This window comes from Adiantum capillus-veneris, chromosome 15 (assembly GCF_014529385.1).
Source record: "Adiantum capillus-veneris isolate H3 chromosome 15, ASM1452938v2, whole genome shotgun sequence".
In the NCBI taxonomy this organism is placed as follows: Eukaryota; Viridiplantae; Streptophyta; class Polypodiopsida; order Polypodiales; family Pteridaceae; genus Adiantum; species Adiantum capillus-veneris.
In genome coordinates this window covers 142,514,672-142,586,760 of record NC_140945.1, presented here as the reverse complement: position 1 = coordinate 142,586,760, position 72,089 = coordinate 142,514,672, and the positions used below count along the sequence as shown (strand labels likewise).

At 44.3% G+C, this 72,089-nt stretch overlaps 1 protein-coding gene and 2 pseudogenes across 2 annotated transcripts; 1 reads left to right on the top strand and 2 right to left on the bottom strand.

The window, feature by feature from the left end:
- The first annotated feature begins 18,183 nt into the window (after nucleotides 1–18,183).
- Nucleotides 18,184–18,690, top strand: LOC147441599 (uncharacterized). The gene is made up of 2 exons (XM_086483755.1): nucleotides 18,184–18,262; nucleotides 18,422–18,690. Exons 1-2 carry the CDS (start codon nucleotides 18,184–18,186, stop codon nucleotides 18,688–18,690), a joined length of 348 nt encoding a protein of 115 aa, XP_086339881.1.
- An 8,614-nt stretch (nucleotides 18,691–27,304) lies between these two features.
- Nucleotides 27,305–31,438, bottom strand: LOC147441598 (uncharacterized; annotated as a pseudogene).
- A 6,315-nt stretch (nucleotides 31,439–37,753) lies between these two features.
- On the bottom strand, nucleotides 37,754–41,163 carry LOC147441597 (uncharacterized; annotated as a pseudogene). The gene is made up of 2 exons (XR_015184323.1): nucleotides 39,338–41,163; nucleotides 37,754–39,247 (listed from the first exon to the last, which is right to left on the bottom strand). The product of XR_015184323.1 is annotated as an uncharacterized LOC147441597 (transcript).
- Nucleotides 41,164–72,089: the final 30,926 nt, after the last annotated feature.

Here is a 72,089-nt window from a genome sequence, read left to right as displayed (position 1 = left end):
GATTTCAGCCCTTAGGTCGGTCTCGTCATCACCGTCGTCATCGCCGACATAGCCTAGACTTGCATCAGTCACATGCATTCCCATTGTACCAGTTTGCGCAATCATAAGTAGACCACTCTCGCCGACGAGAGTGGGGCCTTCGGAGGAGGGTTTTACAGCGTCTCTGGTGTCGTATCTCTCTTCTCTCTCTATCTCTCAGTCTCATACACTTTCACGCACAGTGTCCGTTCACTTTGTTTGTGATCATAGCACTCTATCATTAACAAGGTAGGATTTGTACGTCCGTACGGATCCGCACGGTACCGTACGTCCGTATAGTACGGTACGGTACCGTACGGATCCGTACTGTACCAAAAAAAAAAAAAGAATTTCCCCTTCGCGTTTTCGGATTTAATTTCGCCTCTGTTTTGGGGGTTTGGCCGCCTGGTTATTGAGACAGAGTGAGTTTGGGCGCCTGTTTATTGCAAACTATTGTACAGAGTACTACAGAGAGAGTTTGGGCGCTTGTTTATTGCAGACAGAGCTCTGCAAACTCACCTGCAGAGCAACCTTGTGCGCGGTAAAGGTAAGTGCTTTATGAATTGTATTGCCTCTCAAGTTTCAAGTCTCGTTTGTCAAATACTATACAGTGTGCAAATCATGGTGAATATGAAGTTCTCTGTAGTTTGAAGTTTGAAGTTTGTTGAAGTATATTTGAGAGAGAACTGAAGCTTTGAATTGTATTTGTTTGTGAATATTGAATGTCGAGAAAGTGGTCATGACTCGCCTTGGATTGTCTATTTATGACAGCCTTGGATAGTAGAACAGTGAGCTAATATCCTAGAAGTGATACTTATGAATTTATTATCAAGTACGGACCGTATTGTAGGTTTTTGACGTTTTCGAAAAAAACCTTACGAATTTTACGTACCTTACCACTCAATCCATTCGGTACTACGTACAGTACGTACCGAACACGTACCGTACCTTACGTACCTTTCCACCTTGATCATTAAGAACGGAAGGCTCTACCTTCCATAAGAACAAAAGGAACCTTGAGCACAGTTCGGAGCACTCATCTTGAGCAAAGCGCAAACATTCATTCCGTTGCACCTAACATTGGTATCAGAGCTTTGACAGTGTTCTGTATCACTCAAGGAAAGAACCACAAGAATCACAAGAATTTTTTTGCTTGTTGCGGTCGCACGAACCCAAGGTTGCTTGGGCGTGTCGATTCCTAATAGTGTTTTTGAAGAGTGATAGGAATTCCAAGAAAGAAGGGCTTGTCTAGCCTCCCCTTGTGTCTCTTTTCACTCATTGAGAGCGGACCGTGCACTTAGTGGCCGGCCAATCGACGTGAGGTGGGAAAAAGCAACTTTGGTGTTTGCCAAGGGGTGCACCCGCGGAAAAGAGCAGAACTCGGGTGAAGAGAAGATCCTTCTCGAACACAGATTGCAAGCGAAAGAAAACCTCAAGAACCTCAAGACCCTCAAGAACCCAAGAACCCAAGACCCCCAAGAACCCAAGTTCCTCGTGAACTTAAGAACCCAAGACCACAAGAACCCACAATAACCCAAGACTTCAGTGGATGGTCATCACTCGAAGCGGAATAGATACTTCGCTTGGAGGTAATGAGCATGAGAGAGGCGAAGAAGAATTTTCCCCACCAGGAGGTTTTTTCGACCCTCCCCCTTCCCCATCTACGTCAAGAATTGCACTAACTCCTATGGAGGCTTTAGACCAGATGTTTTTGGAAAGGAGGTTAGAACGCGAAGCAAGAAATGCAGAAAGAATGGCAGCAATGGAACGCAGACACGCAGAAAGAAAAGCAGAAATGGAGCGCAGACACCAAGAAAGAATGACAACCGCCGCCAAAGGAAGCATAGGCCTATTTTCCCTATTTTTGATATTTTTCACTTATTGTTTTTAAGTGACTTTTGTTGGAAAGTAGGTAGGGCAATTTTGCTAAGTTAATATATAAGCAAACCAGAGTTAGCACTTTCTGGCAGAAGAGGCAGCAGGAGCACAAGCTCAACAGGCAACTTCTCAACAGAACCCAAGAGGACTAGCGTTTTTGCATCACTACAGCAAGCTAGTGTTCTTTGGACAAGATCAAGGATCAGCCAGCGTTTTTGTATTTGCATCAATCCGGCGACAGCAAAAGACAATTTCAGCCCTAGTGTTTTTTGGTTTGCATCACAACCTCAACATTTTTGCAGATCATCGCGACGGAACATCAAGAACCACCAACATTTTCAGTTTTCAGCCTTTAGACACCGCAAAAGAACCCCCGAACCTCGCAGATCTCACCTTCCTGCAGTAGTTCCTCGCCGCACGGTCAGATCCTGCGCAGTTTGCAGATTCAGCCCGGAAAACGCAGATTTCAGCATCTGCGTTTTCAGCGCGTCGTCGTCGCATCGACATCGTCACCGACATAGAGTCAGAATTCAGCAGATAAAGATTTGCAGATTTCAGCCCTTAGAGTTTCCAGATTTCAGCCCGTCTCGTCGTCGTCGACATCGTCGGCAAGTCCAAGCATTGTAGAGATTTGTGCAATCATAAGTAGACCGCTCTTCCCATAGAGAGTGGGGCCTTCGGAGGAGGGTTTTACGTCTCTGGTGTCGTATTCTTTTCTCTCTCTATCTCTCAGTCTCATACACTTGCACGCACAGTGCCATTCACTTTGTTTGTGATCATTGCACTCTCTCACTAAGAACGGAAGGCTCTCCCTGCCATAAGAATAAAAAGGAACCTTGAGCACAGTTCTGAGCACTCATCTTGAGCAAAGTTCAAACATTCATTCCGCTGCACCTTACATTGGTATCAGAGCTTTGTCAGTGTTCTGTATCACTCAAGGAAAGAACCACAAGAACCACATAATTTTTTTTTGCTTGTTGCGGTCGCACGTAACCCAAGTTCTGTTGGGCGTGTCGATTCCTAATGTGTTTTTGAAGAGTGACAGGAAACCCAAGAAAGAAGGGCTTGTCCAGCCTCCCCTTGTGCCTCTTTTCACTCATTAAGAGCGGAACGTGCACTTAGCGGCCGGCCAATCGACGTGAGGTGGGAAAAAGCAACCTTGGTGTGAGCGCAAGGCCGCCAAGGGGTGCGCCCTCGGAAAAGAGTAGAACTCGGGTAAAGAGAAGATCCTTCTCTAACACAGATTGCAAGTGGAAGAAGAACCTCAAGAACCTCAAGACCTCAAGAACCAAGAACCCAAGACCCCCAAGAACCCAAGTTTCTCGTGAACTTAAGAACCCAAGACCACAAGAACCCACGACTTCAGTGGATGGTCATCACTCAAAGCGGAATGGATACTTCGCTTAGAGGTGATGAGCATGAGAGAGGCAAAGAAGAATTTTCCCCACCAGGAGGTTTTTCCGACCCTCCCTCTTTCCCATCTACTACGCCAAGGATTGCACTAACTCCTATCGAGGCTTTCGACAAGATGATGAGGGACAGGGAGTTAGAACGCGAAGCAAGAAGAGCAGAAAGAATGACAGAAATTGATCGTCAGTACCAAGACAGAATGGCAGCCATAGCGCGTGAGCGCGAGCAAGCACGCTTGGAAGCCAAAGTAAGACAAGTAGAATTTGATCGCGAGAACAAAGCAAGACAAGAGAAAGGCGACCAACACATGAAAGAGTTGTGGCGACTTTTTTCTATTGTGCAGGCCCAGTTTGCACAGAATCAAAAAAAGGAGACTCTCTTAGTCTCTTCTTCTCCCAAATATGATACACAGGATTTGCATGATGATAAGCATGATGATTTGAATGATAATGATGAGCATGCTGATTTGGATGACAATGACACGCATGGTGATTTGCATGATCAAGATGTGATTTCTCACAAGCATGATGATTTGCATGAAGATGATGTGATTGTGTACAAAGATGATGTGTTAGTTGATACTTTTCTAGTGAACTAACCTCATTGCAAAAGATCCCACAGGAAGAACTGATCGCGGCTCTCGAGCCTAGGTCCAAAGAATCTTACAGGAAGTACTATGTGTTCGAATGATTCGTCAGCACGCATTGTACGAGTGTTTCATTCGTGATCGTTTCTTGTATTTTCGTCAGCGTCTTTATGTGATCCTTTTTCCTAGGCATGACATATTGTACGTTGAGCACGTTTCACTCATGAATGAGCACGGATATATGCGGATTTTTCATGAAAAGCTGAAAAGTATGCATTCAAGGAAGTCACATTCCATGTCTCTTCCTTGGCACGACACAGTTGTAGAAAGAGCACATGAAAGTATGAGCACCAAGCATGGGCATTTCTGTTGTGAATTGTCACAATTGATTGCTTTAGATCAGAAGAGAAAGATTCGATCTCATTGTTTGCGTGTGTGTGGTGAACGTTTGGCACTCCGTCTCTTTGTTCATCTACATTGCATGCACAGTCTATTAGGACGACAAGATTTTTTCCAGTCACTTTATATGGAATAGGTATGTTCATGGTTTTGTGTTGGAAGTGGTTTCAGGAATTTTCAGCCATGGAGATTCTTGAAGGAGAAAGAAGCATGACTCTAGATGAAGTTGAAGCATCGAAGGAGCCTCAGAAGACTTTGTGTCGCTTTCGGCGCGGCCCAAAGAAGCAAGCGTTGTAGACCTTTATGAAGTTCAAGTACCGCACATCAGAGTGGGCCGGCGAAGAGTCCCTTCCAAGATTTCGGATGCTATTGGCGATCTCCCTCGATGCCATACAGTTCGGTACCAGTAACTCACTTTGAAACGGAGGGGATGTCACGTGACACATCCAACCCTATGTGTCCGTGGACAAGCTACAACATGACTAGCGTTCAGTTCAGTCAAGTCAATCTAGAATAGGAAGTGATCTGGCACTTTTGTGAGTCTGTTCGCAGACCGTGCATGTCCAGACACTTAGATTAGATGCATATCCTCTGGTTGCACACAACATGACCATCAGATTCCCATCAGATCCCATCAGTAGCATTTTTACAGTGCATAGGCCTATTTTCCCTATTTTTGATATTTTTCACTAATTATTTTTAAATGACTTTTGTTGGAAAGTAGGTAGGGCAATTTTGCTAAGTTAATATATAAGCAAACCGGAGTTAGCACTTTCTGGCAGAAGAGGCAGCAGGAGCACAAACTCAACAGGCAACTTCTCAGCAGAACCCAAGAGGCCTAGCGTTTTTGCATCACTGCAGCAAGCTAGCGTTTTTTGGACAAGATCAAGGATCAACCAACGTTTTTGTATCTGCATCAATTCGGCGACAGCAGAAGACAATTTCAGTCCTAGCGTTTTTTGGTTTGCATCACAACCTCAGCGTTTTTGCAGATCATCGCGATGGAACATCAAGAACCACCAGCATTTTCAGTTTTCAGCCTTTAGACACCGCAAAAGAACCCCCGAACCTCGCAGATCTCACCTTCCTGCAGTAGTTCCTCGCCGCACGGTCAGATCCCGCGCAGTTTGCAGATTCTGCCCGGAAAACGCAGATTTCAGCATCTGCGTTTTCAGCACGTCGTCGTCGCATCGTCGTCATCGACATCGTCACCGATATAGAGTCAGAATTCAGCAGATAAAGATTTGCAGATTTCAGCCCTTAGAGTTTCCAGATTTCAACCCGTCTCGTCGTCGTCCTCATCGTCATCGTCATCGTCATCGTCGGCAAGTCCAAGCATTGTAGAGATTTGTGCAATCATAAGTAGACTGCTCTCGCCATAGAGAGTGGGGCCTTCGCAAGAGGGTTTTACATCTCTGGTGTCGTATTCTTTTCTCTCTCTATCTCTCAGTCTCATACACTTGCATGCACAATGTCCATTCACTTTGTTTGTGATCATTGCACTCTCTCACTAAGAACCGAAGGCTCTCCCTTCCATAAGAATAAAAAGGAACCTTGAGCACAGTTCGGAGCACTCATCTTGAGCCAAGTTCAAACATTCATTCCGCTGCACCTTACAGCTTAGGAAGTGTTCTTGCACTTTTGTGAGTCTGTTCGCAGACCAAGCATGTCCAGGCACTTAGAGTAGATGCATATCCTCTGGTTGCACACAACATGATCATCACATAACAGTCAAAACCCATCAAGAGCATTTTTACAATGCACATACCTATTTTCCCTATTTTAGCCATTTTTCACTTATTATTAATAAGTGACTTTGTTGGGAAACTGGGTAGGGCAATTTGACTAAGCATATAGATAAGAAAACCTAGCGCTAGCATTTATTGGCAAAAGAGGCAGCAGGGACCCAACGTCCAACAATGCACCTTCTCAGTAAGACTCCCGACAAGCCAACCTAGCGTTTTCCAGCCAACAGACCAAAGACCAGCCTAGCGTTTTTCATCAAGGTTCAACCCTGGCGTTTTGCAGTTGTAGATCAGCCCTGGTGACAGCAGATCTTTGCAGACTCCCTAGCGTTTTTGCATAGGAAGCAGATCAGTCCAGCATTTTTGCATTGCAGATTTACCTCAGCGTTTTGCAGATTCGCGGCGACAGATTCAGCCATAGGAGTAGCGTTTTCAGTTTTTAGCAGTTAGCATCCGCAGAATAGCCCCCAAACCTTGAAGATCTCACCTTCCGTAGCAGATCCTCGCCGCACGGTCAAATCAGCAAGAGTTTGCAGATTCAGCCCAAAAAACGCAGATTTCAGCATCCGCGTTTCCAGTGCGTCGTCGTCATCGCCGTCGTTATACCAACATAGAGTGAGAATTTAGCAGATACAAGATTTGCCGATTTCAGCCCTTAGCGTTTTCAGATTTCAACCTGTCTCGTCGTCGACATCGTCGGCAAGTCCATTGCGTTGTAGAGATTTGTGCAATTAATAGTAGACCGCTCTCGCCATAGAGAGTGGGGCCTTCGGAGGAGGGTTTGACAACATTCTAGTGTCGTATTCTTCTCTCTCTATCTCTCAGTCTGAGCACCTTTATTCACAGTGTTTGCCACTTTGTTTGTTATCATTTGCACTCTCTCACTAAAGGAGCGGAAGGCTTTCCCTTCCGTAAGTAAAAGGAACCCTTGAGTACAGTTCGGAGCACTCATCTTGAGCAAAGTTTAACATTCACTACCGCTGCACCTTACATTGGTATCATAGCTTTGGCAGTGTTTTGTATCACTCAAGGAAAGAACCACAAGAATTTTTTCTTTGCTTGTTGCGATCACACGTAACCCAAGTCCACTTGGGCGTCTCGATTCCTAATCGTGTTTTTGAAGAGTGATAGGAAACCCAAGAAAGAAGGGCTTGTCCAGCCTTCCCTTGTTTCTCTTTTCACTCATTGAGAGCGGACCGTGCACTTAGGGGCCGGCCAATCGATGTGAGGTGGGAAAAAGCAACCTTGGTGTGAGCGTAAGGCCGCCAAGGGGTGCGCCCGCAGGGAAGAGCTCACGTAAGAGAAGATCCTTCTCTAACACAGATTGCAAGCTACAGAAGAACCTCAAGAACCTAAAGAACTTAAGACCCTCAAGAACCTCAAGCACTCCAGACCCTCAAGGACCCAAGAACCACAAGAACGCGAGTTCCTCGTGAACTTAAGAACCCAAGGTCATCACCCGAAGTGGAATGGATACTTTCCATGGAGGTGATGAGCATGGAGGTGGCGAAGAAGAATTTTTCCCACCAGGAGGTTTTTCTGACCCTCCCCCTTCCGCATCTACGCCAAGGATTGCACCAAATCCTATGGAGGCTTTGGTCAAGACGATGATGGACATGATGAGAGAACAAGAAGTGTGGCGCGAAGAAAGAAAGACAGAATTGGATCATGAACACGAAGAAAGAATGGCAGCCTTAGAGCGTGAGCGCGAGCAAGTGCGCTTGGCGGCCGAACAGAGAGACCAACACATGCAAGAGTTGGTCCTACTATTTTCTAATGTTGTCACGGGACACATCTAACCCTATGTGTACGTGGACAAGCTACTTCATGACAAGGGTTCAGTTCAGTTCAGTTAGCCTAGCTTAGGAAGTGTTCTGGCACTTTTGTGAGTCTGTTCGTAGACCGTGCATGTCCAGGCACTTATAGATTAGATGCATATCCTCAAGGGTTTAGTTCAGTTCAGTTAGCCTAGCTTAGGAAGTGTTCTGGCACTTTTGTGAGACTATTCGCAGACCGTGCATGTCCAGGCACTTATAGATTAGATGCATATCCTCTGGTTGCACACAGCATGATCATCAAATTTCCATCAGAACCCATCAGGAGAATTTTTACAGTGCATAGACCTATTTTCCCTATTTTTTGATATTTTTCACTTATTATTTTTAAGTGACTTATGTTGGGAACTAGGTAGGGCAAATTCAGTAAGTTAGTATGTAAGAAAACCCAGCGCTAGCACTTTCTGGTAGAAGAGGTAGCAGGAGCACTTGCTCAACAGGCAACTTCTCAGTAGGACCCCATCAGCAAGGACCTAGCGTTTTTGCTGCAGACAGCCCAGCGTTTTTGCATTGCAGCAGCCTGGCGACAGAAAGACAGCAGATCAGCCCTAGCGTTAGCAGATTCCCTGTAGTAGAACAGTTTTCAGCCCTAGCCTTTTTTGTTTGCAGATCAGTCTCGGCGTTTTGCAGATTTATCGCGACGGAACACCAAGGAGCATCAGGGTTTTCAGTTTTCAGCAGTCAGACATCGTAGTAGAAGTCCCAAACCTAGCAGATCTCACCTTCCCGCAGCAGATCCTCGCCGCACGGTCAGATCCCGCGCAGTTTGCAGATTCAACCCGGAAAATGCAGATTTCAGCATCTGAGTTTTCGGCGCGTCGTCGTCGAATCGTCGTCATCGACATCGTCACCGACATAGAGTCAGAATTCAGCAGATAAAGATTTGCAGATGTCAGCCATTAGCATTTACAGATTTCAGCCCGTCTCGTCGTTGTCCTCATCGTCGGCAAGTCCAAGCATTGTAGAGATTTGTGCAATCTATAGTAGACCACTCTTGCCATAGAGAGTGAGGCCTTCGGAGGAGGGTTTGACAACATTCTGGTGTCGTATTCTCTTCTCTCTCTCTCTCTCTCTCTATCTCTCTGTCTCATGTACCTTCATTCACAGTGTTCACCACTTTGTTTGTGATCATTTGCACTCTTTCACAAAAGGAACGGAAGGCTCTCCCTTCCGTAAGTAAAAAGGAACCCTTGAGCACAGTTCGGAGCACTCATCTTGAGCAAAGTTCAACATTCATTCCCGCTGCACATTACAATGGTATCAGAGCTTTTTAGTGTTCTGTATCACTCAAGGAAAGAACCACAAGAATCACAAATTTTTTTTGCTTGTTGCAGTCGCATGTAACCCAAGTCCTCTTGGGCGTATCGATTCCTAATCGTGTTTTTGAAGAGTGACAGGAAACCCAAAAAAGAAGGGCTTGTCCTGCCTCCCCTTGTTTCTCTTTTCACTCATTGAGAGCGGACCGTGCACTTAGCGGCTGGCTGATCGACGTGAGGTGGGAAAAAGCAACCTTGGTGTGAGCGCAAGGCCGCTAAGGGGTGCGCCTGCGGAAAAGAGAAGAACTCGGGTGAAGAGAAGATCCTTATCCAACACAGATTACAAGCTAAAGATCAACCTCAAGAACCTCAAGACTTCAGAACCTCAAGACTCAAGAAACCAAGACCCCAAGTTCCTCGTGAACTTAAGAACCCACTACTTCAATGGATGGTCATCACCCGAAGCGGAATGGATACTTCGCATGGAGGTGGTGAGCATGGGAGTGGCGAAGAAGAGTTTTCCCTACAGGAGGTTTTTCTGACCCTCCCCCTTCCCCGCACGACCAAGTAGATCTCCAACGTTTTCTCAGCATGAACCAGCGTTTTTTATCAGCCTTTTCAGCCCTTGATCATCAGCGTTTTCCAGCCAGAAGAGCCAGCGTTTTCAGCCATGATCGCATCAACATTCAACCCTTAGCCTTGTCATGGTTGCAGATCCGAGCTATCAACATCGGTAGCGTTTTCAGATTTTAGCCATAGCCTCATCGTCGTCGTCGACACAGTATGTAAGGTGCAATGGAAGTGAATGTTGAACTTTGCTCAAGATGAGTGCTCCGAACTGTGCTTAAGGGTTCCTTCTACTTACGAAAGGGAGAGCCTTCCGTTCCTTTAGTGAGAGAGTGCAAATGATCACAAACAAAGTGGCAAACACTGTGAATGAAGGTGCTCAGATTGAGAGATAGAGAGAGAAGAATACGACACCAGAATGTTGTCAAACCCTCCTCCGAAGGCCCGACTCTTTATGGCGAGAGCGGTCTACTATTGATTGCACAAATCTCTACAATGCGATGGACTTGCCGACGATGTCGACGACGATGAGGACACGACGAGATGGGCTGATCTGAAAACGTTAAGGGCTGAAATTTGCAAATCTTGTATCTGCTGAATTCTGACTCTATGTTGGTGACGACGGCGATGTGACGATGCGCTGAAAACATAGATGCTGAAATCTGCGTTTTCCGGGCTGAATCTGCAAACTCTTGTTGATTTGACTGTGCGGCGAGGATTTGCTGCGGAAGGTGAGATCTGCGAGGTTTGGGGGCTATTTAGCGGATGCTGACTGCTGAAAACTGAAAACGCTACTGCTAGGGCTGAATCTGTTGCCGGTTAATCTACAATGCAAAAACGTTGGGTTGGTCTGCTTCCCTATGCAAAAACGCTAGGGGGTCTGCAAAGATCTGTTGTCGCCAGGGTTGATCTACAACTACAAAACGCCAGGGCTGAATCTTGATGAAAAACGCTAGGTTGGCTTGTCGAGGAGTCATACTGAGAAGGTGCACTGTCGGACGCGGAGTCCCTGCTGCCTTTTCTGCCAGAAAATGCTAGCGCTAGGTTTTCTTATTTATATGCTTAGTCAAATTGCCCTACCTAGTTTTTATTAATAATAAGTGAAAAATGGCTAAAATAGGAAAAATATGTCTGTACACTGTAAACATGCTCCGGATGGATTCTCACTGTAATTTGATGATCATGCTGTGTGCAACCAGAGGATATGCATCTACTCTAAATGCCTGGACATGCACGGTCTGCGAACAGACTCACAAAAGTGCCAGACACTTCCTAAGCTAAGCTAACTGAATTGGACTGAACCCTTGTCATGAAGTAGCTTGTCCACGTACACATAGGGTTAGATGTGCACGTGACATCCCCTCCTTTACAAAGTGAGATCGGCAACATTGTCTGGAATCCGGGGAAGGACTCTTCGGCGGTCCACTCTGATGGCGTCGAGGGAGATCGCCAACATTGTCTGGAATCCTGGGAAGGACTCTTCGCCGGCCCACTCTGATGCGTGGGTCATGTGATACTTGAACTTCATAAAGGTCTGCAACCCTTGCTTCTTTGGGCCGCGCTGAAAGCGACACAAAGTTTCTATGGCTCCTTCAATGCTTGAACTTCGTCTATAGTCATGCGTCTACCTTCTTCAAGAATCTCCGAGGATGAAAATTCCTGAAACCACTTCCAACACAAAAACATGAACATATCTATTTCATGTAAAGTCACTGGAAAATTTCTAGTCTTCTTTAAAGATTGTGTATGCAATGTAGATGAACAGATAGACGGAGTGCCAAACCGTTCATCAACACACGCAAACAATGCAATCGAAACTTGTCTTTTTGATCTAAATCTATCAACTGTGGCAAATCACAATGGAAATGCCGATGCTTGATGCTTAATTCTTCTTGTGCTCTTTTGGATTCTGTGTCATGCAAAGGAAGAGACATGGAATGTGAATTCCTTGAATGCAAACATTTCATCTTTTCATGAGGAATCCGCATACATCCGTGCTCATTCACGAGTGAATCGTGTTCATCGTACGATATGTCATGCCTATGAAAAGGGATCACATAAGGACGGTGACTAAAATACAGGTTAGCATCACGAATGAAACACTCAAACAATGCGTGTTGACTAATCATTCGAACACAAAATACTTCTTGTGGGGGTTCTTTGGACCTCGACTCGAGAGCCAAGATCGGTTCATCGTGATTGATCGAATCTGCATTGAGGTTAGCTTCACTTGAAAAAGTATCGACTAAACCATCATCCTTGTGAACAATCACAGCTGCTACTTGCAAATCATCAGGCTCGTAAATAATCACATCTTGATCATGCAAATCATCATGCTCGTGAATAATCACATCTTGATCATGCAAATCATCATGCTTATCATTATCATGCAAATCATGTGTGTCGTGCTTTGGAGAAGAAAAGACCGAGAGTGTCCTTCTCTTGATTCTTTTCAATCTGCGCCTGCACATTAGAAAATAGTAGGACCAACTCTTGCATGTGTTGGTCTCTCTGTTCGGCCGCCAAGCGCACTTGCTCGCGCTCACGCTCACGCTCTAAGGTTGCCATTCTTTCTTTCTGTTCATGATCCAATTCTGCCTTTCTTTCTTCGCGCCACTCTTCTTGTTCTCTCATCATGTCCATCATCGTCTTGACCAAAGCCTCCATAGGATTTGGTGCAATCCTTGGCATAGATGGGGAAGGGGGAGGGTCAGAAAAACCTCTTGGTGGGGAAAATTCTTCTTTGCCACCCTCCATGCTCATCACCTCCATGCAAAGTATCCATTCCGCTTCGGGTGATGACCATACACTGAGACCTTGGGTTCTTAAGTTCACGAGGAACTTGGGTTTTTGTGGTTCTTGGGTTCTTGAGGGTCTTGAGTGCTTGAGGTTCTCGAGGGTCTTGAGTTCTTGAGGTTTTTCTGTAGCTTGCAATCTGTGTTAGAGAAGGATCTTCTCTTACACGAGCTATACTCTTCCCTGCGGGCGCACCCCTTGGCGGCCTTGCGCTCACACCAAGGTTGCCTTCCGCAGGGAAGAGTATAGCTCGTGTAAGAGAAGATCCTTCTCTAACACAAATTACAAGCTACCAAAGAACCTCCAGAACTCAAGACCCTCAAGAACCCAAGAACCACAAGAACCCAAGTTCTTGGTGAACTTAAGAACCCAAGGTCTCAGTGTATGGTCATCACCCGAAGCGGAATGGATACTTTGCATGGAGGTGGCGAAGAAGAATTTTTCCCACCAGGAGGTTTTTCTGACCCTCACCCTTCCCCATCTACGCCAAGGATTGCACCAAATCCTATGGAGGCTTTGGTCAAGACGATGATGGACATGATAAGAGAACAAGAAGCGTGGCGCGAAGAAAGAAAGGCAGAAGTGGATCGTGAACAGGAAGAAAGAATGGCAGCCTTAGAGCGTGAGCGCGAGCAAGTGCGCTTGGCGGCCGAACAGAGAGACCAACACATGCAAGAGTTGGTCCTTCTATATTCTAATGTGCAAGAGCAGATTTTCAGCAGTCAGCATCGATAGAATAGCCCCCAAACCTTCATATCTCACCTTCCACAACAGATCCTCGCCACACGGTCAAATCAACAAGAGTTTGCAGATTCAGCCTGGAAAATGCAGATTTCAGCATCTACGTTTCAGCGCGTCGTCGTCGCATCGTCGTCATCGCCGTCGTCACTGACATAGAGTCAGAATCAGCAGATACAAGATTTGCAGATTTCAGCCCTTAGCGTTTTCAGATTTCAGCCCGTCTCGTCGTCGTCCTCATCGTCGAAGACATCGTCGGTAAGTCCATTGCATTGTAGAGATTTGTGCAATCAATAGTAGACCGCTCTTGTCATAGAGAGTGGGGCCTTCTGAGGAGGGTTTGACAACATTTTGGTATTGTATTCTTCTCTCTCTATCTCTTAGTCTGAGCACCTTCATTCACAGTGTTTGCCACTTTGTTTGTGATCATTTGCACTCTCTCACTAAAGGAACGGAAGGCTCTCCCTTCCGTAAGTAGAAGGAACCCTGAGCACAGTTCGGAGCACTCATCTTGAGCAAAGTTCAACATTCACTTCCGCTGCACCTTACATACTGTGTCGACGATGATGAGGAGGCTATGGCTGAATCTGAAAACGCTACCGATGTCGATGGCTCGGATCTGCAACCATGACGAGGCTGAGGGTTGAATGCTGATGTGATCATGGCTGAAAACACTGGCTGTTCTGGCTGAAAAACGCTGATGATCAAGGGCTGAAAAGGTTGATAAAAAACGCTGGTTCATGCTGAGAAAACGCTGGAGATCTACTTGGTCGTGCGGGTACTGCTTGGTGCTACTGCATCTCCGTGTTGTTTGCTTTATCCAAGCGCCCAAAGGCTGCCTTTATAGGTGCACAGGGCTGGGTCGAGCAGGCTCCAAATCACCCCCCACGACTAGGAAGTTGAAAGGTCATAAATTAATTATGCAAGCCAAGAGGTGGTTCACACGCAGTAAAATGCCTACATGCTAAAATGTGGTACTGTGCAAGGGAGGATATGCAACTATGACCCGCCTGGACATGCACGTCCTGCTAGAGGCTCACAAGGGTGCCAGGCTAGGTCCTAAGCTAAGATTGACACTAGACTGTAGCAGAAGCATGTCCACGTGGCGCAATTGCAGTGTGCACGTGACAGGAACGAAGGCTTCTCTCCGGATGTGGTCACTCATGTCTGCATCGTGAAGGCACGTGGAATATGCGAGTCATTGAATTGAGCCAACAAGTTATCACGACCAGACTTGTAGTCAATGGTTGTTGAAAACAGACGCTGTGCTTGGCAATGTATGTGAAGTGTGCTGTACTTTTGAAATTACACAGCGGTTTCGACAATGTTATAATTGGCAGTGCGTTGGCAGCCCTAGGGCAGTGTACTTTTGAAAGTGTAACAAGTTCTTAATGGGCTTCGTGCCTAAGATACGGTCTCTTGGGAATGCATTGGTTACAAGATCAACAGGGTAGGCCAGCACTGGCTATTTCAGCAGATGCAAAGCAAGGACATCTCTCGAAAAGCAAACACCTATACTTGCATTTTGAAGGCACGTGGCATAATGCAAGACATTGGCACGACATACCAGATTCCCAATTAGATTGTTAGTTAGACATAGTCGATAAAAGATCTCGTGCTTGGCAATGCATTCGTATGACATGTATGCTAAGTGTGATATACTTTTGAAAGTACAAAAGTTTCTTGTCTAGGATGGAGTGCCTTGAGGTGCCCAGGGCCAAAAAGCTCCCAGCTGGGTTTTCAGTGGATGCAAAGCAAATGTCGAACCTCTCATGCTCGTCAACCATTGTATGAGCATTCTCCTTAGTTATCCACTCATTGCTTTTGGGTCTCTCTCTCTCTCTCTCTCTCTCTCTCTCTCTCTCTCTCTCTCTGTTTTTCTCCTATATCTGCACTCTCTCTTCATTCTTTCATGGGATCACATCAAAAAGGTTGAGGATTGCTTGGAGTTTAATTGTTTCGGGAGGTTTCTAAGAGAGATTTCATCACGGTAGCGTGTTTCATTTGCTGCGCTTTTGCATCAATTCTTAATCTTGAGAGACTTTGTTGCAAAAAACGCCTCTATTTTACACCCGGCGATGTGGGATCTCACCTCTAGTTATAGCCTGTCATTAAACTTGGGTTTTGTGAAGTTTTGTTGCAAGGAATGGCGTCAATTCTACAAGTTTTTCTCAACGATTCTGTAGCTTCTTTTAAGCAGCTGATCAGAACTTTTGTTGCAAGTCTCTTTGCTGATTTATGTGGGTAGTCTGCAGATATCTCCCTCCTTGTCCAAAGGGACTCCTTTTGGTGCAAATCCAAGCCAGATATGGTACTCAGTTCAGCGTTGTTTTCTCTCTTTAGTCCTTGTGTTTTTTCAGACTATCAACAATTCTCAGCCCTAGCGCTACCATTCCCCGTCAAAAGGACCAACGTTTCCAGTTTCAGCCAGCAGATCAGGCTTCATTCTCAGTTTTCAGCCCATCCTCGACATCGGCTGTGCCAGATCAGCCTGTAGCCTCGTCGAGTTTGCAGATTTCCATCAGCATCCCTAGCGGTTTCTATTTCCAGCCATTAGCCTTGCAGAACCAAGCATCTACCATATGCATCTAGGACCATTGTATCATATCAGCATTGTGTAATGTAGAGCAAATACCTCTCTAGCCACAGAGGGGGGGGGGGGGGGGGGCGCTTGGGGGGGGGGGTTTGGGACCCCATCCGGTGTTTGGTCTCATAGGTCATTTTGGCCTTTTGTAGACTTTTTAATATAACATTTCATTTCATTTCTCTCTCTCTCTCTCTCTCTCTCTCTCTCTCTCTCACACACACACACATACACACACACACACAACCTTCACTTATAGTATCATTCTTCTTTCTCTATATGCACCTCTCTCTCTCTCTCTCTCTCTCTCTCTCTCTCTCACACACACACACACACACACACACACACACACACACACACACACAACCTTCACTTATAGTATCATTCGTTCTTCTCTATCTAGTCTTGTGCACATCTCTCTCATGAAGTTAAAGGAACTCTCTCATGATGTAAAAGAAACCTTGAGTACATACTAAGCACTGATCTTGAATTATCACCATAAATCCCTTATGTTGCCCATTACTTTGGTATATCGTAGCTCTTTGGTAGTATTCGGTATGGTCTCTCAAGAAAAGAACCTAAAGGATCTCTCTCGGATTTTTTAATCAAAGAATGTTTGTGTTCTTGCCTCCTCTCTCTCGGATTTTTAATATCGTCTCAGACTTATTAGCCGCTCGCACCCTTAGCCCATTGCGCATCAGGTCTTCATTGCTATGTCTCAAGGGCCATTAAGCCATAAAAAATCACACATATATATATATTTTTTAGCTTGCTTGAGATTTCACCTAACTTATGTCTGTTGATCTCTCTAATATGTGTTTTTGAAGAGTGGTTGGTGAAAGAAGGCCCCTTGTTCCTCTTTCCCACTCATCGAGAGTGGACTTTGCACATTGTGACAAGCCAATCGATGTGAGGTGGAGGAAAGCAACCTTGGTGTGAGCGCAAGGCCGCCAAGGGGTGCACCCTCATGAAGGAGTTGAGTTTGGGTGAGAGAAACCTTCTTAAACGTAGATTGCAAGCACCCCGAGTCCTAAGAAAGTACCCTAAGTACCCCCAGCACCAAGAACCCCAAGTACCCCAGTATTCGAGTACTTAGTGCATGGTCATCACCTGAAGTGGAATGGATACTTCGCATGATGGTGATGAGAGTGGAGTTGGAGGAAAAGTCCTTACACGTGGGGGACCATTTCTGGATTCTCCTTTGTCTTGATCTACGCCACGGATTACACCAAATCTATGGAGGCTTTTGTAAAGTCCATGATGGAGATGATGCTACAACAAGAGCCTTAGTGAGCGGCAACAGTCGAAAGGGAAAAGGAAGCTAAGCGAGCGGAAGTTGAAAGTGAAAAGGAAGCTCAACAAGCCGAAGTCGAAAGGGAAAAGGAGGCTTAGTGGGCCGCTGTGGAAAGAGAACGTATAGCTCTATAGTGGAAACTTGAAGCTTTAATTATCCAATCACTGAAAAGTTGATTTCCAATAAGTATGATGGTAGGATGGATGCATTGGTGATTTATTATTGGTTGCATCAATTTAACGTTTATTTTGTTACTAACAAGAAAAAAAATAACAATAAAGTTTTTCTAATCGTATTTTATAGATCGGTGTGCAGTTGCGTAAGTCGGATGAGGAGCTTTTCTTTTTGGTTTGGACGAGTACATCTAATATGATGTAGAAGTTTAGACCCCATTGATTACAATGTTGCCATTATAACCAACAAATGAAGCACAATAAAGGTAAGCCTAAAGAGAACAAATCATCTTCAAGTACCTCGTAGAACCCTCAAAACCAATGGAATAGTAAGACCAACGATAATTCGTCTTCTTCTTAATCTTCCTTTACACCTAAAGCACATAACTCTTCACCTAACAATGGTGACAAAGGAAAGGCTAAAACTTAAGAAACCCCTAAGTTGACACTTGATGAAAAAGCCGCCAAAAGAATAGTAGGAGGATGGTTAACTCTTGAAGAACAAACAAGTATGGTAAAGAAGGAAGATGTTTCAAATGTCACACTAAAGGTCACATGAAAAGAGATTTTCCTAAGACCTAAGAAAGTTTTGACACCTCAAGTGAACTGCTGAATGTGATCCCACTATCTTTCTTGGCTTTTAGGTATTATTTTTACTTATTTGTCAAAGTTTGGGCAAGGAAATTTACTCAGGTTGATATATAAGCAACCCTCAACCCCCATTGCATTATCATCAATTCATTGCAAAGGTTGGTTGGCTCAATAGTCTCTCTCTCTCTCTCTCTCTCTCTCTCTCTCTCTCTCTCTCTCTCATGTATTCTCTCCATTGCACTACGCTTTCACATTGTTGACTTTGATATGGTATCAGGGGGGACTTTGATATGGTATCAGGGCTTTGTGCTCAATGATAGCAAGGGAAGAGAAGTGGCACCGTGGAGAAGAGGAATTGAAGAAGCTCTATGCGAAAACTTTCCTAAACACAGGTAAGGGAAGCATGGAAGGTTGTGGTCGATGATGTTATGAGACACTTCGCAAAGTTGGGCAAGCTGACATTTCCTACAATGTTTTGAGAGGCACGCAGTTTCGACAATTCATTGTAGCGCAAGTTGAAACATTGTCGGTTTTGATCCTCATTTCGACAGGTGTTTTGAAATGCAGCGACAGTCAAGGACCTCCTTCAATAGGCATCTTGAAATGCATTAGCGACCCAACACCTTCTTTCGATAGGGGTTCAGAAATGCTGCAGGGAAGCTTCTTGCATAGAGAGATTCAAGGGCTTTGGAAAGCTACTAAATGTGAAGCATTTCGAAACGTTTTGGAGCTGCAATGGCTTGCGGGGCTATTTTGGGTGGGCATCGTGGAATGCTCCAAAAGCTCGACCATCGATGTCTTATTGTGCTATGCATTATGAAGCGTGCTTAAAAGGCTTCAAAGCTAGGCGGTTAGTGGCCCATGCTTGCTCGAGTACCAATGACCAAGACCAACTTAACGCTATGGATAGCAAGTTGGCCATCCAAATAGTAGATTGGCCATCCAATTAGCGGCCTATGCTCGACAAAACTTCTCAAGGAAACCGGTAAATTGTTTGGCTTGAGATTAGCAACTCGACGAGTTTGCTAGAGGACAGAGGCAAAGGCAAGTTTGACAAGGATGACAGTACTAGTACTTAATTAGATCCTTCGGTATCCCCATGAGGTCCGACCACAATTGTTATAAATGTGACCCGACGCTTTGTTTGGCTTGGGAGTTTGAAGCCAAATACAAAAGCAAAACCTCACAGGGAGATAAAGACAAAGGCAAGCTGGACAAAGATAACGATAGTAAAGATTTGACAGAGGAGATCGGCATGACACACGTGGTGTTGACCATAGTGGCCATGACACCATATTTCTAGTCAGAGGGAAGTTATCGCCACTAGCTTCAGCCAAAGAGGCTTGTGAGTGGCAAAGAGGGGCAAAAAGTGCTCCGTATAATTAATTTGGACCCTTGTGTTGGAGTTCAAATTCTCAGAGTTTGAACCTGTAGATTCGAGTTCAAGGCACATGCATTTGGCAGGGAACCAATCAGACGTATCTAAAACACTATGGATGAGTGCACTAATCCATTGTTGTTGGTCAGATTATGGACATGACGTGTTTCTTTTGGACGTGATGTGTTCACAGTTCATGAATGGGGATGTAGTGTGGTCTACAATTCAATTTTCTACAAGGCAATCGATGCTCAAGATGGCATTCTTCTAAGGTACAAAGTTGAGGGTAGCATAACCGAGGTGTATCCAGTAGATTGATTAACTATTGGGGTATCCAAGGTAGCTTCTTTATCTAATTGTTCTCACTATTTATGTCCACTATGAGCTGCAGAGAGGGTGTTAGAGTTTTGGCATCTTAATTGAACTACCTAATGTGATCCCGATATTTATTTTGGCTTTTAGATATTTATTTTACTTATTTGTCAAAGTCTAGGTAGGGCAATTTACTAAGGTTGGTATATAAGCAACCCTTAACCCCCATTGTATTATCATCAATTCATTCTCAAGGTTGGTTGGTTCAGTAGTTTCTCTCTCTCTCTCTCTCTCTCTCTCTCTCTCTCTCTCTCTCTCTAGTGCAGCCGTCAACCGTTTTTTGACCTAGTAAACAACAATTCACTCTTTTGATCATAACTTCTTCATCCGAACTCTGATTTGGATGATCTATAGTCTCAATCGAAGAGAACGATGTTCTCTACGTATTGATGCAAAGACAAAAAATTTCAGAGTTATGAAGGGGTTTTTGTCGTAGAAATTTTGAAGTGAACAGGTTAAAGAAAGTTGACTTTTATCTCTTATTTTACATACAATGTATTTCGACACTCGCAAGGGTTCTTCTTCAAAAAGGTTCTCAACGATTGTGGAAATTGATCCCAAATCTCATAAGTGTGGAGATAGCAACACAACCACTCAACCAACGACATCGAAAACCATGATCGTGGCATACTTGGTATCGTTGCAAGAGACCGTGAACAAACAAGGCAATAACTTATAGGCACTTGCAATGGAAAATGGCACACTAAGGGTACTTGTGGTTGAGAATGAGAATCTCAAGAGAACACTTGAGATGCAAACAACACGTTTGATGCAACTTGAAGAGGAAGTCAAGGAATGTAAACGCTCTCTTGTGGACTTGAATGCTTTGAAGGAGCGCATGAGCAAAGTAGAGCATGACCATACATTGAAAGAGGAAAAATTTGACACCATGAGCTCGGATGTATGTGCTATGAAAAATGTACACAGAAACAAATCTTGAGATGATGCATGTGGTAACAATGTGGTTCCTAATTCCTCACTCATAAATGTTGAGAATGTGGATGTGGAGAAGTTAAAGGAATGGGAGCGACGTTCCAAGAACATTGTTATTCGTGGAATTCCCAACGAGAAGTTAGAGATGCCTCCTTCTCTTGTCATTGTCATCGAAAAATTTCTTCAAAACCCACTTTGACATGTCCGGAGTTATGGTCTATGGAGCACATAGAGTGGGTAAGCAAGGAGTGCCTCGCTCAGGAGAACGGCCAATTATATGCACCATGCCGGATGAGACCAAACAAAAGATTATTCTTGATAATAGTTGGATCTATGTGAGGGATACAAAATGTTTTGTATGTGAAGATCACACTATCAATCAACAAAATATGCGTCACAAGACATATGATTAAAAGAATAAGAAAAACAAGGAGATCTCTCTCGAAGAAAATGTGCTCAAGGAGGAGGCAAATCCCTCAAGCGAATAGGGATGCACGACCTATGTGGCCGAGTTACAATTGACAATATGATTTTGGAATTTCAATGAATATCCATGGAATTCGGGGGTTGGTATTTATGAACTAACAAGCAAAACCAATGTTGTACTTCTTGTTGAAACTTGGGAGCATGATACACCAAGCATTAACGGCTTGGAGGATTATAATGTACATTCATTGGTGTGGTCAAAGAATCTCAAGCAACGAAGAGGCCAAGGAGGGGTAACATGTATGGTTAAGAAAGGATTGAAAGATTTTGTATCAATTATGAAAGATGACAAGTACGGGAACAAGTACAAATGTTATGTATGGCTGAAAATTATGACACCAAAAAGAGCACCCATTTTTATAGTAAGTTGCTACATTCCTCATCATGATTCTCTTTTTATGCTTGCATGGATAGAGATCATCCATTTTTTGATTTAGAAGAGGACATTGCTTATTTTAAAGACGAAGGTGATGTTATTGTATTTGGGGATATGAATGCTCGCACACAAACATTGCAACATGATACTCAACAATTTGATATGCCATACATTTCAAGAAGTTGGAGGAAATTCACTTGGATGATCCTACTTCAAAAGAGCCGGATCACTGTGGAAAGTTACTTTCACGTGTAATAGCATGGGTATGCTCATTGGCAATGTTGTATCTTTGGGGAGTGGAACCAATGGATTTACATGTAGAAAACATAATGGGGATAGTGTGATTGACTATATGCTACTCTCCGAAGCCATCATGTATCGCATAAAGAGTTTTATGTTTGGCCACCAATGGACACCAGAATCAGACTATCGGACCTTATGTATTGACCTTGTATGTGGAGAAGCAACTAAGAATGATAATCTCAGCCAAAGGGAAGAGAAGTTATCACTATTTATATGAATTTCAAATGGGCACCAATGTACATTGAAATGATTGAGCAAAAGTTATGGATGACAAAGCTTCAATATAACGCACCATTGAAAACTAAATGGGAAGCTTTCAAAAAAGTTATTTGTTCTTGTGTTGAAGAATGCTTTGCCATAAAGCATCTTCATGGTATCAACAAAGATAGATCACGCAAAAGGTGGTTAGATAAAGAATGTTAAGATGCTTGAAAGTCCTCGATAAAGCTTGATGCAACTATGGACAAAGAAAACTATAAAAGTCATTTGCATACATCCAAGGCATTGATTCAAAAGAAGAGAAGAAGAGGGAAGTAAATAAACAACTTTTTCAAGTCCAAGAAAAGATATGTGTATGTGGAAGATTTTGAAGAAACTTGAGAGGCAAGCGGGTTGAAAATTTTGGTAATTTGAAGTTTGTGGATATGGACACATATTGTAGGAAATTATATGAGCAACCAAATGCTAAAAAAATACTATTTTATGGTTCACTCCTATGTATGCTGTTAGCGGGTCGCTGTGACGGACGTTTGTAGCATAGCTATCGGGTACTAACATAATGTCACTGCTCAGGGAAGTGACTCGGATGGAACACAGAGAATCTTTAAGATCGTCAATCTCAAGAAGTGAACCTTAACAAGCAAACACAATAACTCTACAAGCAAACCAACACTCAATGATTATGGGAATCTGCCTATGTTCTTTCTCACAGCTCTAGGTCATCACGCCATTTCGACACTCGAACGGACTCGAAATGCAACGAAAGTTTAGGAAGAGGTCTTCGACACCTAGGGGCACTATCCTACTAAGTCTGGTCACAATCCGACAAGGTATCAAAATCACAATCCATCATGAAAAAGGTCCTGAAAATTACAATATAACTATCCAAAAAGGTCGTCATATGGTTTAGGAACACTCTCCTATGGTCAAAATGACTAAAAACAATGATTTAAGTACTCAAATCTGCAATTAAGACTCACACACACGTAGTCGCGAACCATAGCAAAACTGACAATGCTTACACTTGAATTAAAGGACAAAGAGAGAGGAACACAATGCACATTTCTGAATTGAAAATGGATTACCCAATCATTTGTTGCGATGATTACAAGTTGGAGCTGCTTCGTAGATTGAGCGTACAGTTTCAAAGCTCCTTTCTTTTCGAAAGATAAGTCTCCTTTCACATTAAAGTTATTGACCTTTATACCTAGGGCATTCTAAATGGCCAGTGACTGACTCACATGGATCTTTACAAATATCATTACAACATTACAACTCAAGGAATTGATCCACTACTTTGGAATAAAAAATACACAGAGTATTACTACTCTAGCTCACTACTCTAGCTCAAAAAACTAATAAAGTACAAATGTGGTGTCCGGCTACGTGTCCGATCACGTGGGCGTCTGTTCGGTCTGTCTCTTAACATATATCCTTTTTTTAAACTATTGAGGATATATGCGGTGGGCTTGAAAAGTTGGCCACTCGCAAAGCGGGAGATCTTCAAGGTATCAAGCCGGAGATGATCAAATATTGATTATCTTGTCACTCTTCGTGTTCTCATGGAGGAAAGTCGATTAAAAGGCAAGCGATTGTATTGTTGTTTTGCGGAATTTAAGAAAGCCTTTGCTATAATTCCACGTAACAAATTGTAGAGAAGGATGAAAGAACTCCAAGTGCCAAGTGAGTTTATGCTTGTGGTTTCTTGAATCTATGAGAAGGTGATGTGTCAATTGCGCATGGGAAGAGAAATTTTAAAATTTTTTGTAAGCACTATTGGGGTTAAACAAGGATGTCCGTTGTCACCAACTCTCTTTTGTCTATGAATTGATCAATTGGAAGAAATGGTATTGACTTTATGCAAAAAGAAGGCATTGAAGTGGTTACTATTTATAATGCGATAATCATGTTTTTTTTGTATGCGGATGATGTAGTGCTTCTAGCACACACTTTAGAAGATGCACAAAAGCTTATGGTTGTCCTTGAGAACTTTTGCTTGCATAGTGAGCTGACTGTGAATGAATCCAAAACAAAGGTTACGCTTGTGAAAACCAACCATAAGGAGAAGCCATACATTGTGTACAAAAATGAGACACTTGAAGTTGTTGAGAGCTTTAAGTACCTTGGCCTTGAGGTTCCGTCCAATCACAAATGGCATGAATGTGCTATGCATCGATTGGAATCGGGAGAAAGAGCAGATTATGCATTTGAGAACATGTGTAATGCGAGAAACATCAAGGGTTGGGTTCTCAAGAAGTACCTTTTTGATGCATTGGTGACACCAGTTCTTCTTTATGGAGTTGAAGTGTGGGTCGGGAGCATCTCAAAGTCTACTTGGAAAGAGGTCGAGAATTTCCAAAAGCGTTTTCTTATAAACTTTCTCCAAGTTAAGACACAAACACCATATTTGCTCCTACTTCTTGAGTCGGCATCTCTTCCAATTGAGGTTATGGGCATGGAAAGGGTTGTGGAGTACATGATAAAGATGCTTCAAAACCCCTCACATCGACTTCCTACAATTGCATGGGAAGCAAACAAAATAGTTCAAAAGACTCATACAAGCAAGATCTTGAGCACGGGATGGATGCAAGACATAAAGAAGTGGTTTGGGAGATGGGATGCATTACACTTGCTACATGATGCTTCAATTGACTCCCAAGTGAATGAAGCTTTTCGACAACACCAATGTATTATGGCTTGGGAGAAATCCGATGGGTCACGCTTCATACATTACACCACCTATATTGCCCAACTACAAAACCCTGTTCTTCGCTGAAAGAGGAAACCGTACTCACACTTACATGCTTGAGCCTATCCCCTTGTCGGCGATATGAACTATTGTAGCCATTCATCTTAGCTCCCATTCCCTTCAATGCGAGACATGGCGTTGGGGCAATGGAGAAGAGTCAAATCGACTGTGCACACTATGCTCACTGCAAGTTCCAGAGTCTCAGTACCACACACTACTAGAGTGCTTAGCGTTTGGTCACATCCGCACTTGCTTCTCTCACATTTTCAGCCATGACTTAGACATACACACTTCCTCTCCCAGCCACAGTGTGGGATCTCCATTGCGACTCTCATCAGCACAATTTTGGAGCGTCGAGAGTTACTCATTAGCCATACACATACTACATCACATGTAACTTTGGTCCCATAGGTCATATTTGACCTCTGAGGACGATAATAAAATCTCTCTCTCTCTCTCTCTCTCTCTCACACACACACACACACACACACACACACACACACACACACACACACACACACACACATGTACTCTCCTCATTGCTCTACGCTTTCGCATCGTCGACTTTGACAGAAAGAACATGCATCTTCTATTAGCATAATGTATGAGCAAGGTAGTGGGTCCCAAGCTTGTGAGGATCATCTTGTGAGTTTCTCATTGAGTGTTATGGTGATGTGAATGGTCAGTGTATTGTGATCTTGTTCGATTTTGGCAGTGTGCATGATGTGATTAGTGATCCTCTAAGGGAACGCTTAGAAGCTATTCCAATGGCTCCCATTGAGGTTTCTCGACTCGGTAACACGAGCAAGCCATGGCGACCATGGAGAACATACAGAGTAGGAAGGAAAGAGAGAGAGAGAGAGAGAGAGAGAGAGAGAGAGAGAGAGAGAGAGAGAGAGAGAGTCGAAACGATGCAAAAATAATGCTTGTGTATTTGATTAAAAAATCTACCACATATATAGAGTTAAACTTTCCATGCAAACTCAAGACTAAGGAGTGGCTTTCCTCAGCTAACCAAAAGGGCTTGTTCCCACACAGACTAGACAACACCGATCTGGGCTTGAAAACCCAACAACCCTCCCCCCCCCCCCCCCCCCCCCCCCCCCCCCCCCCGGCCCTCAAATCCAAACTAGTGACAATGGACTCGATACAAACTATGGAAGAGATCAATCACCTGAAACTCGAGTAGAAGCCCCCCCCCCCCCCTTCTGTTGATAATAACATAGGTGTGTGTGTGTGTGCACTTCCCTCATACAACAATCATAGTGAGACAACAAGATAGGCGTGTACACTTTCCTCAAACAACAATCAGAGTGAGACAACAAGTACTCGACCAAACAGGAAAATGGGAGGTCTTACCACTTTGTTTTTGTGGCAGTGTCTATAGCCTGTACAAAATTTTGGCATGACAATAACTGACAACATACAAAACTATAACAACCCTATGACACTTGACTGGTAAAAATAATTTGCAAAGTCCTGTACCACATTCTTGAAGAAAATCTTTTGTGTACCTGTGGTGGTCGGAAATCCGTCACAATTTCAAAAGCTTTGGGAGGCGTGGAAGCCATATTTGAATCTTCAACTTCAAAGGTTTCATGGCGAAGTGCTTGCATGCAAATACTTGAACATCGTCCAAGATCTACCATCCTTCCACTTGTTGTCTTGACTGATTATTAGCGCCATCACCATTGCTAAATACCTCCCTCGATTCTAGGACCTCTTGTTGGGCTCTACCTTTAGACGGCGTTTCAAGAGGCTACTTCTTGTCCGCCAACCCTTTGTGAACTTGGAGGAAGCACTTTGAAATGCAGTGCTGTCGTCAAGCCTTGGATTGCTTAAAATAGCGTTTTGATATGCACCACAATGGCCACCAAAGAATGCCTACTAGCTGTTGCAGAAAGCGTTTTTAGAAGCTCATTGTTGATCGTCAAAGTGTAGCTCTCTTTGAAATCCGCTTCTAGTCGCCAAGCTAACTGCCCTAGAGTGCCTTTTGAAACGCCGAATGCAAAACTTCAATAACCTCCTGTAGTGTTTTGAAACACTCTGCACATAGAGTGCTAGGGTTTCCTTGTTGCCAAGAGATACCTGCCTGTGAATTACGACGTTTTAGAACGCCCTCCTATTGTGCCCTAGCCAACCTCCTATATTGCCTTCTAGTCAACAACGCCTAGGGCTCTAAGACGCGATACCCGCTTGTGAATTACGACATTTCAGAACGCCCTCCTATTGTGCCCTAGCCAACCTCCTATATTGCCTTCTAGTCAACAACGCCTAGGGCTCTAAGACGCGAGCCACAAAGATGGCGTTTTGAGATACTCCACATCATGGCATACCCTAGCCAACGTCCTGTATTGCCTTCTACTCGACATCGCCTAGGGCTCTAAGACACCAGCCACAAAGATGGCGTTTTGAGATATGCCAGACCACCCTACAAAAAACTCCCTAGTGCTTTGATACCATGTGTTGGGAGATGGCAGCAAGCCATGGCAACTGTGGAGAACGTGAAGAGTAGGAAGGAACGAGAGAGAGAGAGAGAGAGAGAGAGAGAGAGAGAGAGAGAGAGAGAGAGAGAGAGAGAGAGAGAGAGGGTCGACGCGATGCAAAAATAACGCTTGTGTATTTGATTAAAAAATTTACTACATATGTAGAGTTCAACTTTCCATGCAAACTCAAGACTAAAGAGTAGTTCTCCTCAGCTAACCAAAAGGGCTTGTTCCCACATAGACTAAACAACACCAACCTGGGCTTGAAAACCCAACATGAATGTCCCAATCCGCTAGTTTCAGTTCAACAATTATCTTTTCGTTGCAAGTTTGGTGTGTCTTCTCTAACTTGATCTAATATAATTTTAGGCATTCGATGGTTTCATGAGCTTAAGCCACAAATGAATTGGGATGAAAATTAAACATGCTCTCTCTCAGGTGGGTGTGGTAATTCACGGTGAGTAGGGCCTCCATTCTTGCCTCTAATCTCTCATGTGCACGCAAACTACATTGAGGATCTCAAGCAACATTCATTTATGCCACTCCAGTGGCTCAAAACCTCAAGACTACATAATGGTATTCCAGTTTGTTTAAGAAGTATGAGGATCTATTTTTGCATGATGACCTTCCATGGTGTCTCCGCCCTTGGCGGCACCTGCAACCCCACCACCTTGGCAGTTACTACAACAACCTCTGCAGCACTCCTTGCCTTGTTGCTTTCTGTATCATGCTTCTCGCCCCTGGCTACCATACCCTGCAATCATGCTCTCGGTACCTCATATGCAACTCGCACCCTCCTTCTATAGCAGTGCTACTCCCAGAGCTATGGAGTCCCTCAACCTCGTCCTACTGATTTCGGCCCTGCACACAGCCGGCCCTCGATCATGGCCCCCTTCACCTCCTTTTCTGCTCACCTCCAACCAGGCGGCCCCCCTTTCTTCATGAACTGCAGCCCGCCACCCTGGCTCATGCAAGGCTGGCCGCCCTCAGCCTCTCCTCACCTCCTGGTCTGCTCTGTTTCGTCCTCCTCTTCAATGCTACGTGCTCCCCACCTCCTTGCAACTGACGGCCCTGCAGTTCATGGCCATCCTCCGCTTCAGCGCCCTTGAGCCGCCCCTCTATTTTGTTTTTTTGCATGCCACCCCGTGGCCCTCCCCAAAATAAACTGCCCCCCCTCCTCGTGTCCCCATCTGCAGTTCAATTCGCGTGCTCTCTCCCATGCAGTCCACCCCGTTTTGGCAACTCCTGCTCAGGGCGACCTCTCTCCCCATGCAAACTGCAGCTTGTAGCCATTCCTTTTTTTTGCATTCTCTACAAACATATGTTCCTTTTTTTCTAAAAACCTTGATATGGCGAGCATTCACGCGCAAAGATCATCGAACCGCCTCCGATTGCTGACAATCGGTATCTCACAGCACTTTGATCACCAAAGAGATCACCTGGTTGATCTCCTCCCTCGCCACAATGTACGACATCTCACAAAATCTGCCTTGCATCTTCAAGCATTCCGACTCGCAAATCTTTCGCACCATGTCCGGCCTGTTAAATGCCCCACTTAGCATACATATCCAATGGTACCTGTCACACTTGGCGCCCGACACAGGCTCAAGCACATTGTCGCGACACTGCCTGCTGCCATACACCTGCAATGAGCCTTTCCACGGGTCGACATATTCGGGCTGTACCATCATTGCCCACCCCCCCGTGGAGCATTTATGCTCAACCATAGCATTATTTAGGTAAAGTAGCATTGCATAATAAGAAGTTGATAGATAATATTTACATGAAGCAGTAGATAGATAGAGAGAGATTCACTGCCTATCGTAACTCCCGCCTGGGTCAAATGGAAAGCTGCAGGCTTCCCCAAGCATGATTGTAGTCCCACCCGGATAAAAAATGCGGCTTTGGTCATCATCATCCGCTTGTAAAACACATACAAACCATCCCTGCTTTGTACCAGAAAACTTGTAAGCCGACCACTCTTGCTTGGCATAGCATGGTCTTGCTTCAACTTGTATCCGTAAACTTGCTTTGTACACTGGATAAGAATGTACTATACCAATTTCTGTAGCAGCAGCATCATATGACACCAACTCGCCATCGGCTAGAGAGCTCGCCATATCATGATTGTCTTCAAACAAGATAACCTGTAGCAATCGGCATAGAGGAGCTTGCATAGCAACCTTCAACAACACATCCGTCAGCAGCATGGCACCAACCTGTGCCAACTGATCATCCAAAGCAAACACTGGCAAAACCTCATCTGTAGGCTCTTCAAGCGGCATTGGAGCAGGCACACAACCTTGCATGTCCTGTATCCTCGCCATAGCTTTAGCAATCAAAATCTGTGTTTCGTCATCAACATCGACCACTGGATCATCGAAACCCCAGTCTGCTTCATCGAATCACTCTTCTTCAGTCACCATGGTCTTAATATCACAAGGCAAGAGAGAGGGTTGCCCAACCCCCTGATCCGCACAAAATGTCTTTTCACCTGCAATCTGTTGCTCTTTGACCACCTTATCGACATGCATAACATCATATGTCTCATACCTTGAGAAAGTAGACTCCGTTTCCCATGTGATGTCCGTATCCAAGGCACTGCTATAGCTCGAATACACCTCGGCTTTCTCCACAAAACTCATCGGCTTTGGCACTTCAACTATCTTCTCCACTGCTTGCCTTTCGGAAGGCACTTGGTCAAGCACATTAGGTGGTACTCGGTAGAATTCTCTCTGCAGCTGTTGAGGCCTCATAGGCCCACACGCTATCGTCTCTACTCTGTCATCACACCTATCTGCTGCTACCACATGTGCATCAACAAAGGGTCGGATTACCTGAAGCTCTTCCCTAGCAATTGGCCTTGGCACCAATGGACTCGCCAGAACCTGCTTTGCCTGCTGCTTCTTTAAAACCTTCTTCGTCCTACTCTGTGCATAGGCTACTACCTCCTCGTACGTGCACGGTACATGTACGGTCCATCTACCTCGACTTTATCCCGCACTTTTACATGCAAGCAGTCCACAAACTTGGTCATCTTCAAAAAATTTGCATTCTCTACAGCAGCTACCTTAACCAACTTGCTCCATATGGCCTCGAACTCCCACATGAATGCTCAGAAATCACCGTCAAGGCTTTGCTTTAGGTTGTCCATCATCGTCTTCACTTCACTCCACTGCGTGTTGGCCACATATCGGCTTCGGAATGCCGCTCCCAATGTGCTCTAGTCCTGTTTTTCTTCAGCCGGCAAGCCCTTGTACCATACCTTTGCTTTTCCACAAACCAGGAGCGGGAAAGGTTCGGCCACTCCCTCTTCTTTTGACAAGCCGCTCTCAGCAGAAAAAGGCCATAGTCTTGCAGCCAAATGTCACCATCTTTAGCGCCTGTAAAAGTCGGAAAACTAGACCATGCCATTCTTGTTAGATCCTGCTCTTCAAACCGCGACACTATCTTCGACTTCACGAAGGAGCAATCAGTAGGTCCTCAGTGGGGGCACCACTGATGGAAAGGGGGAAGGGGGATCAAACCCAACACACTCTACACTGCCTCTCTATAGCCCAGGGAATATCCGACGCCCCTAACCACACAGAATCACGTACATATGCACACTTTTTGCAAAATTTCACTGCACAGCTCGCCTTCGAGCTTTCTCGGCTACACACACTCAAGACATAATCACACAAGGCTCTCTCGACAGCACACCATCATATCCCAACATCAGTCGATGCATACAATTCCCCAATCGATAAACGCACTCACACAGGGAGGCGACACACGCCTTCACCACACATACAAGTTGCCCGCACAATATCTCTACCTCCCTCTCTGCTCACAGACACACAATCTTGGAGCCACCGCTACCACGGGCATACGACAGAGAACACGAGGCAGATAATATTGACGGAAAAGTCGACAAAAAACCACAACCCAACTATGTATCACAGAAACCCAATCAAATACAATGATGGCAAATTCGATAGTTGCCGACTTCATAGAATAATGCTTCATGCAGTTTGATCCTCTCCGCACTGGCGATCTCTTTCCAAGCTTTCTCAAAGCAGTGCTACTGGCGGTACTTCTCTTCTACTCACGGTCGAACTCCCCTGCTCGTCATGCTTACCCCATAGAAGGCGAACCTCTACTTGAGCCATGCACTTGGTAGCCCCTCTCAATCCTCCTTATTTACTGAAGCTTGTGTGTTGTTAAGCTTTCCATTGAAGCTGCATACATCAATTGTACTACTCCCTATGCAATAATACCACTCATTTGCCCCAATCTCTTGTGTTGCTTCTCCCCATTCCCCTCCTTTTCTCTCGCTCTTCGTGTGTCGTCCATTGCTTGCAGAGGGTTTGCCTGCAACTCGAAAGGTGCTACCAAGAGGGTAGATTAGGAGTGTTTTATGAGTCGGAAAGGGTGAGTTGAGCAGTGCGGGTGCATTTGTGTTGTGGGTGCTTTTTTTGCAAGGTGTGAGGTAGTTGTTTTGTATGCTAAAGTGGAGTTGTTAGTGCAAATTAGCCAATTTGAAGGTGTTATTTAAGAGGTTAGGGGTGTTGTGGAATCCCTGGGCTATAGAGAGGCAAATATTTTGTGTGCTGGGCGTGTTCCCTATTCCCCCGCTCCAACGTCTTCAAAAGGCCAAAATGACCTATGAGACCAAACTGATACAATCTTGGTGGATTTAATACAATGTCTGGGTACAAAATTAAAATGACGTAAAGTAAAAACTAAAATGATAATGATGATGATGATCATCAATATCTAAGGATGGATGACATCGAATGTTGTTTGAGAATGTATTGCATCAGTCGCGCTGAAGAGCATTGTGAATGTTTGCCTCTATAAGTAGTTGTATTGGACATCTTCCATGTCGTGCTAGAATAGTCCTAATCCTCTAATGGAGCCTACATCAATGTTGTGGTGCCCTTGTAGACATGGGCGTCTAGCTCTCCCAAGCTCAATGGATCTGTTAGTTAATATACCTCTGCTATAGGTGGGTTCTGAAGTCTTCTGTGAAGGTTGCTCATCTGGCTACTGAGTCTCTACTCTAAAGAAGTCAGTGAGCTCCCTTTGTGAATGTCTCCCATTGTTTGATCTCCTCAAGAGACTCTCCTGTGTCTGCACAGCTCTAGTAAAAACAACATGAGGCATCTCTGATCCTGATATCTCATGACTCTAGCCAGTGGTCCAAATCCCTCTCTGGATAGACAGTGAAAGCAACCTTGTATCTCATAGTATACGGGACAATGACATATGTGATGTAACTCTATCTTTAGCTCTATGTGACACAATTGGAAAATCTTAGCCTCTGTTGGTACTTTCCTAAATCTACTAGTCTCATTTGATGATGTACGCATTTGACCAATAGCACATTGCAGCCCATGGGATAAATGAGTGTCCATATACAGCTTTGCCTCACAAGTAGGGAGAGAGGCATCCCAACAAAAATAAGGAACATAAGAGGGAGAAAATAAAACCTCTAGGCAAGCACTAGCCATCATCACTCTCACTTTAGAGTAGAACTTGAGCATGAGGCAATCCCCAACCTTGCCATCTATATATGGCATCTTTGGATTTTAAATAGGGGACATGATGAGACTTCTTTCATTTGGTACATACAAAAGGAGGACATCTTCTTGATTGGCAATACAAAAGAGACTTGATTATCATCAACTTTCTAAATATATGCATTTCTTTGAGTCCACCAGGCCCAAAGGTATGTTAGCCTTCAAAGGTACAACAATGGGATATTAACTTTGATGTAGTCTTCAACTAGGAGCTCTTGAGCTAAGAACTATTGAGAGTGGAGTTCCTTGCATAGTGCCTAAGGATATCTAGCTTTATGAGGTTAGCAAGACATTCTATGAAGATGTGATGAAGATCTTCATTTTGGCCACATTTTCTACACTTCCCATCCCCTAGATTAGCTTTAAGTGCTTTTTGAGTGGTCCATATATAAGACAAGCCAAAAAGTTGTGTTTGACTAAAATGGAAAATCTCCACACACACTTGAACCTATGGATCCACTGCTTAGGATTCCAATTGAGATCCCATTTCTTGTTGACCTTCCTTCTAAGATCTTCATCAAAGCTAGGAATTGAAGAGAAGCATTTTTAGGCCTTCCAAGTAGTGCTTATAATGTACTAATCTAATGCACAAAATCTCAGCAACACAACTAGGAGAGATGTTAAAAGTGTTAGTAATCTAGATGAGAAGATAGCCATGTCCCCATTGATTTGGAGGCCACCTCAAGTTCCTATCCTAGCCTAATAGCATTTATGGGCTTTGATTGATAGGGATCTCCCAGTTTGATTGGGCCACCAACCTATCCATACTTAATCCTGCAACAAAAAGGTATTACTATACAATTTAGATTGGGATACATGCAACCTTTTTTGCATTTCAAACAAGGAGCTCCAAAAGATTTTGGTAAGTGGAGAGCTCTCAGGCTTAATTTTCTAGCTTGAGGTAACAAGATCCCAAAAGAACATGCTAGACCAAGATTTGTAGTCCTAATAAAGAAATAATTTGTGAGAATTTCTTTGAGCAGGCAAGTCCAAAAGTCTAAGATTTCATGATTAGGCACACACTAGCTAGTATGTGTACATCCATTCTTGAGCAGTGGTAGAGTAGATGGGCAGAGACAGTAGGCATTTGGGCATCAGGCCAGGCAGGTTCTAGAAGGAGATTTTCTACTCTTGATTATATATCAGTTGCTGCTATTGAAGAAAGCAGATCACATGGTAGGAGGATTTACTGTACTTTTGTGGATTTTTTGCAAATCATTTGACATGGTTCCCAGATCTCGAATGATGCAAAGACTACAAGAGATGGGAGTACCCACATTGATGATTTTGGGAATCATGGCTTTATATAAGACAATATGGGGCATGTTCGTACCCTTGATAAGTTGTCTGAGAATATTCACTCCACTATTGGAGTGAAACAGGGATGCCCACTCTCCCCTACATTGTTTGTTTTGTATGTAGATGCGGTTTCAGATAACAGTGAGATGGGAGGCGACAGAGGAGCACATCTAGCACGAACCCGGATCTCGTTACTACTCTATGAAGATGATATTGTGTTGATCTCAGATTTTCCAGAGAGAATGCAACGACACTTGGATGCATTGCACCTTTTTGCTAATGATGGCGGTTTGTCCGTGAACCCTGAAAAGACCAAAGTTATGGTGTTCAACACCACAACACAATGGTTCAGTTGATATGCACTAACTTTTGCATATGCTCAGTAAAAATTTGAATATATAAATGCATACATTTACCTGAGAGTGGTTTTTAGTGGTCCAAAGTTCTCCTTCAAGAGAGCAGCAAAGAATAGACTAGCTCTCTATGCAACTTTGAGGAGCATGGAGAGGATGTGCTCGTAGATTCAATTTAATTTAGGAACCTCAAACAAAGCTCTGGCTTTTGCACCTTTGGTTTACCTCAGCTATGCTTTATGGGGTGCATATATGGGGACCGTCAGTAGACCAACATAACGGATCTGTCCTCCTTTTTTAATACAGTTCCTATTCTGGAAAAAAAAGTGGTCTCAAGGTGTAGCTCATGAAAAATGCAAGGGAAGTAGTACGTGAAAGGGAGGTCTTATATACAACACGTCAAAGACATGGATAGTGTCTAAACACAACAAATAATGCATATTTATAGGTCAAAGGAAAAATCCATAGGAAAAAGGCTTTGAAGTTATTCATGATATGCTAATAAAAAAATAATTATTTTTATCATTTTTTATTGAGCTTTTTAGAAAGCCCAAGAATCCTCACTATTAAGCGAGTCTTCAAACATTTTGTACTTGCATTGCTTTTTGTGCTTTAGGATCTTCGTCTTCTACATGGTCTGTAGAAACCAATTGCGCAGGTGTTAGCCTTGGTCTTTCTCAAGCCTTCTGAAGTGGACTTCAACTATATGACCTAATCTTTACAAAATATGCACTGTTTGACTTTAATATTTACGATGAAAGCCTTTGTAGTAGTGTCAAAGTCTTTAGTCTTTCTATGATTTGCATCCATAAGAATGGCATTCAAATACCGTCTAAGCGTACCATCGGTTTCAAATCGTACACTATAATTGTATTTTAAGAAACAATTTAGAGTTATTGATGCTAACTTCAAAAGTAATTTCTAGAGATTGCCAAACTTCTTTGTTCGTCTTGGTGAGATAAGAATGATGTAGAAGATTGTCGAGGAGCCCAAGACCTAAGAGTGCAAGAGAAGACTCATTCTTTTCAAGACATTGTGAATGTTGTTGTGGATCACTACGGACAAGCTTACAATCCCTTAGAGAAAGACTTATGCTCTCGTACGATGACAGTTTTACTGGCTAGGTATACATGGCTTTGTCCAAGCTTATGTCTTGCATTGCCAAAAATGTCAAGTTAACAAAGCAGAGCGCCTGAAAGCAGGAGGACTCTTACATCCTTTGGAGATTCCCAATGGAAAATGGGAAAGTATATCTATGGACTTTATTGTGGGTTTACCAACCAATGTACGAGGTCATGACTCGGTATGGGTGGTCGTAGACCGGTTGACTAAACTATGTAAGTTTATTCCAACCAAATCAACGATTAAGACACTAGAACTAGACAAGTTATTTGTGGACAATCTATACAAGTTGTATGGTTTGCCAAGTAACATTGTCAGTCACCATGATCCCAAGTTTAACAGTCATTTTTGGAGGGCTGTGTTCAAACGATTGGGTACACAACTAAACCTCAGTACAACCGATCATCCAGAAACAGATGGTCAGACTGAACGAGTTAACCAAGTGCTAGAGGATATGCTAAGAGCATACGTCATCAAAAAACAGTCAGACTGGGAAGAATACTTACCTATTCTCGAGTTTGCCTACAATAGTGCTAAGCATGTCACAACTGGATTTAGTCCTTTCATGCTCATGTATGGGTTTCAACCTAGGTCACCTGTTACGGTGGGGTTGGCAGCCAAAAAGCTCCAAGACCACATGGATATGCTGAAACTCGCTCGTCAGAATGTCCGACAAACGCAGGATCGGTATAAGAAGTATGCTGATGAGAAACGTCGGCAAGTTACCTTCGAGGAAGGGGAGGAAGTATTTTCACATGTGCCAGAACATTCAGAAAGTCTGAAAACTGGGCCAACACCTAAATTATCTCCCCAATATTGTGGGCCTTTCAAAATACTCAAGCGAGTAGGTGATCGTGCCTACAAATTATCGCTACCTACACATTCTCGTATTCATCTGGTGTTTCATGTAAGCCGTTTACGTAAGCGGTTACATGGAGACGACAATGTCCTTGACCAACAAATTTTGGTTGATTTCGTTGAGCCTCCTACCTTACCGCATGAACTTGAACGTATTCTCGACTATCATGAGTTACGTACACGTCATCATGTACGTCAACAAGCCTTTAATCAAGTGAAAAGATCGACCTGAAAAAGATGCCACTTGGAAAAACATTAGTGTTCTTAAGAAGAAGTTCTCCACTTTTGTTTTCGAGGACGAAAACTCTTCTTTAAGGGGGGAGTAATGTCAACACAACGGCAAGGCCGGACTAGACAAGGGCAAGGCCGGGCTAGGTAGTGTGGAAAAGGAGTCCAACTAAAACAAAGGGCTAGGAGCCATGCTATATAGTGGGTGGTTGGGAGGTGGACTCCTAGGTTCTAGTTCCTCTTGTCTAACAAATGTACCTAATGAGCTAGTAGCTTGCACTCTATTGTTCTAACTTTGGTCAATAGACTTCAAAAGAGTTAACGATTCCCCAATCAATTGTATGTACAGCCGATATCCAAGTGACCTCACATTTAACTTGATACAATGGATGAAGTGAATCCAAGTGATCACCACGATGCTTATTTTTGGATGATGCTAGGTCTTCACTTCTGTGGTCATAATGGTGACACTTTGTGACTCTAACCCCTACAAGCTCTTACCACACCAACCCCAAGTAATAATATGAATTGCAACACTCAAATTTATTGTGTGTAGGCTTTCTCAAAATTTCAAAAAAGATGGTTATACTTTTTTTATTCCTTTTTTTTCCTTTGGTGGATGTAGTGGAAGGCCACCTGCTCCTGGGTGATTACTTTCCTTAGTGTGCTAAATGTAATCACTGGAATAGCATGAGGGTAAGATTATACAAGTAAAAAAGGGTAAGATTATACAAGTAAAAAAGGACGTACTGTAATGGATGAGGGCCAAATTTTTTTAATAGCATGAGGGTAAGATTATACAAGCCAAAAAGCTAGACATCCCGACCATTTGAGCGTGAAAAACACATTTGGTCTGCTAAAATCCATATTTGACATACATACCCTGGCAAGTAGAGTTTCCTATAGACATTCCGCCCAAAATCCCATATCACAAACATCATAGCACCTCTATCCAGCATCCCTTGCCTCGTTTCCAACCTTGTGATATAAGCATTTGATCCTGTCACCTGTAATAGCAAGAAACACTTGCACTCTCGACCAGAGAGTGCTCCATCTGGGTATACCTGTCCCCTGACTGCATCAAATACCTGTTCAATTCCCCCGTCATTTGCCTGCAAACTGCCATGCCCGGATTTCTTGCACTTCCATAGGTTGACCATCTTTAGTTGTACCATCATTGCCCAACCCCTCGTTGAGAATTCATGCTCAACCGTAGCATTATTTAGATAATATATCATTGCATAAGAAGAGAACTAGTAGATATTGTTTACATAAGCATTAGATAGATAGAGAAAGACTTTCACTGACTATAGCACCCGCCCAGATCAAATGGAAAGCCATAGGCTCTCCCAAGCATAGTGTAAACTCCACTTGGATAAAAAATATGGCATTGATCATCACCATCCGTCTGTAAAATTGATACAAACCATCCCTGCTTTGTACCAAAAAACCTATAAGCCGACCACTCTTGCTTGACATAGCTTGGTCTTGCTTCAACTTGTATCCGTAAACTTGCTTTGTACACTGGATAAGAATGTACTATACTAATGTCTGTAGCAGCGGCATCATATGAAACAAACTCGCCATCGAGGCTAGAGAGCTCGCCATAGCATGATTGTCTTCAAACAAGATAACCTGTAGCAATCGGGAGAGAGGCACTTGCATAGCAACCTTCAACAACATGTCCGTCAACAACATGGCATCCACCTGCGATAACTGCTCCTCCAAAGCAAACACCGGCATACCTTCACCTGTAGTCCCTTCAAACAGCACTACAAAAGGTGGAAAGCCTTGCATACCTTGTATTCTCACCATAGCTTTAGCAACCAAAACCTGCGACTCGTCATCTACATCGACCACTGGATCATCGAACCCCAGTCTGCTTCATCGAAGCACTCTTCTTCAGTCAACATGGCCTTACCATCACAAGGCAAGAGAGAGGGTTGCCCAACCCCCTGGTCCGCACAAAATGTCTCTTCACCTGCAATCTGTTGCTCTTTGACCGCCTTATCGACATGCATAACATCATATGTCTCATACCTTGAGAAAGCAGACTCCATTTCCCATGTGTTGTCAGTATCCAAGGCACCGCCATAGCTCGAATACACCTCGGATTTCTCCACAAAACTCACCAGCTTTGGCACTTTAGCTATCTTCTCCACTGCTTGCTTTTCTGAAGTCACTTGGTCAAGAACATTAGGTGGTACTCGGTAGACTCCTTTCTGCAGCTGCTGAGGCCTCATAGACCCACACGGTATCGTCTCTACTCTGTCATCACACTTATCCGCTGCTACCACATGTACATCAACAAAGGGTCAGATTACCTGAAGCTCTTCCCTAGTAATTGGCCTTGTCACCAATGGACTTGCCAGAACCTGCTTTGCCTGTTGCTGCTTTAAAACCTTCTTCGTCTTGCTCTGCGCATAGGCTACTGCCTCCTCGTACGTGCACGGTCCATCTATCTCGACTTTATCCCACACTTTTACATGCAAGCAGTCCACAAACTTGGTCATCTTCAAAAAATTTGCATTCTCTACAGCAGTTACCTTAACCAACTTGCTCCATATGGCCTCGAACTCCCACACGAATGCTCAGAAATCACCGTCAAGGCTTTGCTTTAGGTTGTCCATCATCTGCTTCACTTCACTCCACTGCGTGTTGGCCACATATCGGCGTCAGAATGCCACTTCCAATGTGCTCCAATCCTATTTTTCTTCAGCCTGCAAGCCCTCGTACCATACCTTTGCTTTTCCACGAATCAGGAGCGGGAAAGCTTGGGCCACTCCCTCTTCTCTTGACAAGCCGCTGTCCAACAAAAAAAAGGCCGTAGTCTTGCAGCCAAACCTCAGCATCTTCAACCCCTGTAAAAGCCAAAAAACCCGACCATGCCATTCTTGTTAGATCTTGCTCTTCAAGCCGCAACACCGTCTTTGACTTCACCAAGGAGCCATCAATAGATCCTCCGTGGGGCACCACTGATGGAAAGGGGGAAATAGGAAAACACTCAACACACAATATGACTGCACCTACTCGCCTACGAGCACTACCCGCTATACACACTCACACATGAGCACTTCAGCACACATAGACCCGTCAATAAACCATCATATCCTAACACCAATGGATGCATACAACTCCCCAATCGGTAAATGCACGTACACAGGGAGGCAACACACGCCTCGACCACACACAAAATAGCTCACCCAATCATTCCCTCCCTCCCTCTGTGCACACACACAACCTGTCCAGAGCCAACGCTACCACGGACTCACTGCACGAGATTAGAGGGAAACGACAATTGAATTCAAACCACTCAAGACAACTACAAGCACATTATGCATCACATAAAAAGAATCAAAATACAATGATGGCATCACTTGGCGACCACTTCCATGCTATGTGACTGCCCTCTCCCTTTACGACCTGGCGGCTATGTGCCTTCACCAACTGCAGCGCCAAATAAAACCCTCACGATAGCCTCTCGGCCTTGTTCGCCTCAAAGCGGCCCTTGGCTATGGACGGCCCTGATTCTATCACCTCCTCCAAACCCTGCACTCGGCCCCCTTTCGTATGCATCCAACCTCTGGCTGCCCTTTGCTTTACATGCCCCTGGTGACTCCTCTCAGCCCACCTTCAACTCCCTCAGCAACGCCTTTTAGACTTCTTTTAGTCCGCCCAAGAAACGTTTTTAATGGATCCTTCAATCCTCTCCACAACCGATCAAGGAGCTCCCCCTGATTTGCTCAGCCATCCCTGTGCAGCATTCTTGCAGACCTTGGCATTGGCTCCACAGCCTCTTTCCCTATAACTGGCCCTCCACCTTCTCAGTGCTGGCCCCCTCTTCATGGCGGCCTCTTATCGTCTTTGCTTTAGGACAAGCCTTGGTCCTCCACAGTTGCATGTATGGTGGCCCCTTTGAATAGCTTGTAGAGGTGCTCTCCCTCTGGCAACTCCCGACCTGCAGCTGCCCTATCCACGTGCATACACTCCTCTTGTTTATAGCACTGCCCTGCCAACTACAGCTCCTCCTGCTTTTCAGCCCCTTCTTGGAGGCGCTACACCCTGGTCCGTTCTCAGCGCTCTCAGCCCTCCTGTGGCACTGCCCTGCAGCAAACACGCCACCTTCCAACCCCTTGGTTTTGATGGGCTACAGCCCTCGTGGCCTCTGCACCAGCTCTGTCGAGCTCATTCTCTCTCCCAACCTCTTCCTCTGCGTTGTGATCACCTCCCCTCCATGCTAGCGCCCCTGCAGTGCCGCCCTTATGGCATCGCTATCAAACCCTGGCGGCTCATCCCCCCACTCTCCAGCATCTCGGCCTGCTCTATCGAAAGCTCTTGACTCCCTACAGGGCCGTCATCCCTTGCTTGCAGCCCTTGACCTTGCTATTCATGACCTTCCTCAACCTCACGGGGCTCTCGGCCTATCCCCTGGCCTGCAGATAGCGTATGCTATCCTCACAACTGGCCAGCTCTTCATTTGGCAATCCTGGCTTCTCCTAGCCACCTGCCCTTCCTTCACGCTCTCATGCACTCGTCGGCCACCCTGCCCTTGCCATGCATCCATACAGATGGCGCTCCACCAGCTCTCTCTGACATGCCAAGCCCCATTTTATCAACTTGTGCCACCTCCAATGCAACTGGCAGCCTTTCCAAGCAACTATAGTGCGCTACCAGTTCTCTGTCGACCACCCATCTTCTATGCTTGTAGCCCACACCAACAGCGCCTCCATATTGCAACATTGGTCACTCATCTTCATTTTTTAATTTTCAGTGGTAAGCTGATTTAAGACACCTTCTTTTAAAAGACTTGAGTCTGGTCTGCATTCCCACCTCCACCACCACTTTAGGTTGGTCAGTGAGAAAAACTTCTTTATGGCATGCCTTGTAAAATACTCTAGGAAAATAAGCTTTGGCGTGAATGACCCCGTGGCTGCCATGCTTTGCCTATAATGTTTCCCGGATGATGAAATATCCATCAAGAGATATGACGACCGCTATGACTATCAAAACTCTTGTGCCGCCACAACGTTCCGAGCAAGGAGCTGTTGAGTATCAGTCTTCAAGCACATAAAATGCTTTAAACTTGACAAATTAGAGCAACCAGTCTATACATATTGCATGATATCATTGGATGCGATGAAGTCCACCACTACAAGAGGCTCTTCATATTAGCGACGCTCACACAGCGACGCTCAAAAAAAAAAATCCCGGCGTCGCTATGAGCGTCGCTATGAGCGTCGCAAATTTACAAAGAAATTTGCGACGCTCATAGCGACGCTCATAGCGACGCCAGCTGGGGTAAAAAAAATAACCGAGCGCGCCCAAAAACTCAGATTTCAGATCTGAGTTTTTCGGCGCCCTCAAGCAAAGAGCAGGTAACGCTCTCCCTCTCTCTCTCTCTCTCTCTCTTTTTCTTTTACACACACACACACACACACACACACACACACACACACACACACGAGGAGAGGAAGGAGAGCCAGGTATGCTCCTTCCCTCTCCTCATTCTGATCATGTTCCCTTCCCCTCTTTCTCTCTCCCTCTCTCTCTCTCTCTCACACACACACATACACACACACACACATAGTGTTTTTGAGAGAGAGAGAGAGAGAGAGAGAGAGAGTACAAACAAAAACAAAAACGCACACACATACATAAACAAAGAATGCACACACACATTGAGAGAGAAAAAGAGAGAGAGAGCATGCATAAACAAAAAACGCACGCATTGAAAGAGGAAAAGAGAGAGAGAACATGCATAAACAAAAAACGCACACATTGAGAGAGGAAAAGAGAAAGAAAACATGCATACGATCCAAAAAAACGCACACACATTGAGAGAGAAAGAAAGAGAAACTAAGGGAGCGTCGTAGGAAACTAATTAAAATTAAAAGACCTAAAGATCTAGCCGACGAGGAGTTGAACTGAAGACCTATTATTCAAGAGGGAAATGGCATAATCAATCTATCATACTTGGCATGGGTGATAGAAAGGTTATACCATTTATCTCTTTTTATTGGCACACACATCCACACACGCGCACACACACAGGAAGAAGAGAGTTATAACGTCGTAGGAAACTATCTTAAAAGACGTTAAAGATTAGGTTATATGTAGACTTACATTAAATTAGATTTAGGTTTATTTTTAATTAGATTTACGTTTATTTAAGCTAGATTTAGATTTACGTTATATTAGATTAGATGCGGGTCTCCATAGACTGCGATGCCTGCATGAAGCGGGTGAAGAAAGCCCTCAATGGAATATAGGGTATTGCTGCCTTCACTCATGGTGGGCTCCGTCGATCCAAAAGTACTGGTGAAATGTCTTCAGAAGACAGGGAAGAAGGTGGATCTTCAGGGCGGCAAGAGTCACTACATCCCCGACACAATGACCATCTAGACAACCTCTAGTCATTAGACTTACGTTAAATTAGATTTAGCTTTATTTTTAGTTAGATTTACGTTTATTTAGATTTACGCTTATTTACGTTAGATCGAGTCCACGCAAGAATTACTTACGGTTTAGGGTTTAGAGTTAGACGAACAGTGAAAAGATCTACTGTGAAAAGATGTTAAGATGAAGTGAAGTGCTACAGCTAGAGAAGAGGCAAAGGGATTTTGTCCACTACATGCAGTATCATGTAGACGTGGGTGTCTAGATTTCTTGTACCCACAAATATAGGTATTGACCAATAAAGACGAGATTATAACCCGGTGGTTCTGATCTCCGTGCACCTCTAGACCGAGGTGTGCGGGGATTGGACATGACTAGAGAATGTGAGGTAAAGAGAGAGAGAGAGAGAGAGAGAGAGAGAGAGAGAGAGAGAGAGAGAGAGAGAGAGAGAGAGAGAGATAAGATGAAGAATGCCAATAGAATATTAAATTTGTTGTCCAGGTTATAAGTTTTTTATCCTCATTATGAGTAGCGACGAGGATGTGGGACCGTCCAACCGAAACACCTATCTCTCAACGAGGGTCTTATGTCCTTGTAATCAATGCAAGCATGCTGTGCGACGGACAAGACGTGTTTCTTTGCAGCACGTTCGCGAATTTGGCGAGTTCGATCCATCTATTATAGATCGAGTTGTTGCCAATTATAACTCGTCGGACTCTGACGCTGGCCAACAAGCAGCAATCTTGCAACCCAATAGACGTATTCGCAGGCGCTTTGGTCAAGCAGCATATGTGAGGCCACAAGATGTAGCCTCTGACAGCTCGGGGGATGATCATGCAGAGCACATTCCCAACGAGGCAATGTTTGAGCCCGAGATTGATGAAATGATCGAGACGATCATGGATTCAGAAAGGCTTATCTATGATGATATGAAAAGTGAAGCCGATACATCATTGTATAATGGAGCACGTATGTCTAGATTGAAAGCACTCCTGGTTCTTCTCAACATGCAGGCAAAGTTTGGATGGAGTGACACTAGCGTCACAGCGCTTTTCAGGTGATCTATTACAATTAGTTTACTTTAATAGAACTCTAAATGTATAATGATCTGATAGATTTTTACACGACTGTATCATATTTTTATGTTGTGTAGATTGCTGAAAGAGCACATTCTACCAGCTGACAATGTGATGCCAGATTCCCGAGATGAAGCAAGAAAGATTTTGCGAAACTTGGGGATGGATTACAATTCTATCCACGCTTGTCCTAATGACTGCATTCTTTTCAGAGGGGAATACACAGACATGGAGAAGTGTCCGAAATGTGATTCCGAAAGATATCGAGTAGATCTCCACGGGACAAAAATTCCACAAAAGGTTTTGCGACATTTTCCTTTGCTTCCTCGCATCAAGCATTTCTTCGAATGTAAGTCCATGGCCGCCCTAGCATCATGGCATGAGGAGAATAAATCTTCGGATGGTGTGCTACGAATTCCTGCAGATTGCGCAGCCTGGAAACATATAGATGGAACATGGTCGGATTTTGCCAGGGAAGCTCGAAATTTGCGCTTTGGCCTGGCTATGGATGGCGTAAATCCATTTGGTCAAAGATCAACATCTTACAGTGTATGGCCCGTTGTCATCGTCAACTACAACATTCCCCCGTGGTTGACTACGAAGAAGGGGCACCTATGGCTAAGCTTGATTGTGCCAGGGCGATATAAAGTGGGGAATATGGATGTGTATCTTCGTCCACTATTGGAAGAGCTACAACAATTGTGGATTGGCATAGAGGTGGTGGATATGAGCCGACACACAGGACGATGGAATGCTTTGATCAGAGGTATTCTAATGTGGACCATGCATGACTATCCCGGGCTAACAGAATGCTCAGGTGATCTATTGACACTCCTCTCTCAGACACTGTAAATCTTGTTTTTCCCCATAGTTGATCTATTATCATGTGTATACATGCAGGGCTTCAAACAAGCGGATACAGAGCATGTGTCACATGTGGACCTAGACTGAATGCACGTAGGGCACCCTCACTGAAGAAGCAAATCTACGAAGGTCATCAAGCGTATCTTCCGGAGAATCATGTGTTACGCGACGGCTTTTTGGGAAGAGAGCCACCAAGGATGTCTGCACAAGCATGGTTAGAGCAGAAGGAGATGTGCGATGACGGATTGCCTCCAGGGATGAAGAGACTATCTCTATGGTACGAGTTACCATACTGGCCCCGACTCGTGATCAATCACTTGCTCGATCCAATGCACATATTCAAGAATGTGGGTAATCTACTATGGGACCATTTGACCGGCAAGAAAGATACTTTGGGAGCCAGAGTTGACCTTAGAAATGTGGATCGTATGGAGCAATATTGGCCGCAAACAGCGTCTGATGGATTTTCACAGGAGCCCAAGAACGCAAAGTAAAAGAGGCCATTCGATCTTTGCGGACCCCCACTGGCGTAATGCACTCGCTCTGAACGTGTTTTACTAAAGAAGGAAAGCTTACCGGTTTGAAGTCACACGATTGGCATAAAATGTGTCAGGTACGTTCATAGTGGACTTTAATATCATTGCATAAAATGTGGACTTTAATATCATTGCTGCACATACTTTACAGTTTATTCTACCGGTTGCCATTGAGGGATGTTTGTCTCTCGACATCCGTAACACAATCTACAAACTTGCAAAGCTGGTGCAATGGATCTCACAAAAGGAGATCGACGTAGACTCCATACCATTCGCCAAACTAAATGCTGCGGAGCTTGTGTGCATGTTTGAGAAACATTTTCCTACTACAATACTAACCATTCAGGTGCATCTTCTTGTTCACATAGTTGATGAGGTGGAAATAGCTGGCACAGTTCATTCCAGATGGATGTTCTTCTTAGAGCGTTTCATGAAAACGCTTAAGGGATATGTGCGTCAAAAGGCACGTCCGGAGGGTAGCATGGCAGAAGGTTGGTTGGTATCAGAGTCCCTAGTGTACATTGGAGAGTGGCTAGACGGATTTGATAAATCCCGGGACACGCTATGGCGAACCATAGATGATGAGCGCATATCTGGGATTGTCATGTGCAATCTCGGTGTTGAGAAGAAGATGACGGAAGATCTAGAGGCTAAAATCAACCGATTTTGCATGCTTCACAATCCAGTGATGCAAAAGTGGATTTCACAATATGAGGATGCAAAGCAAGAGCGACAAAGGGCACGAATCGAGTGGAGACGGGGAAGACGACCACCGATGCACTATCCAGCGGTTCTGGAGAGCCTACCAACCTTCATGAGCTTAAGATGGTTGCACAACCAATTGAAAAGCGCACAACAATGCGGTGACGAAGTGACTGAAGAAGAGTGGGAGTACTCTCGGGTTGCGCGACCAAGGTAAGTTTGCAATGTACGACTAGCAAGTGACTTTATTTATAAACGTTTGAACGGCCACTCATAATCTTTGTTCGTTGTAGTATAAGTCATACACAGCAGCATGGTGTAAAGGTTGACATTTTAGGGTGGAACGAATCGACAAAAAGCGTTTTACTCAAGATTGTGGAATCATGGCAAAATTTGAACAGTCTAGTCGACGACGTTCCTCTGATGCAGATCCCGTGGTGGCGGAACTCACTTACTTCGGCACGCTGCAAGAGATTTTGAGGATCGATTATAGAGGATTTTTTGTCGACTTGTTCGACGTGCAATGGTTCAAGATAATCATGGAGGGTCGAAACGCTACTGTGCGTAGAGGAGAGTCTGGTTTTCTTGAGGTGGATTCTACTAAGAAATGGACTGACCTAAGAGACACTTTCGTACTACCCGAGCATTGTGAACAAGTAAGTATATAAATAGTTAACATCCCCCTTTTACAAGTTATGTGCTTGAAAGCTCTCATGTAAGTTATGTGGCTCTGGCAGGTAGTATTTCATCCTACAAAGTCTACATCAAACTGGTGGTACGTCATAGAGGTAGCCCCTCGTAGTGCAAGGACGTATGAAGGCTACCATGTGCCAATCACAACGACATCAATGGAGGAGATCAGAGAAGATGCTCAATCAGAAGCCGCTGCGGTGGTGCCAGACGAGCATCAAGATGCTACTACTCTATATGGGGTGCATGCAGAGGAGCTACAAAATGAAACAGAGGATATGTGTTTAAATGGAGAGCTCTATATAGATATAGGAAGTTATGCTGAGTTATGCGAGGATGAGAGAGAGATCTCTTAAAGCCACAAATATTGTATTTGAACAATTTTGCTCCGTGCTGTAAAAGCTCTAGCTCTCTAAGTAGCTTCCATGGTGTGTAACGCTCTTTTCTACTCGCGCTCACATCTTTTGATTGAAAATTCTGAGTTTTCGACTTGCCTCTTCTATCACTCGATTCATTGCGTCATTGTATTTATATGCGTCATTACGTCATTGTATTTAATGGTCTTTGCGTCATTGTCTACTCTATTCATTCAATATTAAGTTTAAATATTCGTGTGTTTAATGCAGGTATGGATGATGAGGAGTTTCTTTCTTCTTTGTCACCGCAGCAGAGACAGTGGTACGTGGAGCGTCATCGCTCTGGCGCATCATCGCGCGTTCCTACACCATCCGCATCTCCCTCTCTTTCGGAGCATTCGGCGCGCTCTGAAGCTTCGGCGTCGACGAGACGAGCGTCACACTCGTCTAGACACCGGCGCTCTAGTGGTGGCGGTGGCGGTTGTTGTGGGGATTCCGCCACCGATGCCTCCACACCGCCTCGTGTTCGACGAGGCTCTTTACCCTCCCCTTCTTTGCCCGCCCCCACACCAGCCACAGCATCGCCATCTACGTCAGGTTTTGCACGGCTGACTGTTCCTAGAAGCTACACACCTCTACCTACTCCGCCAGGAGCCACCCCACTCGACACTCCTCGCTTCGGCGCCCAGACGCCGGTGGAGACACCTGACGTCCGTACCCCCATCGACACGCCGCTAGAGACCCCTGCCGGGACACCCAGGTTCACGCGTCACCGGCCAGAGGGCTTGCCTTACTCCGTCGACATCAGCGGCGGCATCATCATGGATGATGACGGCAAGAAGGTGATCTCGCGCATGCGTGGTCTTTGCTCTCAGCTGTTTAGACACTATATACTAAACAAATGGAGTGAAGTACCAAGTGATTTAAAAAACAGAGTCATCAGCATACTTCATGATGAGTTTCCCGTTCCAACACGGGATCAGCGCTTCAATGAAGACCTGATGAAGATTCGAATGCGCGAATACTGCAAACACAAGCGTTCCGAAGTGCAAAAAGCAATCAAGAATGGGTGGAATAGGCCAGATTGGCTGGCCAAAGAAGATTGGAAGAATGCGAAGAAAGCAGCGCGCGAGAATCCCGACAAGTGGAAGCAACAAAAGGATGCAGCCAGAGCGCGAGTAGAGGCAGGGAGCTCGCACCACTTGGGGAGCGGTGGATGGGCATCATTTGAGGCCGATTTTGTAAGTCTTTTCACATTGCTCTTTATGCATGTTCGATAGTTTAGGGTTTATGTGTTTTTTAGTTCTAACATAATGAAATCTTTGTATGTTTTGACAGTGGTCGATGACAGGACGTGATCCCACACCGTACGAGCGCGAGTACGCAGGCAGGAAGGGCTTAAACGCCCTGATGGACATTCTCAGTTCTTGCGACGGCATGGTTAGTATTAGGGTTTACTCTTTTTTATTTTTTGTATTGTTTTATAAATGTCGTTATATGTTTATATTTACTGAAAACTGTCTTATTGTCTTTTTTTGCAGAATCCGACAGATACGCCGCTTGGACGCGATGAGACGTCTGATTAGACGACGTCAGTTTAGCCGTAGCTAGATAGCATTAGTTTAGGGTTTCTCATAGCTTATGTATCATGAGACGGATTTTATACGTCTTTTTGAACCATGTATATTATTACATTTGTCACCGCAATTCCTTTTGCCAATCAATTCTTTATGCCTATGATGTTGTACAATTGTCATTATTACATTTGCCAATCAATTCAGTTTGTCTATGATGTGTACAATTGTCAATTTTGCAAACAATGCGTCTTGTGGGTGACTATTTTGGGTCTATTATTTACCTTTGCACTTTTTTTAAAAAGTGAATCAAGTACAATATGGTTGATGGGTGGCAGGGCATTCAATGCCCTGCCACCAAAAAAATATTCTCTCAGGCGTCGCTATAAGCGTCGCTATTTATGGCTCTGTAGCGTCGCTATATGCGTCGCTATACTCTTCTGTGAGAGCGTCGCTATAGGCGTCGCTATATAGCGACGCCTATAGCGACGCTCATAGCGACGCATATAGCGACGCACTCGTAGCGACGCTATTAGCGACGGTTTTAGCGACGCCGGGGGTTATAAGCTATTATCAGGAAAAAATCTATATTATTCAATGCTTCTTTGAATGGATTGCTCCATCTAGATCATCGCTTGCTTGTAAATTAGTAAAAAAAAGATAGCATTTGTACATTGGAGGAGCATAATGATGTGTGTGTGTGTGTGTGCGCGTGCGTGCATGTGTGTGTGTGTGTGTGCGTGTAGTGTCAGAACTGTGAAAGGTAGTGTCCCACTATGAGAAGCCTTTTAGTAATGAGTAGTGTGTGTATATGTGTTTGTGAGTGTGAAGAAGAGAGAGAGAGAGAGAGAGAGAGAGAGAGAGAGAGAGAGAGAGAGCATGCGCGGGGGGGGAGGAGGGGGAGGTTTGAGCTTTGAGAGAGAGAGAAACTTGCCATAGATGCGATGGTGGGATTAAAGGAAGAGCAAGGCATGTTCCAAAAAATGCGGCATACCTTGCTTTGTTTCGTCTTTAAGAGCACTAGTTATTACCGTGCCTACTACCGTCAATATCATGTGTAATATAATGGCCTATGATCTTTGAGAGTAGCGGAATTAGGAAAATTAAAGAAAGAATTTTTGTGAGATTACTTTGTGAGCATAGAGGGTGAACTTAATTGACGGTAGAAACATAAACATAGTACTTAGTTAACTTGGCATGAACAATACTTTTGCAAGAGAGATAGAGAGAGTTTAGACAACATGACAATAGTTGAGGACCGGATTTATGTGGAGCGGCGGTCCCCCCTCCAATAGGCATTTGTATTATAGATTCTCCCATCAAGAGAGACTTGGTACAATACAATCTTTGTGTTCCTTGTGACCTAGGTAATGCAATGAAGATGGAAAGCTTCATGCATCACGACCATAACATAACCTTCACAAAAAGCATTAACTATCCCAAGCCTTAGTATCAAGAGCTCAAACACCTTTCTAAGGTGGAGAGAGCTAGTGGGGAATGAGGGTAGGGAAGAGGAAGAAGAAACATTTCATAGGAGAAAGAAGTAGTTCCTCACTTATCATAACTCTTCTTGCTAGCATACATAATAGCATAGTAATGAATATGGAGAAGATGGAAATCTTAAGCATTGAAGCATGGCTCTTGGTTGGATTTGCATTCCATAGCCAAGAGTGTTGGTGTAGGCTCTCAACTTTCCTACTAGCTTGGAGAAGGAGATGGAACTCTTTCACTTTGCACTTCACACAATGAGAGTGTGTGTGAGTGTGTGTGGGAGAGTATCCCCCCAAGCTATCCCCCTTCTTGCTTTGGTCGAGCTCATGAAAGAAGCTTATTGGACCCATGCAAGCCTTGCCAATCACATGCAAAATGTATAACAAGAAACAAGGGTAGCCTTGGGACAAGTGTCCCCCTTTCCCCTTTGAGAGAGAGGACTTTATAAATGCAAAAAAAAAAATCAAATTAACTAATTTATCATTGGACCCCTTGAGAGGCCAACCAATAGGCTTTAGGCACACCATGAGGGCAACATGGGTAGGGGCTTGACATGTGTCCTTGTTGCCTCTTGAGGCTTGGGCTTTCCTTTTGTGTGTGTGTGTGTGTGTCTGTGTGTGTGTGTGCATGTGAGTGTTCTCTCTCATCCCCCTAGTTTTAGGGCTCGCCCCCTCTTGAGTAGGGATTGGATTTGACTTTTTGAACGCCTTACCCTCAGGCACCTTAGTCGGCAAGCATGACAAAGCACCTCAAGCTTGGGTAGTGTTTCCACAAGCACCTCAAGCTCCCTAGTTGGCAAGCATGACAAGCACCTCAAGCATCATAGTCAGCAAGCACGACAAGCACCTCAAGCTTGGGTCGGGTTCCCACCTCAAGCTCATCCCTAGCTTACCTAAGGTCAAAGGACTTTTTTTTTTTTTTTTTTGCAAAACTCACAATTGTGAGTGGATTATATTGAGCAGCCCAAAAAATTACAAGGTTTTGTCATGCTCATGTTAAGCCATGACAACATCCAGGGATCATAATTACAATGGCTATTAGGGCAGCCACCCCTACCACCCGCCTCCCCATCCTTGATACCCAAGGTCCATACTCTTGTCATTCTGAGATCTTTTATTTACCGATGGCCAAGATTTGCCCCCATCCTAGGCTTTCCATCTGCTGACAACAAGACACAAGTAGTCCTAGACCAATCCTCCGAGTGATGCTTGCACCCGAGTGCCCATATTAGCACTTTGCTTTCCTATATAATTTCTACGAAGCTTGCCACCTCAAATCCTTCTTCAAAAACATGGCGGTTCCTTGTCTGCCAAACATTATGAAAGAAGAAGTATCTGACGATCTGAGTGTGCTGACGAGGAGTGCAGGACTACCTGAATTTTTATCTCCAAGGCATAGGTCAGTCTTGAAAAAACTAATTTTCCATGTTCTCCGGACCCACTTGCATACTTTCCCTGTGAGGCCTTTTATAGCTGGGCAGTCCATGAATAGGTGGGCCAGATCTTCACTAGCTAACCTGCACCCCAAGCATCGATTTGACCCAATCCCTCTCTCTTGAATCTTCACCCCCGTCGGTAGAGCACCCCAAATAACCTTCCATAAGAAAACCTTCATGTACTATGGAACCTTTGGCTTCCATATGTTCTCCATTACATGCTCCCACCTTTCCTCAGACCATTTGTTTTTCCATAGCTTGTTAAGGGGGCTAGACCAATTCTTCTTTTGCATCATTGTCTGATAAATGATTTTAGTATGGGGTTTCCACAAGAGACTACTTCCAGTCCAACTCCAAATCACAGATTGGCATCACTAGATTGTCAAGTTCTTTCATCACTTTGTGGACAAGCAAGACCTCCAAGTTATTGAGTTGGTATTGGGCAACCATCAGGTCAATGGTTTTCCAACTCTTGTTGACACTGTCCTAAAAGTGCTCAAGTCGGATCAGACCCTTATTATTCAGCTTCTTGGCTGTCTCAATCCAATAGGGAGTTTGTGGCGGATCTACAACTTTGGAGAGCCAAGGGGACCAATGCAGGATGGAGTTCTTGAAGTATATGGCTTCTTCCCCCCACTTTAAGACTCCTGCTCCTCTATTGCATTTTCTTACCAATTCTCCTGAGCTGCCCCCCAGTCTTAAGGTAGAGACCACGCCGGGGCTAACAGTTTGTCATGAACCTCCACCCCTCTCCACTTTCCTCCCTTCAAGCTAAGTTTAGTTGCTTCTATCATATCTCTGATCATGACAACCCAAACTTGATCCCGTTTAGCCAAGGAAACAACAAATTTGGTGCAACAAGCTTCTGATGCCACATGGTTGAGAATCCCGAGGCCTCCTTGATTCCCCGGCCGAGCAACTGATTCCCAACGGGCCCATTGCCATGGCCTGGAAGATTTCGTGTGATTTTTCCATAAAAATGTTTTTACTGGTTTTAAGAACTCTTTCCAGTGACACTTAGCCATCCCTTGATGTTGAAAACCCTCTACCATGGTTGCATTCAATTAACCTCAAGGTTGAGACACTATTGGCCTAGAAATGGCCAATGGAACTTGGGTAGTAGTTTGTGCAATGGAAGCAGGGACTGGGGTCACCATGGAAGCTAGAGATGATGAGAGGGACTGCACAAAAATTTCATTCACCAAAGCTTTGTGGAGGGCCATTGGGGCTCCCCCCAAGGGGGAAAGTGTGAGGACTGTCAGCAGAGAGGAGAGGACTTTGAGAGAGTGATGATGAAAAGGATCGCCAATAGGTGAGGTAGGAGATGACCTACATAGGTATCATCTCAAAGCTACAGAAAGCTCATCCTTACTCTCCTCCCCCTCAAATTTCTTTGGGTTTGAGACCACATTTTTATTGTTCATCTCTCTAAAGAATTTGAACTCGGGGGGATTGTCTAGCCTCTGAGACATATGCTAAATATATATGGTCCATCCTATGAATGTTCATAACACATGCCTTTGAGCCCAATGGCAATGCATCGTTAATTCGTCTAACATCATGGTAGCTTCACTACCACTAAGTTTATGATGTCCATGCAAGATTTGGACCATTTTTACCTCCACAAATAACCCTTTCTTTTTTTTTTAGTGCCATCGCATCAGTTAGCTCCACCAATGATCTTAAGGAGGGTTTTTGTTAGTAGTATGGGACACTACCCTAAGCTAGTTCATTATGATTGAAATAGTTGCTTTTGCTGATTGTACACTAACATAGTCGGTGAAGTCACTTGCGTCTCATTGTGACTATATAAGCCACCTCTTTTGTACATTTTGTGGTGGTTCACTTGATTGATTTAGTGATTTGCTCCGCCTCTTGTTTTATGTTTAGTCTTCTTTCTCATTCTTTCTCTTCCCCTATTTAAAACACTCACAATGTAGGAAACATAAGGTTTTTGTTGAATGAGAAAATATAAAAACAATTTGTTGGATATAACCACATTTAAGAGAAATGTCGTATGAAAACAAAAGGAAATTCATTTTTTTGACTACAATACTTTCAATCATATATAGATGGATGTTAAAAAGTTCACATGGTTGTGGTACATTACTATGGAATAGATGAAAGTGATTGTAAAGGGAAACTTAAATTTGTAGTGAAGCTTGCTGAGGCTGATATTTAAAAATCCCAAAATAATCTAAAAGAATCAATATTTATTAATAAACAAAGTTTGGATTATCACCAGGGTAAAAGAGATACCCTCACCTTTTAAATAAGGTATTAAGTTGTCTAATTACCCTTCTTCTCTAAGTGTAAAGGGGAGACTATATGTAGCCAAAAAAAAGAATGAAAGCAATTGTTGAAGATGCTTGATCAATTGTTGAAGATTTGAAAACAGCATATGCAAAAAACTTCGAGAAGGAAAAAAAAAAAAAAAAAAAGCTTTTGATATCATATGACTATTACGGATGCTTAGAGAGAAACAAATGTCACTTATTACTTGGTCACCACTTGGCTCTCCATACTTCATTTGTCAGATGTACAAAAAAGGGCGGTAGACAAATAAAGAAAAATATTCTCAAAGAATTATTCAATTGGTTTTATAGTAGACAACTTTAGAGGATGAAGAGAGCAAGAAATCCACACATCTCAAACACATTGCCAGCGTTGTCGAGCCAATCGTGGGTACCATCCCTAGTAGACACTGAAGGGGGAGAGTTGGCTTGCCCCAATTCATGCATGGCAACCATCAACGGGTGCACAAGTAGTTTTCATTTCTAGCACCCCTGATTTGGCACATCCCTCGCAGCGTTCTCCTCTTCTCTCTCTTTGCATAGTTGGCTACTTCATGCCATAGCTTTGCTCTTTACTCTTTTCACACATACATTCCCACTTGGATTATTTAAGGCCTTAGGTTATCCAAGAGGTGATTCCTCCGTAATTGTCTCGATGCAGTGATCAAGCAACCCTTTCGCGATTTCGATTGTTCTAAAGAATTTAGAACAAGTTCGGCAACATCCAGTTCGCCACACGTGGCAACCTTCAAGCTACATGTGGCAAGTCCAAATGCTTGAAGTGTTTTCTCCATGACCTAAAAATCATGTAAGGCTATCCCACTAAGCTTCAAGCTATAGATCGCAACCAAGGCAAGGTCAACTTCTTGAATCGGGGTAGAACTTTTTTGACTACTTGACATTATGGGGTCGAAAACTTTTAGCACCATATTTCTACCCTCTTGCAAGCTGCAATTTTAGATTATTGAAGCTCCCATGGCTTCGTTTTTGCAATCAATTTAAAGAAGTTCAGTAGCATCAAATTTTCCTCGACAATCTTTGGGCATCAATTTAAAGAAGTTTGGTAGCATCAAATTTTCCCTCGATAATCTTTGGGCATCAAAATTAATCCAAACACAATTTTTGGCATAGAAATTTGATTTGGCCACCAGGCCAATTACATTCCATTCACTCCTTTTCTCTCTAGTGGCAAGGCTTTGCAGATTTTAAGGTACTCCTCTTCTTCGCCATGGATTTCGATTTTAGCCCTAGCAACATGGATCTCCTCATTTTCGAGCTTTCAAATTATCTTTTCTCGATTTTGAACTCTCACCACCATGGATATCCACTCCTCATTCCCATACATAGCGTGCTAGATATTCTCGTGGATGACAGTAATTTGTCTGAAGCAAGGGAATATGTTACACGACATTATTTTTAGACTTTTGAAACCATTTTTGAAATTTGGCAATATGTTGGTGCATACAAAGTTGATCGGTGCTATGAAGTGTGCGCTAAGGGTGCATATAGCGGCATGGAAAAGTGTTTGAGTGTGCACAAGTGATAGCGGAGTTGTATGTCTAAGGTGGTTTTTTAGGCCAAAAGGGCTCCAAAGGGAATCGATTTAGGATGGAAATTCAAGTTTTTAAAGTGCAGGAATTGGGCCTTGGAATGTGGTGTTCGAGATGTGCTACAAGACGGTCCATACGGCTCCTCAAAAAGAGCAACAGTATGAAAGTTATGGCTATCCAAAGTTAGAAGGCTTTCCAGATCCCCTACGGATAGGGCAGTTGGAGGCAGGTGTTCAAAGCTAATGTGAGCGGATAGATGCAAAGTACTCATTTTGTGGAGCATGTTGGTCTTCTCAAATAATCAATTGGAGCTTGAACCACCAGTAAGATATGTCCAGCTGAAAGTTTGTCAAGGACCAGTTATTATGGCCAACTTGATCGCATTGGTAGACGTGTCATCTAGTGATTTTTTGGGCTTGAATAGGTTCCAAAAGGTAGTATGCATCACATGGAGTAGTGAAAGTTGGCAGCTCATCAATCAGAATCACAGGCGGCAAAATATGTCAGGTGGAAGTTGGGTGCATTTGCCATAGAGGCGGTAGCAAATGTTTTTTCTCATTTAGGCGGCATTGATTGGCAGGTACAAAAGAATCAAAATGCGATAGGGTTTGCATAATTCAAAGCCGACAGTGTGAAGTTTCGGGCAATTTTTACGACCCGGGCATTTGACCCATAAGCAGAAAGTTGTTCCAAGTTGACAAGGGCAGTAAAAGAAGATTTTCCTTGTACAAAAGAGGTAACATTTTTGGGTCCTTGGGGGTTCTTCGGAGTAGTGGGCCATGGCAATGCCACATGGAAAAAAAGTTGTCCCACATGCAGAGCTCAAAGGCCGGAGGCCGGTGTATATTATGTGGAGCATGAACTTTCATAGAGAGAGAGAGAGAGAGAGAGAGAGAGAGAGAGAGAGAGAGAGAGAGAGCTCGTGTGGCTATGGCATGCACCTTGAGGTGTTGCTTCAATGGTGATACTGTCCGATTTTGGCAGTGTTGGGGGTGACGCGGGTAGCACGTCCACTATCAACCGTCATGCAGAGGTTTGGAATTATGATAATGTGGCGCTCAAAAGGGCCCCATTTTTTGAAGCAAAGGTAAAAGACCAAACCCCCCATCCACCCCCCCCCTCCCCCTCTAGCAAACCTCGCTAGTGCTTGGAGAGGGAGGAGTTGTGAGAGAAGGAGCGATCATGAGAGGGTGGTGAGCCCGAGACAAGTATAAGGCAGATCAAGGTTGGTCAAAGAGGTGCGTCGCCCAGTGTGAAAACAAGCCTCGTCAAAGGAGGCCCATGAGGGAAAATTGAGATTGAGAGAGAGAGAGAGAGAGAGAGAGAGAGAGAGAGAGAGAGAGAGAGAGAGAGAGAGAGAGAGAGAGAGAGAGAGAGAGAGAGAGAGAGAGAGAGAGAGAGAGAGATAAATAAAAATTCAAAATGCCTAGGGGCACTAGCGACCTCGCTAGTGCCCCCCCACTAAAATCAAAGAGAGCATATGAAAGCAAGGGCAAGCGAGAGCAAGCAATTGCCCCCCCAAGATCTTTCAAATTGATATGCCAAGTGACCCAATTACAGGGGAGTTTTCAAAGTTGAAGGAGCCCCCTTATATAAGGGATTTTTTAATCATTTTTAGGGGCTTTTTGAGCCGTTTTGAAGTCTGCAGAGTGAGTTGTTGATAGGGAAGTGTGCCTGTCAAGCCTTTGGGGTGGTTTTTTCATGAGAATAGCCATTATGATGGCCGGGAAAACTTTATATGTGTCCTTTTGAAGCAATATCAAGCTTTTATTGCCCCATTTTGTGTCGTTTTCCCCTTCCCCCCTTCTCTTTATCATGATCTTGTGATATTCCACAGTGCCAACAACGTGGATGTGTGTGCCCCTCGTACCGTTGGGGTTTTGTGTAAGAGAGTGAGATTGAGCGGATGTGTGCATGTGTAAGGGTGGAGACGGACTGTGGCAATGAGTGTGAGTTGTGTTGTGGTCTTGTAGAGTGTGTGAGTATTGGGGAGTGGGACGGTGGTCTACCTATGGAAGCGTGAAGTTTCAAAGGTGTTTTTTGAGAGGATAGTAGTGTTGTGAATGCCGTGAGCTATAGAGAGGCCTTGTGTTGTGTGTTGTGTGTTGGGTGTGTTTCCCCATTCCCCCTATCCATCTTCTGGTGTCCCCCACAGAGGAGTGCACTAATTGCTCCTTGGTGATGTGTTCATGAGTGAAAATGAGATAGGATATTGGTCCGATTTTCAACGATGATGAAGATGCGGACAAGTGGATTGCAGAGTTTGAATTGTTTATGTTGTCATTGCGGATGTGGAGTCAAGAAGCAAAGCTACAAATGATGCCATTGGTGTTCCAAGGTAGAGAAAAGTCTTGGTTCGATCGCAGAATTGGATTGGTGTTTGAGAATCAAGATTAGTTTCTTCACAATTTTGAAAAGTTATGTTGGTTGTGGATGCGGATACAAGCATCAAAGGCCTACGACAAGATGTCACGGAAGATTTCAATGCCTTCGTTGATAGATTTGAAGACTACTGGAAAAATTTTGTAGCTATTACCCAAGTTTTCAATGTGGAATTCTCCAAGCTGGAGAGGTTTCTAGTTTGTCTACATCCATGAGTGCGAGATAAAGTGGAGGATGAGGACCCAAAGAGCCATGATGAAGTTGTCAAGGCTGCCAAGGTAAAAAGCTACAAAGTCAAGAAGAAACTTGAGATGGGTATACTGCGACATGCAGAGGTGGTTTGTGTACCTTGTCCAAGGTGAATAGAAGGGCTCCATAAGTAAATTCTTTTTCGTATGCTAATATGCATTTCATACAAGCTGGTAAGGGTGATGGTGGAGTAGGGAAGCTACCACATGTACCTGTGAGACCTCAAAAGTTGCAAGGGGGCTTGTTTAGGGTCCCCCCTAGTGTGTTTGTCTAGGAGGATTTGAGTGAGGAGTGGTGAAAGATTTTGAAGAGAAAGTAGGTGCTCCAGAACAAGCCATGAGGGAGATGGTGGAACTGCCACAATCAACAGGATTTGAAGAGAAAGCTAGAAGTATGTCATCGGTTCTTTGGACACCGATGGTACTTGGGAGACAAAGTCGACATCTTTGAGGTTCTATGTTTATGATAATTTTCATGTGAAGAAGATAGTAGGTATTGTGGATTCCAAGGTGCTAAGGGGTTGTGAAGTATATCAAGCGATAGATGAGGCTAGGGCAGCTATGCAATTGGTAGAGGTTGTTGAAGAGGCAGGTGTTGGGTCAGAAAACTATTATGAATTGGAAGAAGGTGATGAGCATAACCAAAATAGTGAGCAAGCCTATCTTGAGCAGCAAGAGGATGAAGGTGTGGGTATGAGTGATTGTGATGTGCTAGCAGTAGAGTGTTCATAGGCACGCCCAATTTGTTATTAGGATGCTTACGAGATAGATCAAGCTATTGTTGCAGATGGCAAACCTGCTATGCAGGTCTTTGATAGTATTGATTATGTCCTTGGAGATGTTGTGTTAGATATAAGCTCTTTTGAATAGGTTTGCCTTGATGATGAGGTTGATTGGGGGTTCGATGACATGGTGGTCAACATGGATGGAGAATCACAGTTACTTATTGAGAAATCATTAGTCACAATACGTGTCAAGGGAGGCCTTGTGCCCCATCCTACATTGTGCCACATGTGCTGGAGAATACCAGCCCACCTTGCAAGCGGATGAAGCTTGAAGAGAAAATACATGCGGTTGATTTGAAAGAGGTGATGGTAGACTCTTGTGAGCTAGATGAAGCAAAAGGGCTTAAAGATGATGGATTTGAGGGTGTTATAGGTATGGAAGCTGGTGTGCATCTGGTGATGACCAAGGTGCCTATGATGGAGGAGTTTTGGGTGCAATGGGGATGTTTTCTTATGCATGAAGTAAAGTCCAAGGGTGTGGCCTTGTTTGAGCCTTCAAAGGAGGCATGTTTGTAGTGGTTGAAAGATATACTGATGAATGTTTTTGTGCAGTGGGTAATTCATCGGCTACAAGGTTCTCTTGAGGAGGACTCCGCATTACCTAGTTGGGAAGAAGGGGCAGATATGCATGAGGAACAACAGCGTGGGCACTATGATGCTCCATTGGAAGCATGTTGGGTACAGGGTAATTCTTGGGGTGCTATGAGGTTTTTGTGTACCTTTATATGTATGGTAGGCTATATGTGCAAGTACAACAATATGTGAAGCTATTGTAGGTGAATGGGTGTGCTCAGTACCAAGTGTTTGATCTTGGTGGTAGCCATGTTATTATGCAGGGGTCTGGGTAACCCACCTAAAGGGGAGAAGTTGTAAGTGGATTGGGTCTTGTATGTATGAATGTGTTCTTTGTGTGACCTCAGTGTTTGCTTAGTTTTTGCAGTTTCAAGTTGAATAAAGGTTGATTTTTGTTGAACATGAATGTTGAACAAGGGGGTTGGGAAATGATGGTGCAACCAAAGTTGGTCAGTATTGTGAAGTGTGCAATGCAATGCTAAGGGTGCATACAGGGGCATGGCAAAGTGTTTAAGCATGTGTGAAGACCATGGGTAGGCAGGTGATAGCGGAGTTGTATGTCTAGGGTGGTTTTTTAGGCCAAAAGTGCTCCAAAGGGGGCCGATTTGGATGGCAGCTCAAAGTGTTTGAAGTGTAAGAATTGGCCTTGGAATGTGGTGTTTCAAATGTGCTACAAGTGGGTCCAAACGGCTCCTCAAATGGAGCTACCGTTTGAAGGTTATGGTTGTTCAAATTTAGAAGGCTTTGCAAATCCCCAATGGACAAGGCAATTGGAGATAGGTGGCCAAAGCTGTTGTGAGCAGATAGATACAAAGTACTCGTGTTGTGGAGCATGTCATTCTTCTTGGATCATCAATCCGAGCTCAAATGAGCAAGATATGGCTAGTTGAAAGTTTGTCGGGGCTAGTTATGGGCCAACTTGATTGCATTGGTAGACGTGCCATCTTGTGGTTTTTTGGGCTTCAGTAGGTTTCAGAAGGTAGTGTGCATCACGCGGAGCCAGTGGAAGTTGGAGGTTTGTCAATTAGAGTCACAAGCAACAAGATATACCAGGTGGAAGTTGGGTGCGCAATAGCAGATTTTTTTCCTCGTTTTGGCGGCATCAATTGGTAGGTAAGGCAAAATCAAAATGTGGTGGGGTTTGGATGGTTCAAAGCCAATGGTGTGAAGTTTTTGCCAGTTTTAACAGCCCAGGTACCTAACCCATGAGCAGAAAGTTGTTGCAAGTTGAAAAGTGAATCTGAAGAATATTTTCCTTGTACAAAAGGGGTAAAATTTTTGGGTCATTGGGGATTCTTGGGAGCAGTGGGCCGTGGAGATGCCACGTGGAAAAAGAGTCATCCCAGATGTGGAGCTCAGAGGCCAGTGTATATTATGTTGACTCTGACCTTTCATAAGGTATGAGAGAGAGAGAGAGAGAGAGAGAGAGAGAGAGAGAGAGAGAGAGAGAGAGAGAGAGAGAGAGAGAGAGAGAGAGAGAGCTCCACGTGTGGCTATGGCACTAGGGGTGACAGGGCGGCACAGCCGCTGTCGACCGTCATGAAAAGGTTTTGCATTGTGATGGTGTGGCACTCGAAAGGCGCCCACCTTTTTGAAGCAAAGGTAAAAGAGACACCCCCCCCCCCCCCCCTTACATTAGCGACCTCGCTAGTGCTGGAGGAGGGAGGAGTTGTGAGAGAAGAAAGGGTCATGAGGGCGGTGAGCCCGGGGCAAGTTCAAGGCAGATCAAGGTTGGCCAAAGGGGTGGGTCGCCCAATGTGAAAGCGAGCCTGGTCAAAGGAGGCCCAGGAGGGAGAATTTAAAGAGAGAGAGAGAGAGAGAGAGAGAGAGAGAGAGAGAGAGAGAGAGAGAGAGAAGGAATGAAATAAAAATTCAAAATGCCTAGGGTACTAGCGACCTTGCTAGGGCAAACGAGAGTAAGCAAACCCCCCCCCACCCCGAGACCTTCCAAATTAAGATGCCAAGTGGCCCAATTAGAGGGCAGTTTCCAAAATTGAAGGATCCCCCTTATAAAAGGGATTTTATTATCATTTTTAGGGGCTTTTTGAGCCGTTTTGAAGTTTGCATTGTGATTTTTTGATAGAGGAGTGTGTCTATCAAGTCTTTGGGGTGTTTTTTTTAATGAGAATAGCCATTGTGATGGCCAAGAAAGCAATCAACTCTAGAGATGAATCGGCAACAAGTGGAAACAATCTCTACCAACGTGGCCAAGAAGAGACTATCCATCATAGATTTTAAATAAGCAAAGGTGCCAAAACTATGTTTCAATTCTTTGGGACCACGCTAGAAAAAGCATTGTCCCCATGCTCTTGATCAATAAGGCTTTAATCAATGCCGTTAACAAGTTGCAGTTGTGATCTACAAGTTGCACATTAGGTATCTAATTTATTTTTCAGTTATTTGTATATGATGCATCAAATGGATAGATACAGCACAAGCAGTTAAGACTTTGCAATAAGATTCATGGATTGAGGCGTCTTAAGTTCTATGGCATGCTGTTAATAATCGCGTATGCAAGAAAGTTCGAAGCTCTGTTAATAATCGCTTTGAAGCTCTGTCAGTAAACGCACAAATTGTCTGAGGGTTTGAAGGTGGGCGAGATGGTCTGAAGCGCTGAAGATCAGTGTCTGTAGATGCCTGGTGGCTTCCGGCCTGCTGCTGCTGCAAGGTGTGGTAGGGCTTTGAGCTTCGCCACCTTCCAAAATCTTTCAACAAGGCGGGGCATCATCCCCCCCCCCCCCCCCCCCCCCCCCCCCCCCCCACGACGGCAGCACACAGTGATTATTAAGTTTAGCGAAGCGATTATTATCTTTTTTGTGAAGACGATTATCAACAAGGCATCGCGATAATTTGCCCCATTAAGCGTTTTTTGAGCCTACCTAATAAGAGAACGTGCACATGGAGATTTTGCGAATAAGTTTTGGCAAGACTAGGAGTTGAGCAACACGCACGGTGTGGTAAGCAGGAAGCAGTGCCGCCCCCCCCCCCCCCCCCCCCCCCCCCCCTACTGCAACACTTTGAATATTATCAGAGATTATTGTAACCCTTATAGTAACTTGGTGTCGGTGAGGATTGTCACCGCGCCATGGCGAGCTCCTCTAAGCCGCCCTATGCCGAAGCAGTGTCAAGCAAAGAGCAGCACGACGCTCTCAAGGCTATCAAGCCGACGGGTGGCCTAGTGAAACCGAGCGCAGATGATAGCGGTGAAAGCTCCCTGACTAATCTGAGTAAGGAGGAACTCAAACAAAGAAAGACGCAGGTGGAAAAAGACCTAGCGGCAATCCTGTGTGCACTGTCATTAAACAAAAGGTCGCACGTGGATTCGATGACGCAAGAGGATGCTGCTGAAGTGGCCAAAGGGGATAGAGCTTTCCAAGCACTTAAGAAGGCGCTCCCGCAGCGTGTTGAGGTGGAAGATGTCGTTACGGTGGTTGTTCCCCCTGCCATAGTGAAAAAGCAATCGGCGGAGGTAGCAAACTCTACTCTTGTTTTTGGGTTTATGGGGAGAGTTCCCAATAGAATTGAGCTCTGTAATTGGCTTAGCAATCCACTGGTGTTGAACCAACACGGATCAGTAATATTCACCCAATATATAGCGAGAGGATTCATATCAGTTCAATTCAACGACAGTGCAATGGTTGAGAAGGTTTTGTCAAAAATCCCGTTGTTCTTCAATCGTGCGTAGGTGTGCGTGCTTCCTTGGGACCCTCTGTTTGAATCTAACGAGGCATTCAAGGATCTATGCCCAGTATGGGTGGACTTTGGTAACCTCCCAGTATGGCTTAGGAAGAACTTGAAGGACCTCGCAACCTCGCTTGGTGATCCATTATTTGTTCCATCTTCCAGAGCCTCGGGGGTAGCAGCAAACAAGGTATGTATCTAGTGGGATCTGAGGAAGCCACAGCCAAAGAATTGGTGGTGAATGTTGGGGCAGGGCTAAAGATCATTCCTCTTAACTTTAACACCTTCTTCGGGGCCTGCTTCAAATGCAACAAATTCGGACATTATGCAAGGGCGTGTCCCGCTGAGGTGCTAAAGCCTACAGAGGAGAGAAGCGAATCACAGGCTACCCCACAGGGTGGCACGAATACGGGAGATCCAACAAAGAAGCCTACTGAAAATCTTGGAAAAGCAGAGGGTGGGCAAAATAAAGTCAACTTGAATAAAGATGTGGAGAAACAAGAGCATGGCAACCGAGGTAAGGGCAAGACCACCCAAAGCTACCACTTTTCATCCATCGCTCAGCAGAGAACGGCCACCCCAGTTATGCAAAAGATCGTGATGTCTCCAACTATTAGGTCAAAAGATGAGGGCTGGTAGCAAGTATCTCAGATTTCATGTAAACGGTTCAAAGCAAAGGCTAGGGCCTTGGGACAAATCATAGGTCTCCCGCCGGATCTCCCAAAGCCTCCGGTCCTGTATGACAATATATTTGAAGTTTTGGGGAAGACAAATCAAGAGGACCTTTTCACTTCCAAGTTGGATACCATGCAGGTTCCAATAGAAAAGGAGCCAATGGAAGAGGACAACCTGAATGGGAACTCTGGGGAAGAGTTCCTGGAGGTAGAAGAATTTGTCCCCCTTTCCCAATGATGGATACTCTCTCTATTCATTCGTGGAATGTGAAGGGACTAAAAACCCGAAAGAATGGCACTCTCTTCTAGGAGGAAGTGAAGAAAGATAAGGTAGTCAATTGTTGGTCCATCCAAGAACACCATTTGGATGCCTGGTGCAAGAGAAAACAGGCTGTAGGAAAAAAACTTATCTTTTATGGAGAAGGAAGCAATGGTTTCAGTGGTGTCTTGTCCATTGCTAACAAAGATTTGGAGACAAAGGTGGTTCTTAACCACCCCTCCAGAAGAGTTCTTGGTGTTAGAATCAGATGGGACAATCAACCTATCACCATAGTAAATGTGTACGGCCTTTGCAATGCAAAGGATAGAGCTAAACTGTGGATGCAGCTCAGGGATACTCCGACGGAAGGGGAGTGGCTGATGGTTGGAGATTTCAATATGGTCGAGAAAAGAAAGGACAGAACAGGCTCCGCCAGTCTACAGGCTGGCTCAGAAAAGTCTAAACGGTTGAGCTTATGTGAGAAGTGGACTATGACTGACTTGTGGGAAGTGGGCCCATGGAACAACATGCCTGGATTCACCTACACCAGCCTTCAGTATGCCCGCAGTACCTCCCGGATGGATAGATGCTACTGCTCTCATCACGCCGTCTGGATCTCATCGACATTAGAGATGAAGGTAATCTCAACAAAAAGCCTCTCCAATCACATGCCATTGCACATACAACTCAAGAAAGAAAAAAAGGGGGGGGGGGGGGGGGGGGGGGGGGGCAATCCCCGAGAGGGGAGAAAAAGCTTCTGGTTGTTGCAGGGACACACCTATTCAAAGACCCTCTCTTCAGAAGCATCACCAAAAGAAAGATGTGGGGATGAATAAACCTTGTGCTTGGAATGTATTTGTTTGGAGTGTACAAAAAGCTATAAAAACTTTGGGTCCTCGGGTTAAAAAAGCCAATGAGGCACATTTCAAACATCTCACAGAGGAGGTAGCGCAATTAGCCTCTAGGAAGGCTTTCGAACTAGCTACCTAAGATGAGCACAAGCGATGGCTTGAAGCTAAATCTCACTTGACCAACGAACAGCTGGAGGAAATCAAGAAGGCAAGACTGCTATCTAGGGAAACTTTCCTGCAACCAGAGCCTGCTAACCAAGCACATTTTTTTAGGGCTCTAAAGGTGAGGAAAAGTCGAGGCCATGTGCAAGTGCTCGATGATGAGAAAGGGAATACAATTCAAAACCAAGATGAGATGGTTGCACTTATGCTCAAGTACCTCAGCCAGATTATCGGCCAGCCAGAGAACCTATCTCAAGAAGTGAAAGAAGCCCGGGCATCTTTACTTGGAAGTGTTGAAAAGAAGGTTCTCTAGGAGGAAGCCAACCGCATGGAAAAGGCCTTCTCTGAGGAAGAATGCTCAGCGACACTAAAAGCTCTTGGCAATGAAAAGTCCCCCGGCTGGGATGGACTGACGGCTGAATCTTTCAGGGAATTTTGGGAGGATCTCAAGGGTCCAGTCACACGGATGGCCAATCTAGCTGTTTCCGAAGAGTCGTTGGATGCAAGTGTTAAGAGAGGGCTTATCAAGCCCATCCCCAAACAGATTTGCTGCTCTCAACTTAAACATTGGTGTCCCATTATGATGATGTTAGTAGCATACAAAATTATTGCCAAGGCGATAGCTCTTAGACTTGCCCCCCTCCTGAGTTGGATCATCTCTCCCCATCAACACGGGTTCATTAAAGAGAGATCTATATATGACAATATCTTGGCAGCAATGGTAGGAATAGAGTATGCATCCTTTTCCAAGCAAGAGTGCATCTTGCTACAGTTGGACCTCGATAAAGCCTATGATAGGATAGAATGGTCCTATATAGAAGAAGTCATGGGAGCTTTGGGCTTTGGGCCCCACCTTTGTCGCCTCATACGCACACTAGGCAGTGGCAACTAATCAGAGCTCCTGTTTAATGACAGAATTGTGGGATCGTTTGAGGTTAAAAGGTCTATTAAGCAAGGATGTCCCCTGGCCCCCTTGTTGTTTGCCATCGGGGCGCATCCTCTCATTACAATGCTTGAAGCCAGTGCTACGCGGGGAGAGATTCAAGGTCTGGCATTGCCGGGCAACGACCAGCTACTAGTCAAAATGTTCGCAAATGATTTGCTCCTATTCTTGAAGGCGTGCCCTCAAGTTGTCAGAGAGATCTGGATTTTGTGCAAACATTTGTTGTGGCCTCGGGATCCAAGTGCAATATAGAGAAGTCAAGACTAATCTCCCTGTCGGAGAACAACTCTTTTGACCCTGCAATCTGGTCAAGAGAGATATCTCAAAAGGGAGTATATTTAGACACCTGGGTGCCCCCGTAGGGTCCGTAGGGGTGGACGTAACCCACAATCAAGGATTTCAATGGGTCATTGAAAAACTAAGTGCCAAAATGAGAAGGTGGTAGTTTGTTATCATACCCTTCCAGAGCCGGATTAGAGTGATCAATGCTTTTATGATCCCATATATTGCTTTCCTCATCCCCGTGCTCAAGATGGCTAAGTGTAACTGGAAAGAATTCTTAAAACTAGTGAAAAGGTTTCTTTGGTAGACCAAGGAGGGCTCGACATTCTTAACCCTATGTCTCATGCGGAAGCCCTTTGTGCCAACTTTATGGTCTCATTGGCTAAACAGGACCAAGCTTGGGCTACCATGACCAAGGAAATGCTTGATGCAGCAAAAGTGGGATCAAAAGGGGAAAAGTGGTCTTATCTTAGATCTGGTGGACTCTCCGGGGAGCTGATGAGGAAGTGCAAAAGTGCTGCTGAGGTTCTCGAATGGAGGGAAGTAACTAGATACTTTAAGAACTCCATATTACACTGGTCCCCTTGGCTTTCTAAAATATTGGGGCCACCGCAAAGCCCTTATTGGATAGAAATGGCCAGGAAGGTGAATAATAAGGGGCTTGTTCAATTAGAGCAATTATGGGATGGCAACAGGAAGTGCTGGAAAACTGCTGACTCTTTAGCCATCCAATTTCATCTGGATGGCTTTGAGATCTTGCTAGTCTATAGGGTGATGAAAGAGCTTGATAAGGTGGTGAATGCCAATTTTTGAATCCAACTTTGAATGGGAAGCTTGGAGATGGCCCGGGAGTAGCCTCTTTTGGAAACCACACTCTAAAGGCATCTACCATGCATTAATGCACGAGGCTAATTGGTGTAGCCCCCTCAACAAATTATGGAAGCGGCACTGGACGGAAAAACGATGGGAGGGAGTCATGAAGAACATGTGGATGCCAAGATGGCCTCAGTATATGAATATATTCTTGTGGAAAGTGATGTGGGGTGCTCTGCCGAGCGTAAAGATACAAGAAAGAGGTATCGGGTCCGATCGTTGCTCGGGGTGCAGAATAGCCAGTGAAGACCTAGCCCACCTATGCATGGGATGCCAGGCAATCAGGGACATGGCTGGGAAAATATGCAAGTGGATTCAAAGGACATGGCAAATTAAGTTCTTCAAGAATGATCTGTTTTTTGGGAGTAACAGGATGGGAAATCCTGCTCTTCTAGTCTTCACCCAAGTAATCAGGTACTACTTCTTGCACCATATTTGGCAAGCAAGGAACTGCCGCGTGTTTGAGGGGGATCTAGTTGTGGAAAGCTTTCATGAAATAACGCAAGAGAGCAGATTGATGATCCACAGGATCGGATGTAAACAAGCCTCGGAGGACTGGTCTAGAACAATATATAACATCTTGTAGTAAGTAAAGCCGAGGAGTAGGAGTGGTTTCTCTGCCAAGCAGATTACTTGTAATCCTTTGACCCTCAAGGCTCGATCTAAGCTTGAGGATTGGTGTATATTTCTATTCTTAATACTATCCACTCACAATTGTGAGTTTTGCACAAAAAAAAAGATTTTGCAAAATTTACTTTTCCAAAGGTTTGATTTTCATATAATCTAGTGAATCTTTTTCTATTGATTTGATTTTCCTTGTGGGGCACCTTTCTTTTGTAAATATTGCATTGTGTGTCGGACCAATCTGAAAATTTTTTGGAGAGCAAGGCACAATCTTTATTTAACTTTCTCATTCTACTTTTTGCATGGCATAAAGTTTAGCTTCTCAAGGAGCTAGTTACTCAGGAGCTAGTTACTCAAGGACCTATTTGTTACATTCCATTTTTGTTGGATTAAATCTTATGCTAGGACAATAGAACGGTATGCAATATAATCATGGATTCTACAACTAAAAGGTTGCAACTAAGATGGATTTTGTATTTAAGAAAATGGTGCACTTAATTATTGCAATGGGGGAGCAAGGCTCCATAAGAACCCTAAGTAACCCAAGTTGTCAGTTTATTTATGCATATTGCATACTTTCTTTATGCATATTATTTTTTGTACCCATCAAAGGCTTCGAAACACTTACTAATCTGAAGAAATGCTTCCTATTATTTGTTATGGCATCATTGCTTCCGGATTTTGTGATAAACTGTCAACATACAACTTGGAGGGTAAGTGTATATATGACTAGTTATCCCAGAAGTGCCAACATATACATGGGAGATACCCGGCCAAGGGGCTTATATTGGTATATAAGTCGAGCTCTAGGTACATCACAATTCACATCTATGAGCCGGTTTACAGGTAAGATCTTGTGGTGAATATGATTTACAAAGCATAGTTACTTGTTGATTATTCACACCAATCCTGTCAGCTTTGGCGAGTGGTCGAAAGTACACAGGGAGTCTTAGCTATAGAGACAAGTATTCTCGTCTACAATAGCCACCTTGGAGGCCTATGATATTTAATATTAGCCTGATATTCTTGTCCACTCTGAGAATTTAATACTTTTCATGGTCGCACCTCTTAAGATGATCATAGGCCTACAAGGTGGCTATTGTTTTTTGGCACATATTATTAGTCACATTGTGTACAACATGGTCTACAAACTTATGGAGTTTGGATTAGCCGATGTGGAGCCAGATTTATAAGGGTCCCTCTCACTGATGTCAGTGAGTGTTTCCAGCTACCTCCATACACAAGTACAACTCATACTTGATGGATGTCATATTTCTTAACTTGATTATAAGAGACATATTCCACAAGTGGAGAATATGAGTCTCCGGATTGAAACTAGCACCTATTTCCTCAATTATGTGTCGTGATAGACTCTCTAGGTACTAGTTAAATCCATTTTTTAGACCACTTCAAGCGCGCAATATCAAGCACAATTTTGGTGGCAAAAAATTTTCAGGCATCTAGTAAGATTTGTAAATGTTACAAGTATTCTTAAACAACATTAATGGATGGTTTCTTCAAGGTTTGTTGGGGTGCAATTTTGCACACCTAATGTGCATATAGCAAGGCTATGTCTTGTTAATGAAAATGTTTCATTGCTTGTGCCTACATGTGATTTATCTTCACATTCTACTATGGTCCAAATGTTTTAGCAAGGCTTTCAAGTAATTGTAGTGGTAAAAATTTACTTTCTTTTGATAGAGCCATTTACACATTTTATTCCCTCATTTTTCATGTATTCTATGAGCATATCTTCCATAAGCATTGGAAATTACAAGTCATAAGTCATTAGTCATGGAAATGCAGGCTTGGATACAGTTTTGCTAAATGCATGCACACTAGGTGTTATGGGCCCTAGTGTTTAGCAAAGAAATATTTGAAACAGCATGCAAATTCATGCATTTGACAACTTATGAAGCTCTTTTGTCATAATAAATGCAGTATCTATATGGAATTTATTGTGGGTCTACCAACCACTGATGACGACGGGTTTTTAGAGCCAGACCGTGTGAAAAAACCCCAAAGGGAAAGCTTCATAATGGAGAAATTAAAAAAAAGGGTTTTTTTTCTTTTTATCTGCAGGCGACCACCACCGCCACCCTCCCTTCTCCCTTTTCTCGTGCGCCCACGGTGGGCCACCTCGCTTCTCCTCCCCTCCTCCATAATCCACCCTCTCTCTCTCTCTCTCTCTCTCTCTCTCTCTCTCTCTCTCTCTCTCTCTCTCTCTCCCCACTTTATTGTGCATGCATTAAACTTCTCTCTTCCTCGACATCCATAGGGCGCAAGATATCCCTCTCTCTCCTTGTTCTTGTGTCAGCCCGCCATGCATAGGTTCATGCTCTCTCTAAACACACGCCACACACACACCCTGGCCCAATCCCTCACACGCTCTCTCTCTTCCCCTCCCGTTGACTCTCCCTCTCTCTGCGTCGTCACCAGCCCAAGAGGGCACTGGATCTCTCTCTCTCTCTCTCTCTCTCTCTCTCTCTCTCTCTCTCTCTCTCTCTCTCTCTCTCTCTCTCTCGTTACCCACACCCACACACACACTCTCACTCACTCCCTCCCTTTCTCTCCCTCTCCTTCCCCTCAGTCATTCACGCTCTCTCTCTCTCTCTCTCTCATTCTCCTGTGTTGGCACTAGCCCGCAGCAACAAAAAGCAGAACTCTCTCTCACTCTTACATTATCCACACACACACACACACACACACACACACACACACACACACACACACACATATGCTCCCTCCCTCACCCTTTCTTACCTCTCTCTCCCATCACCCGCTCACTCACGCTCTCTCTCCCACTCTTGTTCTCTGTGTAACCGAGTTAGGAAGATTAAATTAAAAGAAATTGAAACTTCTCTTATACTCTCATTCCCACACACATTGGGCGACACATTCATCCACTCACACACACACACACACACACACACACACACACACACACACACACACACACACACACACACACAACCCCATAAACATTGCTCCCACACACTCACTCCCTCGGCCTCTCACTCACCCATCCCTACTCCCTTTCCAAACACCCATATACTAAAAACACACACCCACACACGCTTTGTGCACACACAACACGTACATACACGCACGCATAAGCACATATGCACAAACACGTAAGCTAAGGAAAAAAAGAATGGCACATCATCAACAAAAGGAGAAATACAACCAAAAGCATGCGAAAGCAACAACAAATCAAAGACTGATGCCAAAGGCATGCCCCGGCCGGCCTCGAGAGTGACGTGTAGCATCTTGACATTAGCAAAACACCAGCAGCATTAACCTCACACCAGCCACCTGAACCATCAACAACACCCATTGTAAATGCCCCGATCACCACTCTTCTCTAATAACCTAGCAACTGGCTAGTGGATTGTAAAAAAAACTCCTCACCCCCTCTTACCTCCCTTCTCTCTATCTCTACCTTCTCTCCCTCTCTATTTCTCTCACTAGAGAGGCATCTAGACTCTCTACAGTGACCAGTGGATATTTGCAAGGACCATTAGGTAAGGACCACCTCTCAGGCCTAAATAAAGAGGTCTCCACTAAGCACAAACGGGGGAGATAACACACTAGAGGCCCCATCCAGGCTCCATGCACTCTACATTCCATGCACCACTAAACACCTCACAACCTTGGGAGCTCATGGTGTCGTGCTTATTGCCAGCATGGGTGTTCTAGCATTGGAAACACCACCACCACCAATCTCCACCCACACCATGGTTGGTTTACTAATCATGGCCACCCCATGCACATAAGGGGGACATAAGGCACTCATTATCACCCCGCAAGGCAGCATGACCACACTAGGATTGAGTGACCCGACACCATGCCACCACGGGCCACTCTCGATGCTAGTGATTGACGTCACTGGCGGCTGTATCATCTTAATGTTTCCCTCAAATAACCTCTTGCTAATGTGCTAACACTGCTAACTCCAAAGTTTTCCATGCACCATATGGCGCTTGCATTCCATCATGTATCCCTAGTGTCAGGAGCAAGGTTGGTAATAGCCACCAAGACCACCATTTGTAAGTATCATCATCATCAATAAGTGTGCAAATCTATCATGATCTCTGAGTCCATTCTCTCTTCTCCTTGGCTTTTTTCTCCCCATATCTGTGGAATGATTCTCCCCTTAAATATTGCTCTGCTTGTGCTGCATCACGTGCGT

Bases quoted from the DNA above. Each gene is read 5' to 3' on its own strand.
- LOC147441599 (XM_086483755.1), top strand. From the start codon at position 18,184: ATGATAGCAAGGGAAGAGAAGTGGCACCGTGGAGAAGAGGAATTGAAG. The intron at 18,263-18,421 runs GTAAGGGAAGCA...TCATTTCGACAG, and splicing joins GAAAACTTTCCTAAACACAG to GTGTTTTGAAATGCAGCGAC.